The sequence below is a fragment of the Megascapheus bottae genome, chromosome X (genome assembly GCF_031878675.1).
Source record: "Megascapheus bottae isolate mThoBot1 chromosome X, mThoBot2.hap1, whole genome shotgun sequence".
Taxonomy (NCBI): Eukaryota; Metazoa; Chordata; class Mammalia; order Rodentia; family Geomyidae; genus Megascapheus; species Megascapheus bottae.
In genome coordinates, this window is record NC_143547.1 from 11012394 (window position 1) to 11083757 (window position 71364).

The 71364-nt window shown below is 43.1% G+C and overlaps 2 protein-coding genes across 4 annotated transcripts; one reads left to right on the plus strand and one right to left on the minus strand.

Annotated features, from left to right (window-relative positions):
- Window positions 1-31850: 31850 nt before the first annotated feature.
- LOC150040477 (transcription factor SPT20 homolog) lies at window positions 31851-37569 on the minus strand. 3 transcript variants are annotated; one of them, XM_090325894.1, is made up of 5 exons: window positions 37475-37569; window positions 35520-36813; window positions 35145-35439; window positions 33145-33184; window positions 31851-32251 (listed from the first exon to the last, which is right to left on the minus strand). In XM_090325894.1, exons 2-4 carry the CDS (start codon window positions 36791-36793, stop codon window positions 33179-33181), a joined length of 1575 nt encoding a protein of 524 aa, XP_090182020.1. In that variant the 5' UTR covers window positions 36794-36813; window positions 37475-37569; the 3' UTR covers window positions 31851-32251; window positions 33145-33178. The 3 variants fall into 3 exon arrangements, with proteins under 3 accessions (XP_090182020.1, XP_090182019.1, XP_090182018.1); XM_090325893.1 differs by lacking the exon at window positions 33145-33184; XM_090325892.1 differs by lacking the exon at window positions 33145-33184 and having other exon boundaries at window positions 31851-32254.
- A 13256-nt stretch (window positions 37570-50825) lies between these two features.
- Window positions 50826-54871, plus strand: LOC150040478 (uncharacterized). The gene is made up of 3 exons (XM_090326573.1): window positions 50826-50863; window positions 50959-52507; window positions 52598-54871. Exons 2-3 carry the CDS (start codon window positions 50979-50981, stop codon window positions 54114-54116), a joined length of 3048 nt encoding a protein of 1015 aa, XP_090182699.1. The 5' UTR covers window positions 50826-50863; window positions 50959-50978; the 3' UTR covers window positions 54117-54871.
- The last annotated feature ends 16493 nt before the right edge of the window (window positions 54872-71364 follow it).

Genomic DNA, 71364 nt, shown 5'->3' on the forward strand with positions numbered 1-71364 from the left:
GTGTCTCACGCCTGTAAACCCTAATTACTGAGGAGGCTGAGATATGACGATCATGGTTCAAAGCTATCCCGGGCACGCACGTCTGTGAGACTTTTTCACCAGAAAACTGAAAGTGGCACTGTGGCTCAAAGTGGGAGAGTACTAGCCTTGAGATGAAGAGCTCAGGGACAGTGCCCAGGCCCAGAGTTCAAGCTCCACGACTAAGAAAAAAAATCTAGTTGGCTTTCTGATCCTTTTTCTATCTAATGACTTGTGTTTCGGTTGGTTTTGGGAATTTCTGGACTAATACTATTTTATTTTTTAATATTGTTTCAATTATTTTCTCCTCTAAGAAACTTTTTCTTGCTAGTTCCAGGGCTTGAACTCAAGGCTGGGGCACTGTCCTGGGCTTTCTAAAGGCTAGCGCTCTACCCTTGAGCCACAGCACCACTTCTGGCTTTTTCTGTGTATGTGGTATCGGGGAATGGAATCCAGGGCATCGTGCATGCTCTGGGCCCTAGAAACTCTCTTAATAGACTTTTTTTAATGAATGAAGTTCCCCCCCCGTGTGTCTACAATTTCTTTCATTCTTCTCAGACCTTTGTCTCTTTGTGTTGTGTTCTGGAAAAAAAAAATCTCAAAGCAATGTTTTCATCTTGAGTCATCATTCACCTCTGTATAATCTGCTATTTGCTGATACTTTCTTGTTCCTAAATTAGAAAAATATTCTTGTGTTTGCCATGCCTGATTGCGTGTATCTCTCTCCTAAGGAAATTCTCAAAGGTTCATCCTAAATGGAGAAAATTATCCAGTGACTCTAATGGTCAGAGGAGTTGGCCATATACCATTGTGGCTGAAGCATGATCAGCTCTCTTTTTTAGGCTATGATCTTAATTGTAACTGACAGAATCTACAAGCTACTTTAAATAGAAAAGGAATTTTATTTCTACATCTTATTGAAGAATGGAATCAGGTACTTAAAGTATACTCCTACATTATGCACCTTGATTAACTTTTACATATGTATACACTTGTGCAATCACCTCCCCCATCAGATATAGATTATCCCAAGCTTTCTAGAAATTCTTTGTGCCTTTCACCTCAGTCACCTATTAAAATTATTTCCCTTGATTTCTATTACCACTGATTAGTTCTCCTGTTTTTGAACATCATATACAGGGAATTACACCATGAATATATACTTTTTTGTTGAGCATAATGGCTCAGAGATTCTTTCTCATGGTGTATAAGTGGTTCTTTGCAGTGCAACATTCTATTGGGTGAATGGATTAAAATTTACTCATCCAGCCAGGCGGGTGGCTCACGCCTGTAATCCTAGCTACTCAAGAGGCTGAGATCTAAGGATCATGGCTCAAAACCAGCACTAAAGTCTGTGTGATTCTTATATCCAATTAACCACTAGAAAACCAGAAGTGGCTCTATGGCTCAAGGGGTAAGGTGGTAGCCTTGAGCTGAAGAGCTCAGGGACAATGCCCAGGCCCAAAGTTCAAGCCCAACTGACAAAAAAGAAAAAAAAAAGAAGGTCAGATGGAGGAAAGTAGCTCATCTCATGGAAGCTAGAAAGCACAGAGATAGATGGAGAGAGAAAGGTGGTGTGGGAAAAGGTCCAGGAACAAGATATACCTTTCAAAGGCAATGCCCCCACCCAGGACCTACTTCCTCCAAGTAGGCTCTAATTCTGAACAATGCACTCAGCTACAGGAATGCACCAGTGGATTAACTCATGGATGAAGGTAGTGCACTCAAGGCTCTAGAATCTCTGAATGAGCGGATCTACCAGCTGGGGACCAAACCTTAAGCACTTGATGTCCAGACCATAACAGTAAATGAGAAAGCAAGTTTCTGTCTTCGATCAGGGTATATAAAATTGTGCCAAAGGAAGGGTGTTCCGAAGGATTTGGGTATTCAGGTACTCTGACAAAATTCCCTAGTAATACACTGTGATAAGCTTGCTATAAACATAATTTGTAATGGCCGCAGAATAACACCTGTGTGTGTTTTTTTTACCATGTATTTAGCCATTCTTTCAGCAATACATCTTTCAGCAATACACCTCTGGATACAGCTGTTGGGGCAGAAGAGACGGGACCAGTTGCTGGCCACATTTCCTGCTTTATTTTAAAAGGTAGTATAAGAAATGAGGAAAAAGAGGTAATATCAGGGTTTCTGCTGTTTTTTTATTTTTAAAATGTTCATAATTAATGGGCCGGGAGTTTGGCCTAGTGGTTAAAGTGCTTGCCTAGCATGCATGAAGACCCGGGTTCGATTCCTTGGTACCACATACGTAGAAAAAAGCCAGAAGTGGTGCTGAGGCTCAAGTGGTAGAGCTCTAGCCTTGAGAAAGTCCAAGGACATTGCTCAGGCCCTGAGCTCAAGCCCAGGACTGGCAAAAAATAAAATAAAATAAAATAAAAATAAAATGTTCATAATTAAGTATTTTCCAGCAGTCCAAAGATACCAGTTAAGATGTTTTATTTTGTTGTTTGGTTATGGAAATGAAATTCTTGTTCTTGAACAACTGTACATGTTTTTTTGCTAGATAGTATGATTTGAGACCTAAATTGGCCTCTGGTTTCCCGTGCATCACGGCATATTTTGTAAAATCATCTACTGCACTTGAGCATGAATGGGTAGTAGCCTAACTCAACCTGGATACTGTAAATGTTTGGGTTTCTGAATTTATAACATGTTTATTTCAATATGTAGTAAACAGTATCTTAAAGTGTCCTATTCACAACTGTTAATTTAAAAAGTTATGATTAATATAAAAATTATTATTATAAAGGTGATTACAGAGGGATTACAGTTAACTAAGTCAGGTAATGAGTATATTTGTTTTTGAACAGTGAGTGCTACCTCTTCCTTCCTTTTCTCCCACTTTTTCCCTCTTGACCCCTTCCCCCATATGTTTTGTTTTGTTTTGTTTTGCCAATCTTGGAGCTTGAACTCAGGGCCTGGGCACTGTCCCTGAGCCTCGGTGTGCTCAAGGCTAGCGCACTACCACTTGAGCCACAGTGCCACTTCTGGCTTTTACTGAGTATGGGTACCCAGGGCTTCGTGCATGCTCAGTAATCACTCTACCATTAGGCCACCCCTCCCCATAGTTTAAAAAAAATAAAAAGGTTTGTTAAAAGAATGCTGTGAGGGGCCAGGAGTTTGACCTAGTGGTAAAATGCTTGCCTAGCATGCACAAAGACCCAGGTTTGATTTCTTCGTACCACATACATAGAAAAGCCAGAAGTGGTGCTGTGGCTCAAGTGGTAGAGCTCTAGTCTTGAGAAAGCCCAAGAACAGTGCTCAGATCGAGTTCAAGCTCCTGTACTGGCAAAAACAAAAACAAAAACAAAAACAATGCTGTGATGTTGGTCTGAGGATGTAGCTTAGTAGTAGAATATTTTCCAAGCACATGAAAAGTCCTGAGCTTGATTCCCAGCACCTCAAAAATGATAACAAGACTATGGTGTTATTTTACATTTGGGGCTAGAAATATGAATCTAGAGATTATAATCTCAAAGAAATAACTTGCCAATTATACAAATACACTGATAGCTTCATTAATTATAATTACTGAAAGTTTGGAATGGTTCAAGCATATGAGAGAATGGAATGACTAGTTTTTTTGTTTGTTTGTTTGTTTTTGCCAGTCTTGGGGCTTGAACTTAGGGCCTAAGCACTGTCCTTGGGCTTTTGCAAGGCTAGAGCTCTACCTCTAGAGCTACAGCACCATTTCTGGCATTTTCTATATATGTGGTACCAAGGAATCAAACCCAGGCCTTAGTGCATGCTAGGCAAGCCCTCTTCTGCTAGACCAAACTCATGGCCCGTGGACTGACTAGGTTGTAATGGGACAAACTTCTAAGAGATTTTCAGAGATAGCATTAATTCAAAATATTAGGTCACACTGTCTTCTTCTGTTTATGCTTAGTATCCAATTCACCTTGAAAACTGGTTAGTGTGATTACATTATTGTATTATGATGGAATATTATCATGAAAACCAATAGGAACTATATGTTCTACTAAGCTCGTACTTGAAAAACAAGGTAAACATATTTTATGAGAGAAACCAAACATGAGTCTAAATATACCACTTAAAACTACAAAATTAATGTTTTCATAATAGAAAGGGTCATAAGAAGGTTTCTTTTTTGCTTTTGGTTTGTAAAGTTATTTAGGACAGAAAAATAAAAGGAAACTTCCTTTGAACCATGTTTAGCTTAACTTCACAGTATGTAACAAACTTGCCCAATAGGTGGCAGTACTGGATAAGAGCAGATGGAAACTTCGGTGTTTCTCAAACTTTAGTGGACATCTCAATGACTGTTAAAACATAGCTTGTTGGGCCCTACGCTGTGAGTTTCTGACTTGGTCAATGTCTTAGTCTGTTAGTGTTGCTGTAACAAAACACCTGACACTGGGTAATTTATAAATAAGGGAAATTTATTTCTTACCATTCTGGAAAGCTAGTCACCACAATGAGGATATGTTTCAATATGATTTTTTTTTTTAGATGGGGATCTTACTTCATAGTATGGGCTGTCCTCAGAGTTTTGATCTTCCTGTTAGCCTCTTGAGTGCTGGGATTACATGTGTGTAACAACATGAGTTTCAGAGGGGACACACTAAAATAACCATAGCTGTTTTTAGATAGGATTGAAGCAGGTTTTGAATCAGACTGAAGGGTTTGTATGTCTAGTCTGATACTGCTGCTGATGGCACCAGAATTCTCCCCAAAGAGCTCCTTGAGGTGCAGAAGATCATTCATTCTTTCTTCCTTGCATATCCCTGACCCAGCACACACCAAGTCCACCCCATGTTAACAGAAGAGCTAGATGGGGCTGGGAATGTGGCTCAGTGGTAGAGAGCTTGCCTAGCTTGCATGAAGCCATGGATTTGGTTCCTTAGTACAACATGCACAGAAAAGGCTGGAAGTGGTGCTGTGGTTCAAGAGAGTGCTAGCCTTGAGCAAAAGAAGCTCAGGGACAGTGCCCAGGCCATGAGTTCATGCCCCAGGACTGACAAAACAAAAACAAAAAAACAGAAAAGCTAGATGCCCTTAATGTTCTACATCCTATTTGAAGGGAACAATGAAGGATATGGTCCTCATTTACTGCTTCTTGGAGACATCAACAGAGCTCACACTGGTATCTCATTCTGGCTAATTACTGTTATCCCTAGACTCTACCGGGTGTGGCCTTGGTCGGCTTTGGGCTACTTTTTGTCTTTCTACTTCCTGTCTTGATGTTGGAATTGTTTCTGTGAACACTGACCAAATTCTGGAATTCTGGACTTAAATCTTCTTTTGGGTTAGCTCATGTTTTTTTTTTTCTTTTCTTTTGTCAGTTGTGAGGTTTCAACTCAGGGCCTGAGTGCTGCCCCTGAGCTTTCACACTCAAGGTTAGTGCTCTACCACTTTGAGCCACAGTTCTAGTTCTGGTTTTCTGGTAGTTAATTGGAGAAAAGAGTCTCAGGCTTTCCTGGCCAGGCTGGCTTTGAATTGTAATCCTCAGATCTCAGCTTCCTGAGGAGCTAGGATTACAGGTGTCATTCACCAAAGCTGGGCTAGCTCATTGGTTTTATTTGTTTGGCTTTGTGTGTCTTCTGTTGTAACTACTGAATGAATGTTTGTTCCCAACTTGCAGCAATGCAAACAATATTCCTCTCTGCAAGTTTCCAAGCTCCCTCACCTATCTGCACCCTCCACGCTGAGCCTGACCTTGCCTCTTACTTCACTAAATGAACGACTGTTTATGCCCCATCACTGCGTTCTTGTTTCCCTCCCTCACAAAGACAGAGCTATGGCCTTCCTCCACTCTCCACTATCTCACTGATTTCTTCCTTTTTCCTGGACCGTTCCCATATGTGTATACGTGCTGCGTTTCCTTCTGTATTAAATATATTGTCTCCCCTTTCTCTGTTTTTATTCTCCCATGAAGCCAACCACCATCTTCCTGTCCAAATTATCCTAAGCACAGAAGAAACCACACATTTCTCTTACCACCCATATCTACTCTGCCAGCAAATATTCTGGGTTCAATCTTCAAGCTATAAAGAAAATTCAGCCACTTTTGCCCAGCTGGGATTTCAGGCCAGCCTGCAATGTTTCTATGTTGGGAAATGAAGTGGGGCTGAGCTGTGGCTGGCAGAAAAGCCATCGGTCCCTCTCCTGGACTTGGAGGAGACGAGTGTCCTCTTCACCTTGGCAACTGGCACTGCTGTCCTCAATCCTGTTTGGACCTTTGATTTTCTATTCAGTGTAAAATCACTAAACAACTGAATTTGTTAAGAAAATAAAGTCTGAGCTGGCCACTTGTTAACTCACATCTGTAATCCTAGCTACTCAGGAGGCTGAGATTTGAGGATTGCAGTTTGAAGTCACCCAGGCCAGGAAAAGTCCTAAGGCTTGCTTCCCCAGTTTATCACTAAAAATCTAGAAGTAGAGGTACAGCTCAAGAGGTAGAGCACTAGCCTTGAGGGGGGGAAAACCCCTCTAGGATAGCACCCAGGTCTTGAGTTCAAGCACAAGGAACAACACAAACACACAAGCTAGCTTTCCTATTGCTTCTAAAAAATCACATGATTAACATTTTTTTTTCTTGTGCCAATTCTGAGGCTTGAACTTAGTGCCTAGAGGCTCTTGAGCTTTTTGGCTGACGGCTGGTGCTTTACCACTTGAATCACCCCTATACTTCCAGCTTTTTGATGAGAAGACTTTCTAAGACTTTCTTTCCTTGGCTGGCATTGAACTGTGATCCTCAGATCTCAGTCTCCTGAGTAGCTAGGATTACAGGTGTGAGTCACTGGTACCCATCTTCCTTTTAAGGTAAGTGTGTTTCAGAAGTAATTTCAAGACAAAGGAGTAAGGGACTTTGAGTATGATAGGATGAGCCCCTCTGACCCTTATCATCCCTCCCAACCTTGGCCACCAGCCCTCCAAGTGTCCCCAATGATCCAAACTCCATTTTGTCTGAAGTATGAGCTCCTTGCAGGACCACAGATTGAGTACTGTCAAAAGCTAGGTGGTGCTCCACTCACTTGTGCTAACCCTGTTACTGCCCTGTGGGGTTGGCAGACCAATGGTTGGGTTAACCAATCAGATCTGTCCAATGGCCCCTAAGCAGGATGCACTCTGTGTAGACCATACTCCTTGACAAAAAGCTACAGTCATTTGCAGGGGTGGCCAGGGGAATGCCATTGGGGAAAGAAGGAAGAAAGGCCCTGGATAGATCCAGCACTTGCACTTTAGGACTCAATCCAGCAAATGGAAGCCACAGCACCTGTCTTTGGACCCAGGGAGAGAAGACAAGAAAACAAAATAGCTGTAGAGAAATAAGTGCTTGTGACTGGAGCAATCCGTCAGTAATCGGCATTAATCAGGGCCGCGTTAGAATGGAATAACGTGGAATTCAATAGAAATGTACATCGCATCCATTGGGAAAGCCAGATGACTTCATCACAGCTAATGTTATTACAATGAATATAAAAGGAATTAATGATTCACCGTTTAGTTACTTTCCTCCCTTCCCCCCCCCCCAACACCTTTTCTTCAGCTTTAACAAACTGGTCTGAAGCCAACTGCGACATCAGTTTAGTAATGACTTTAAGCACCATTTACGCTGCTATCATGGCAATTTAAATTGTCACTTTCTATTAAAAGGTCTACCTCAGAATGGTTTTAAGTGAAAGCGTTCCACACTGACAGTGCAATTAAACAAGAAAAAAAAATCCTTTCTTGGGATGTCAGCGCAAACGCATTTTAAATAGTGGTTCAGCAGCGCCTTGCTAATTTAAACTACAGTATTGCTTTCTATTAAAGAATAGAAACTGATTTGGGCTTTTTTTCCTTCCTCATACTGTGTGACAGTTTGAATTGGCACTGTGTCCTAGTCAAAGCCCTGATGTGCCAATGGGGTCCCCGAACCTAAACGGTCCCCCTTCCAAGATGGGCATTAAACAGAAATAATTTCCCCCATGGGATATGGAAGCATCACCTTTCACAGAATTTGCTTTTAAAATTGCCCTTTGGGGACTCAGGGTGTCTTTTCTCAACTGGGGGCTTGCTTGCTCATCAAGAAGATTGTGAGCTGGGAGGGGGGTGGGGTGAGATGCTTTCTCCACATGACAACTTTCTGATTCAAAAATGGACAGTCAGCTGTAGGAAAACAGTGCAGAAAAGAATTCTCAGTACAGGTGTGCTTGCCCGAACTCTCCCTTTCACTTCTCTCCCTCTCCCCCCTGCCCCTGCCCTGTTCAGATCCCCAAGGCAGTTTCTACATTTCCCCAAACCTCTTCTTCAATTCAGCTGAGGAAGGACACTTCAGGCCCCCTTTTTCGTCTTTGAATGCATTTTAACACATAAATGGTAACCGATTGCAAATGTTGGACGTGCCAGCACAAAATAACACGTTTTATCCACCTCATTTGTCTTTTGGACTCCTGTAGCCCCAATAGTCCATAATTCCCAGGCATTTGGCTTAGATAGATTCCAGCTATCAGAGAGAATAACACAATTACATTCTTAGGTGTTGGTGCCTTAAATTAGAAGTTGAAGAATATTTGAACAGCAGGAATGGCTGGCATTTTATTTTAATGGTCTTGAAGTGTTTCCAGGATCTCTGACAGAACCTTATGTCACGAGCAATCGCGAGGCTCTGAAGCACATTAGGCTTGCCAGAAGTAAACGAGGCATAACATTTAAGTTGCTTCTGTTACATTCTCAATTGATACAGCTATTGCTCTGAAGGACACTGAGACAGCCAGCATCTTGAGAAAAGTGTCCCAATGATGGGTAAGGAGAGGCAATTTTTTTTATGTCTACACAATTACATTTCTAACTTCACCATATTCCGCACTTGACTGTTGGGGAGAAAAATCAATGGATACCCAGTGGTCACACAAGTCATACATAAGCTGCTGGGATCGAAACTCATTTTAGTTTACAAATGAGCCCAACTTTCTTTCAGTTGCATTCTCATGATCTTCTCTCTTTTTTTTTCTGTTAATATAACAGACATTTGTATTTAACCCCAGGGCAACTGGAAACAGGGAGAAAAAAAGTGCCAACCAATTGGCCTGCTGATCTGGAGACCAATGGAGGCCAGGTAAAGGTCTTATCTCAAGACAGACCCTGAGAAACTTTTCCTTTATGTCGGTCGTGGGGCTTGAACTCTGGGCCTGGGCACTGTCCCTGAGCTATTCACCTCAATGCTACTGCTCTACCACTTTGAGCCACAGCTCCACTTCTGGTTTTCTGGCAGTTAATAGGAGTCTTATGGACTTTTGTGCCCAGGCTGGCTTTGAACCAAGATCCTCAGATCTCAGCTTCCTGAGTAGCTAGGATTACAGGCATGAGCCACTGGTGCCTGGCCCTAAGAAACTTTTCATTGGAACAAAGCAAATAGCAATAATCTGAAATATATGGATATATGGAGTCATACACATGAGCAATACATGAGGACATGGTTTGGTTTTGCTTCTGTTGTTGAGGAGACATTTATTCTGTTGCTCTGTGAGTTACAAGACAAGGAGTCAGCATGGCTGATGAGATTCCTTGGCTTGCTTCTTCCTACAGTCTTAGACCTTCTTTGGCTTGTGCTCCAGGGGTAGCTTTTGTATACGGCCGTCCTCCACCTCTCTCTGTCTCTCTGTCTCTCTCTGCCTCTGTCTCTCTCCCCACACCATTAGTCTTCTTCCTAATTCTTTATGCTACTGGAGTGGAATCTAGGGCTTCATATATTCTAGGCAAGTGTGCTACCATTGAGCTACATCCCCAGCTCCAGGCTGTAGTCTTGTTTGGCTTCCTGCCTTCCTGTCTTCCCTTTTCCCTCCCTCCCTCCCTCCCTCCCTCCCTCCCTCCCTCCCTCCCTTCTTTCCTTTCTTCCTTCCTTTCTCCCTCATTTCCTTTTTTCCCTTCTTCCTTCCTCCATTCCTTTCTTCTTTTTTTTTTCCAGTCCTGGGCTTGAGCTCAGGGCCTGAGCACTGTCCTTGGACTTTCTCAAGGCTAGAGCTCAACCACTTGAGCCTCAGCACCACTTCCGGCTTTTTTCTACATGTGGTACCGAGGAATTGAACCCCGGTCTTCATGCATGCTAGGCAAGCACTTTAACCACTAGGCCAAACTCCCGGCCCCCCTTTCTTCTTTTTGACATAGGGTTTCATCTTACAGCCCAGGTTGGCCTGCCACAGGTAACTCTCCTGATTCTGCTCAAACAGAAGCATAGGTGTGACAGAACATAATCCCTAACTGATATACTGTATCATCTCAAGCAAATCTCAAGCAAACCTCATGCAATTCCTCCCTGGTATCTACCACTAGCATTTCTGGTTTCTGTACGAAATAAAATATTTTGTTGATGATCACTCAGCTATTTCAGAGGTAGAAACTAAAGCTGGTCACCAGGGGTTCACAACTGCAATTCTAGCTATTCAGGAGGCTGACATCTGAGGATCAAAGCCAGAGCAGGCAAAAAAGGGGATTCTTAGCTCCAATTAACTGACAAATAAGCCCAAAGTGGAACTGTGGCTCAAGTGGTAGAGTAACATTTTTGAGCCAAAAACAAACAAACAAACAAGAAAAGCTCAGGCCGGGAGTTTGGCCTTGTGTTTGAGTAGCATGCACAAAGAACTAGGTTCAATTCCTCAGTATCACATACATAGAAAAACTGGAAGTGGTGCTGTGGGTCAAGTGGTGGAGTGCTAACTTTGAGGAAAAAGCCCAAGAACAATGCTCAGGTACTGAGTTCAGCCCCAAGACTGGCAAAAAAAAAGCTCAGGGATAGTTCCCAGGTCCTAAATTCAAGCCCCAGGATAAGTACCAAACAACAATAACAAAAGAGGCAGAAAGCAGAGTTTGATTAATTAGGCCATGAAGTCAGAATACCAATCAATTTATGTGGGGATTTTTTGTTGTTGTTTGTTTTGGTTTTGTTTTTTTGCCAGTCCTGGGGCCTGGGCACTGTCCTTGGGCTTTCTCAAGGCTAGCACTCTACTACTTGAGCCACAGCTTTTTTTTTTGTATGTATGTGATACCAGAGAATTGAACCCAGGTCTTCGTGCATGCTAGGCAAACACTCTACCACTAGGCCAAATTCCTGGCCCTATTTGTTTTTTTTCTCCTGTTTTTCTATTCTCTTTTTGACACAGAGACTCCCTATGTATAGTACTCTATGGCCTCAAACTCATGCTCCTCCTGCCTCAGCCTCCTCAGTGCTGAGATTACAGGTGTGCACCATTGTGCTCAGCTGTTAAATTTGCCTAGCGTTTTCATAAAACCTTGCAAGCTTACATCCAAATTCAGCCGCTTGTTTTTTTTTTAATTCAGATATCTTAATGGATTGGTTTCTATAGATTCAAGCACCAATGTTGGAGGGGAATGTGTCATACAATTGAGCACAAGAGAAACAGACAGCTTCATCAACGCAACATTTAATCAGAAATACATCATCATTTGCATTTGCCCTAATAGCAATAAAGTAAGATTGATCATCGAACAAAAGAACCTAGTGGTGGTTGAGTCATTTGGTTTGAAAAGGCAACAGAACTTAAAACAATCCATCAAGCTTTCAGACTTAATATGTGTTCATTCTTTTCTTAATGCTATTCTCTCCTCAGAAAGAATGTATCATGCGTTGATGCTTAAAATATATGTATTGTTTCCTTGATCAAATTCTTTGTCTGCAATATAAAAGTATTTCTCTACGTGCCTTCTTTCTCTTCCATACAGTACACTGGCAGCTGAACATTTGGCATTCTCCTGGAATTCAAGAATCAACTCCAAGCCTGGCACCCTTTGGATGTAAAGTCATTGTGAGGGCCACACAGAAAAGGCAGCCAGGAGGATCTGGGAGAGAACAGACCATGATGGAGAAATTTGGCTTCTCAGAGATATATAACTGGGCTTCTTGGTGAGTGAGACAACTAGCAAGGACTTGTCCCTTGTTTCAGGGATGAGTTGTACATATATTCTCATATCATTGGCTCCAGAAGAGTTCCTGCAGTTGAGATTGTTTTCTGTTGTTGGTTACGGGGCTTGAATTCAGAGCCTGGCACTGTCTTGGAGCTCTTTAGCTCAAGGCTAGTGCTCTATCACTTGAGGCCACAGCATCACTATCAGTTTTCTGTTGGTTAATTGGAGATGAGTCTCAAGGTCTTTAGTGCCCAGGAAAGATTTGAACCGCGATCCTCAGATCTCAGCCTCCTGAGTAGCTAGGAGTACTGGCGTGAACCCTCAGCGCCTGGTTGGAGACTCTTTTTTTAAGAATCTTAGAGGTGCCAGGTGCTGGTGGCTCATACCTGTAATCCTAGCTACTCAAGGAGGTTGAGATCTGAGAATCACAGTGTGAAGCCAGCCTGGGCAGGAAAGTCCACACAATTTTTATCCCCAGTAAACTACTAAAGAAGCCAGAAGTGGAGCTATGGCTCAAGTAGAGCACTAGCCTTGAGCAAAGGTAATTTAGGCACAGCATCCAGGCCCTAAATTCAAGTCCTAGGACCAGCACACACACACACACACACACACACACACACACACACGCTGCAATCAACCCTCCTTGTTCAGACCAGGAGCTGCCACAAAAGTGAGTTATCCAGTTTCTTCCTTCCACTCCCATCCCAGTTCTCTCATTTATTGATTCCATAAATATTTGATGTGTCCCTACAATATACCACATTTGTTATTAGGGGATGGGGACACAGTGTGAAGAAATAGGCAATCTATCTCCCCAGTTTCTTTCCAGTAGGGGAAGTCAAACCAAATGAAGGAAACACTGAAAGGAAGTAAATAGAAAGCCAGAAAATAGGTAGGGAAAGCCTCTTTGTAAAGTGACCCTTACACTGTGACTGTGCAAAGTGTCAATAAAGGAGGTGCTAGGCCTGAGCAGCCCGAGGAAAAGCCCAGAGCAGGCCAGAACCTGAATTACTCCTGAAAGGGGCAGGTAGTCAGTAGGACTGGAACCTGCTGAGGGAGAGGAGAGGGAAGAATGGTGCTAACAGTGGCAGCCAGATCCTGGAGGCCCCTAGGAGGTCATGAGGAGACGCTTGTTTTATACTTCACTTGAAATGAAAAGCTATAAGGATTTCAGCAGGAAAACGGCAAATGATTCCTCTATGGGTCTGGAGCATGGCCTAGCAATCAAGTGCTTGCCTAGCATGCATGAATCCCTGGGTTCCATTCCTTGGTACCACGTACACAGAAAAGCCAGAAGTGGTGCTGTGGCTCAAGTGGTAGAGTGCTAGCCTTGCAAAAACTCAAGGACAGTGCTCAGGCCCTGGGTTTAAGCCCCAGGACTGGCAAAAAAAAAGATTCCTCTAGCTGGGAGTGGTAGTGCAGGCCTATTATCCCAGTGTTTAGGAAGTAGAGGCGGGAGGAGTGTGTGAGGCCAGCCTAGGCTACAGGGCAAGGCACTGTGGAGAACAAAGCAAAGCAATCCATTGATCCCATAATAAAGAGATTCTTGTGGCTGCTGCGTGGGACAAGAGCAGGAGAAGATTTATGCTGGTGGGAGTTAATGGAAGTAAGGAGGTCAGGGAACAGGGATGCTGAGGGGTGGTGATGGGTAGGTGGATATGAGTTATTTATGTACCAGAGATTGAGCTGATGAATGCAGGCATCAGGGGCCTAAGCAGAGGACGGATTTGCCTCTGGAACAAGGATAAGAGATAGGGAGAGATGGAGTACAAAGGCGAGAGTAGGAAGCTTGCCAAGGATTGTTTGCTGTAGACTAATTATCTATGAAAGAAGAACAAACTCTGCTTAAGAGGCAAGCAATTATAAAGGTTGCTGATTTACAGCCTTGGGTGAACACCACACATTACAGGCCTGTTTCAAAGGTTGCCTGTGGCTGTGATTTTTCATTAGGAAGTGACTTTAGCCAGGCCCAGGTGGCTTACACCTGTAATCCTAGCTAGTCAAAAGGCTGAGATTTGAGAATTGCAGTTCAAAGCCAGCCCAGGCAGGAAAGCCTGTGAGACTCTTATCTTCAACAAACTACTTGGAAAAAGCTAGAGGTAGTTCTGGGACTCAAATGGTAGAGTACTCACCTTGAGCAAAAGAGGCTCAGGGACAGTGACTAGGCTGAGAGTTCAAACCCCAGGACAAGCAAAAAAAAGTGACTCTAATCCTGGCTACATGCTACATTCTCTTGGGGAACAGTTTAAAAATATTCAGACTTGGTCTCAGACCACTGAACCCAAATCTCTGGGACTAAGTCACAGTCCAGTTACCAATAGGATTTTTCCCCTAAAACTCTAATCAGATTAGTTCCATGGAGATCTATGGCATTAAAAACTGTTGGTAAAAGGCAATTTAGAAGTCCTGATACTGGATGCTTATGCCTGTAAAATCTCAGGAGACTGAGATCTGAGAATCAAAGTTTGAAGCCAGCCCAGGCAGGAAAGTTCATGATGCTCTTATGTCTAGTCAACCAGCTAACAGCTAGAAGTGGCACTGTGGCTCAAGTGGTAGAGCATTAGCTTTGAGCAAAAAAGTTCCAGAACAATGCCCAGGTCCTGAGTTTAAGCCTCTAAACACACACACACACACACACACACACACGCACACACACACACACACACACACACACGCACGCACGCACGCACGCACGCACGCATGCACGCATGCATTTTAGAGCTAGGCATTGATAGCTCATGTCTGTAATCCTAGCTTCTAAGGAGGTTGAGATCTGAGGATTAAAGCCAGCTTGGGCAGGAAAGTATGTGAGACTTTTATCTCCAATTAAGCACCAAAAGGTTGGAAATACAGCAGTGGCTCAAATACTAGGACACTATCCTTGAGCACAGAAGTTTGGGGACAGCAATGAGACCCTGACTTTTCAAGTCCAAAGAATGGTACCATAAGGGGATACAAAAAAAAGCAATTTAGTTTATGACATTTAATAATGACCTTCAAGCAACAATTCTCAACTAAGCAATACCTTGAATCAAGAAAAAGCACACGTTGTCTTGTTTTTCTAAAGTGTGTTTTTTAATACCATAAGGTATTAAATGTATCCATTATTCAATGCTAGTTTTTCATAAGGAAATCTCCCTAAAGCCAAACTTGCCAACTAATTCACATCCAAAGTATTTGGTGGCTGATTTAATGACTGACTTTTCAGCAGACAGTGTGAAACTGAAGCCATCAGGGCATGAAAAATGCCCTTGCTTTCTTCATTGCTGTGTCAAATGGCAGCTCCTGATCTGGCTATGTGGAACCGGAAGTGGCTGCTGGAGGCCAGCTGTTTCATGGTGGTGAGTAATGGAAACCCTGCAGCTATTGAAGTATGACATTTTCTAATTAAGGAAATAAGAGGAATTACGTTATTAACTAGTACTTACACCCAGCACCTTAATGAAGGGAGTTCTCCTTTTTTGTTGTTGTTTTTTTCCCCCCTTCAGGAAAATGAAAAGCAGAAGAGCCAGCCGTTACAGTTTGCTGCAATAAAATGACAGATCCATGGCTGAACATTGCACAGCTGTTTTGGAACTGATTCTGGGAATAAACAAAAGGCTGTATAGGGTTTTGCCACACTTAAAAAGCACAGGCTCTCTGTGATTTGTACTCAGTCTATACATGCAAAGGGGAGCCAAAGAAATCAAGCCAAGAAAAGACAATGACAAAAGAAAGGATTTAATCATCATGAAGGTTGCAATTAGAATTAAATGTAAACTACAGAAGAGGATTGCTTCCCAATAGAAAAAATGGCCAAGAGAGTCGGAAGCAGACAGCCCAAAGGCTATGGCTCCTATTCACTCCCCACTCAAAAGAACTTAACCTTTTAAGCATATTTATAAAGTTCAGGAAAACAAAATAATATTTTATTATATTGGTATGAAAAACTCTCCTAGAAGGTCCTAATTATCTCTCTCTGCTTCCTCATCTCAATCTTCCCTGTCCTCTCTCATCCCCTTTCTCTTTCTTCTCTAACTCTCACACACTTTCCTGCCTTCAAATGTTCACAAACAAGTCTATCTGGAGTTGAAGCTAACATGGGCAGCGGGCCTAAGTATGAGCAGAACTACCTGGCAAGAAATAAGGAAAGGAATTCACATTTTTGACCCAGAGAGGAGAAAAAGAGCACAGCGGAAAGTGAAATGAGGAGAAAGTGGGGGTGAGCAAAATGGCTGAACAACACAGAGTAAACTCAAGTGAACTCCCAGAATGCTTGTGATGAGAAGAGGGCTGGGGATCTTGTGCAAGAACAGGGAAGGGGTTTGACCCTTGGCAAAGGACAAAATCAAGAACACATGGAGGACAGTATATGAGAACTGTGGAGCAGAGTTGGGAATTCACACAAATTGGAGGCAGGGCTGCACATCCTCATTGTCTGTGACACCTGAGGTTTCTGCCCAGTTTTCTTCAATCTCTGAAGGACAGAGAGGCTTCATCTGGGATATATTTGCAAGTATTTGTGAGAAGCTTTTCACTTAAGCTGAACAGCTGTGACACAAGCCATACTTCCCCTCCCTTATTAGGTTTTATAAGTGTGCGTGTGCATTTGCATGCCTGCGCATGTGCCTGTCCTGGGGTTTGAACTCAGGGCCTGAGCTCTGTCTCTGAGCTTTTTTGCTCTACCACTTGAGCCACAGTTCCATTTCCAACTTCTTGGTTATTAATTGGAGAGTCAAGCAGATTTCCTTGGATCCTTGCAGATGTAGTTAAGACTATAAGTGAGATCATTTCTGGATCAGGGGAGGAGAGGAGCTGCAAATTTGATGGATGTCCTTATAAAATAAAAAAAGAGGGGCCAGGAGTGAGGCCTAGTGCTCACCTAGCATGTACAAAGCCCTGGGTTCGATTCCTCGGTACCACATAAACAGAAAAAGCTGGAAGTGGTGCTGTGGCTCAAGTGGAAGAGCACTAGCCTTGAGAAAGCCCAGGCCCTGAGTTCAAGCCCCAGGACTGGCAGGAAAGAAAGAAAGCAAGCCCCAAATAAAAGATGGCCATCTACAGGAAGATGGAGGTAGGTAAAAAAAGAAATGGATTGCCAGGCACTGGTGGCACATGCCTGTAATCCTAGCCACTCAGGAGGCTGTGATCTGAGGACTGTAATTCCAAATCTGCCAGGGTTGTCTGTGGCACTTATTTCCAAGTAACCACCAGAGAAAAGGGAAGGGGCTCTGTGGCTCAAAGTGACAGAGGGCCAGCCTTGAGCTGATGAGCTCAAGACAGCACCCAAGCCCAGAGTTCAAGCCCCGTGTCAGACCAAAAAAAAAAAGGAATGGGCAAGCACTACCAGCTACACCAGGAGCTGGGATCGAGAGGCCTGTTGCTAATATCCTTCTGTGCCTTCAATGATTCACACTTCAGAACACAGAAGAGGAAGCAGTTCAGAGATTTTGTGGTGATGGCAACATTTGTAATGGTTCTTCAGGGAAAAAAAATACATGATTTTGACATCCAGAGACTAGTGACATAAATTGGTCACATGGTTCCAGTTATGTACCTCTTTGTGCTCTTGGGCTAGCATATTAGACTGCCAAGGAAGTAGACAGCGCCCTCTGGTGGAAATATGAAGACACTCTTGGGCTGTACCACCCACCATCACTAATTACATTTAATGTGTGCAAGCTGATGAGTCTGTAGGCATGTAAACATACCATCACCCCCCAAAAAGGTAATACTTATGTTGAAGACCTCCAACACTTCGTGTCCCTTTTCTCTTTTTTTGGTGGGGCGTTAAGAACTCTTGAGAGTTCTGAGAAATCTATCCTGAGATTTTGAGCAGGGCACAGTAGCTCATACTTGTAATCCTAGTTGTAGAAGAGGCTGAATTTGCAGGAGGAGAATTTGAAGCCAGCTTGGACAGAGAAGCCTGTGAGGCTCCATTTCCAAGCTAACCAGCAAAAACTCGGGCTGAAAGTCCTACTTGGTAGAGTGCCAAGTAAGTAAAGGTGAATAAGCAAGAGGCCCTTAGTTCAGACCCGAGAGAGAGAGAGAGAGAGAGAGAGAGAGAGAGAGAGAGAGAGAGAGAGAGAGAGAGAGAGAGAGAGAGAGAGAGAGAGAGAGATTTTGAAGTGTATGATGTTCCATTGTTAACTCTAGGCTCTATGTGCTACATCAGCTATCTAGAATATATCCACATCGCATAGCTGTATGGTTTTTTATTATTTTTTTATTGTAATTAGTAAAAGGGTTACATGATATTTGCCAGATAGAAGGTGCATTAATTCACATACATTGATACCCTTTCACATGTCTTGGTACCCATTTCCCTCTCCCCCCCACACCCCCCACCTGTCTTGGTTTTCCCCCCTTCCCTATCAGATTTCAAATATCCAAATACAAATAAATTCAATATATCAGATAACAAAGTGAGATACTATACCAATATGACATAACCAAGGGACAGCAAAGGAGATGAGAGACAACATAGTACATTAAGGACAACAATCATTCATTATATGGCTTTTGTTTCAATATCCTGGAGGTCCTTTCAATTAGCTTCACATTATATGGCCTTATGTATCAAGATTTTGCTCTATTGCAAATCTCTGCTAGGAGAGCCCAAGGTTTCTACTGATTATGACGAATGAGGGAAACCATTGAGCCTAAGATCCTTTGAGTCTGGCTTACTTCACTTAATATGATTTTTTCCAAGTCTTTCCATTTCCTAACAAATGGGGCGATATCATTCTTTCTGACAGCAGCATAGAATTCCATTGTGTAAAAATACTGCATCTTGTTGATCCGCTCATCAACTGAGGTTGGTTCCATATCTTTGCTATGGTGAATAGTGCTGCAATGAACATTGTTGTGCTAGTGGGTTTAGTATGTCCTTGTTTCTGGATGGTTGGGTAAATGCCAAGTAGTGGAATTGCTGGGTCATAGGGGAGTTCTATGTTTAGCCTTTTGAGGCACTGCCACACTGCTTTCCATAGTGATTGAATGAGTTTGCACTCCCACCAACAGTGTAGTAGTGATCCCTCCTGGCCACATCCCCTCCAGCATCTGTTGTTATTAGTTTTCCTGATCCTGGCCATTCTAACTGGAGTGAGGTGGAATCTTAGAGTTGTTTTGATTTGCATTTCTTTTATGACCAGAGATGTTGAGCATTTCTTCATGTGTCTATAGGCCATTCTTATTTCTTCTTCAGAGAAGACTCTCTTTAAGTCTTTGGCCCATCTTTTAATGGGATGGTTGTTACTTTGGAGATTAGTTTTGGAGTGATTCAATTTTTTGAGTTGTTGATATATTTTAGAGATGAGGCCTTTGTCCGTTGTTTGGTTGGTGAAGATCTTCTCCCACTCTGTAGGCTTCCTAGTTAATTTACTAGCTATATAGCTGTATGGTTTTACCATTGGACAGTCCCTTCCCAGTTCCCTCACCTTCATGTTTCTCTCCTTCATGCTCCTCCTCTCTACAGTTCTTTCTGCCTAGCACTTAGCTGTTTTCAAACAAGTTGGTGAGACAAGTAGGTCACACCTATAATCCTAGCTCTTCAGGAGGTTGAGCTCTAAGGATCACAGTGTGAAGCTAGCCTGAGCAGGAAAATTTGTGAGACCACTAAACTACCACAAAGCTGGAAGCAGAGCTGTGACTCAAGTGGTAGAGAACTAGCCTTGAGTGGGGGGAGGGAAATGGGGACCAAGACATGAGAAAGGGTATCAATGTATGTGAAGTAATGCACCTTCTATCTGGTGAATGTAATGTAACCCTTCTATTCATTACAATAAAAATATATGGAAAAAAGAAGCTAAGGAATAGCACCCAGGCCCTGTATCCAAAGTCCCAGGGCAGGCACCTAAACAAATAAATAAATACTCACTGTAAAAATTCATGCCAATATTCATACTGTTCTTTACATTGAATGACATGAAATAGGAAATGAAAAACATGCCTCCCCAAATCATGCAAATCACTTTTTCTTTCCCTCTTCTGTCTTCGTCTCTGTCTCTGTGTCTCTCATCCTAGTGCTGGGGGTTAAACTCAGAGCTTGGGCACTGTTCCTGAATTTCCTTTGCTCAAAGCTACTGATCCACTTGAGCCACAGTGCTTCCTCCGTCTTTTTCTGAGTAGCTTATTGGAGATAAAAGTCTCATCAATGGAGACAGAAGGGAGAAACTGGGCAAGAATGAGGGGAGGGAAGCATTATTTGAAAGGAAATGTACTCCCTACCTGACTCATATAATTGTAATCCCTCTGTATATCACCCACCGCCCCGTGCATCACTTTTATAATAATGTTAAAGTAAAAATGTAAAAGGTCTCACAGACGTTCCTACCCAGGCTGTCTTTGAACCATGATCCTCAGATCTCAGCCTCCCTTAAGATTACAGGTGTCAGCCACCAGCACTCAACTCCATGCTGGCTTGTGAAGGAAAAACTTGTGTTGTGCATCCCGTTCCACATAGTTAGAGCATGTTACATGGAGAAGAATTTGGATTTAGGGACGTAGAGAATTGTGCCTCCACTATTTCCCTCCTAATTCTCCAAGTGTACTGAGGAACAGGTGACATGCGTCACTCTAGTTTACATGTAGAAATGAGATCGAATTTAAAGGCAATTGCTGTTTTATCTCCTGACTTCAAAAGAGCTGGAACGTCTTAGCTGGCCTTGCGCATTGCTGACGTTAGTAAAAAGGTTGTTTTTTAAAAGGCATCCATAAATTACCCTCATTGGAAATCCTTTTGAGCTAGAGGGAAGAGATAACAGCAGTGAGAGAGAAAACTAGCTAGAGAAAGCAATCTGGCTCCATGTTGCATCATACAGATGTTCTGTTCATTAAATAAAACTTCTTTACTATTACCTTCTTTTAGTGTTTTTTTTTCTTTTGGCTACTAGGGTTTGAGCCCAGGTCCATTTGTCTGTTAGGCAAGCATTCCACCAATTGGGCCATAGCCATTTTTCTTCTTCTTCTTCTTCTTTTTTTTAAATCAGTGAGGTTTGAACTCTGGACCTGGGCACTGTCCTTGAGCTCTTCCACTACCACTAGTGGTAGACTAGTGCTCTACCACTTTGAGCCACAGCACCACTTCTGGCTTTCTGGTGGTTAACTGGAAATAAGAGTATCACGGTCTTTCATGCATGGGCTGGCTTTGAACTGTGATTCTCAGATCTTAGCCTCCTGAGTAGTTAGGATTACAGGCATGAGCCACCAGTACCCAGTGCCTGCCTTTCTTCCTCCTCCTCTTCTTCTTCTTCTTCCCCCTCTTCCTCCTCCTCTCCTCCTCCTCCTCCTCCTCCTCCTCCTCCTCCTCCTCCTCCTCCTCCTCCTCCTCCTCCTCCTCCTCCTTCTTCTTCTTCTTCTTCTTCTTCTTCTTCTTCTTCTTCTTCTTCTTCTTCTTCTTCTTCTTCTTCTTCTTCTTTGTCTTCCTCCTCCTCCTTCTTCTTCTTCTTTCTTCTCCTTCTCCTCCTCCTTCCCCTTCCCCTCCCCTCCCCCTCCCCTTCCCCCTTCCCCATTCCCCTTCCCCTTTCCCTTCTCTTCTCCTTCTTCTGCAAGCCTTGGAGCTGGAACTCTACTTGGGCTTTCCCAAGGCTAGAGCTTTACCACTTGAGCCACAGCACCACTTCTGGCTTTTTTCTATATATGTGGTGTTAAGTAATCGGACCCTGGTCTTCGTGCATGCTAGGCAAGCACTCTACCACTGGGCCAAACTCCCGGCCCCGTTTTCCTTTTGCTTGAGTTATTTTTCTGATTGAGTCTCAAGTATTTGCCCAGGGTACACTGCCACTTGAGTCACACCTTTTATCCCAGCTTTTTGCTACTTTTGGAGATGGAGTCTTAGAAATTTTTCAGGTTGGCCTTGACCCTCTATCTCCTGGATTTCAGCCTCCTGTGTAGCTAGAGTTATGGGTATGAACCACCAGTACTTAGTGAAGTCATTTTTTGCAATAGATTTATAATTTTTTTCTTTGTAGTTTTTCACTTTATTCAGACTTAAAGATCTGGCCAAGAAAAGAAAGTTTCATTTGCACAAAAACATTATCATGGATAGTTTTGAGAACTCTGAAAAAAGTTCTTTGTTGGCAATTCTATTAACTATTGGATGAGAAATTTGAGAAACATCTCCCCTCCTCCCTCCCCCCAACCCATCTTGCTTAATTCAGCTCTTCAAAAGAGGTTCACTTAAGAATATGTGTTTCCATCCCAGAAATGATTAGTGGATGGTTAAATTATAAGAAGAAGAAGAATTAACATTTTGAATGAAAGGGTATATAATGAGGGAGTTTGAAGTGGGAGAAAATTGCTCCCAAACAGAATAGAATTTTGAAGAAGAGAAAAGCGAGTCCAGCTATTTATGTACATTACCAGTTTCATTCATTGTTCTTCCAGGCTTCTTTGTCATTGTGACTGGTCTTTCTTCACCTGCTGAATCCTCTGGCTTCTCTCTATATAGAGTTTGGCCCAGGTTATACTGCTACAATGTAAGTACATTGTCCAGATAGACTGTCCAACAACATAGGAATGGAGAAAGCTGGCCTCTTTTCCTTTCCTTGTTCTCATTCTTGTTCTACTTTAGTCTAAAAATTATTTATTGTGGTCAAAACATAAAACTTCAAATTTACCATTTAACTATTTTTTCTTCACTTGCATTTTACTGTTTTTAAATGAATTTAAAGAATATTGTTATTATAAAGGTGATGTTCAGAGGATTTACAGTTATATAATTCAGGTAAATAGTACATTTTTTTGCCAGTCCTGGGGCTTGAACTGAGGGCCTGGGTGCTGTTCCTCAGCTTTTGTGTTCAAGCCTAGCACATTACCACTTGAGCCATAGCTTCCACATCTGACTTTCTGGTGTTTGGTTGGAGATGACAGTTTCATGGATTTTTCTGTCCAGACTGGCTTCAAACTGTGATCCTCAGATGTCAGCTTCTTAAGTAGCTAGGATTATAGGCATGAGCCATTGGTGTCCATCTCAAGGCAAACACCGTCATACTTTGTTACTTTGATTTTTTTTGGAGCTAAAACTGTGGCTTGAACTCATGGCCTAGCACTCTTGCTTGGCTTTTTTCTATTCATGGCTAGCATGCTACCACGTGTACTGCACTTCTACATGTGACTTTTGGCAGATTATTTGAAGAGTCTACTCCAGCCTCCTATGGGATGGGATTATAGGTATGTGCCACCTACCTGGCCCCATGACTTTCATCTTTTTCTTTTAGGTCCAAGAGCAGAACTCAAACTCATAGAAAGTGACACTTTGGCCTAGTGCTTTACCACAGAGTCATGCCTCAACCCCCGTGGCTCTCTGATTTTACTAAGTTTAGATGCTTCATCTGAGTGGAGTCATTCAGTGTTTGTTCTTTTGCTTAGCCTAGTGACCTCAGGTGACCATGGTGTAGCATGGGATAGGAGTTCTTGCTTTTCATTTCTCCCTCATCTCCTTCTCATCACAGGCGAGCGGCGGCGTTGGTGTGTAGGAGGTGTGTTTCCTGAGGGCCTGCCTGCCAGCAGAGAAGGACTTGCAAGTTCCACACCATGGGAGAGGTAGGCAAAACCTAGCTAATAGGTCATAGGATATCTATGATAGGAAAGGAGTCAGGTCAAGACGTAAGGGTTTTCACTCTCTCAATAAGAAAGCCTCTCTGGGGCTGGATCAGAGAAGTCATTGGAAACTCCCAAGGGCACAGTGTGCTGGCACATTTTCTCCCTTGCCTCATTCAATGTCAGGCACTGATGAAATTTGTCATACCTGTGAGGCAGGGGACAACTGAGAGCTGCTTAGCTATGGTGACAAATCCATACTCCTGGCACGATGAGGCAGTTAATCTCTGGGGAATAGAGGAGGGATGAGATCTTGGCAGTTGAAGTGGTCTGAAAAATAAGGACCCTTCCCCCTCTGTTGGATCTCAGGTAGGACTACCCAGAGGTGGACTTCTACAGACATTCAGGTGAGCCACGCTTGCTCAAAGGAAATCCATCCTCCAGTGAGCTGCCCTCTGTATTATCTCTGCTTTTGGAGAGAACAAAGCTACAATCCAGCATAATTGAAATCCAGGTGTTGTCAAGGACCTTGATAGATGCAAAGCAGTGACAGTAGGCTCCCCACACAAGGACAACATGTCTCCCTTTTTGCCTCCTACCCCCACATCAGCATCAGCTCTCAAGACCTTCCTGTGCGTTCAGCCATGAAAAGACCAAATCGTTCCCTTGGGGACGGATGAAGCTGTTCAAGGACACAATGCCCTGACTCACGTGGGCCTGGAGCCCTCAGATGAATGTCCCTCAGGCTAAGCTTCACTACTCTTGTCTATGGAAGTCAAAAGCAGTCCTGCCGGCAGCAAGGTTATATGTTTCCAGGAGAACGTAAATAACACTCATGGGAAATAATTGATGTTCAGACAAGGACACTAAAGACCATATTTGCAAGCAGACGGAGGAAAAGCCATTCATTCTTCAACCAAGTAAAAGATTAGCATTCCCCATCCCCTAGTAAGCACCCTACTGCTCTGTTACCAATGACAATTCGCGTTGCCTTTCTCTTCCCACCCCTCCAGCTAGGCACTGGTGGCTCATGCCTGTAATCCTAGGTACTCAGGCAGCTGAGATCTGAGGATAGGATAGCCGTTTGAAGCCAGTCGGGGCATAAAAGTCCTAGAGACTTCAGTCTCACGTTGAGGTTGGTCATGGGGTTGAACTCAACTCCTGGGCACTGTCTCTGAGTTTTTTTGCTCAAGACTAGCACTCCACCACTTTGACTCATAGTTCCACTTTGGGTTTCTGGTGGTTAATTGGTTTTGAGTTTTATGGAGTTTCTGGCCCAGGTTGGCTTTGAGATCTTCAGATCTCAGCCTCCTGAATAGCAAGGATTACAGATGTGAGCCACCAGTACCTAGCTAGTCCATGAGACTATCTCCAATAATCTACTCAGAAAAAGCTGGAAGTGGCGCTGTGGTTCAAGTGGTAGAGCGCTAGCTTTGAGCAAAAAATGGAAGGTCAGGGACAGAGCTTAGGCCCTGAGTTCAAGCCTAAGGACCAGCACACATATAAAAATGAAGAGTCCCATCACTCTGCCTTCTGACAATGCAGAATTCAGCCCATCTTGCTTCCTTAGAGTGCCCTTAGCCTCTCTCCTCACCTGTCCAACCCATAGCCATCCCTCTTATAGAAGTGCTTAAAAGGTCCCTGAAGAGATTTCTTTCAGGCTGCAATAAAGCTAAATGAACCTAACTTAGTGTGGACTTCAGGGGTATTCCTGGTGGTTTTTCTTTGGTTGGTATCAGTCCAGTCATCTGTTTAATACCTGATTACCATCAGAAGAAATGCTCAGGAAACAGAAAATAGGCCATCATCTCTCATCATTGGCTGTTTCTTCCTTCTACTCTCCTGCTACTAGCATGGTTAGAATGCTCCTCCAATGCCAGGCACTGGTGGCTCATGCCTGTAATCCTAGCTACTTAGGAGGCCAAGATTTGAGGATCCTAGTTCAAAACCAGCCCTGGAAGGAAAGTCCCATGCAACTCTAATCTCCAATTAGCCAGCAAAAAGCTGGAATTGGAGCTGTAGCTAAGGGGGTAAAGCTACAGCTTTGAGCAAAAATTCAGGGACAGTGCCCAGGCCTGGAGTTCAAGCCCCAGGACAGGCATACACACACACACACACACACACACACACACACACACACACACACACACATGAAAAAAACTACACTATGCATGTAACCTTGTCAGATAACTCTTAGAGATTTCTAGAGTCTGAAACAGAGGCATGTCTTTGCGTCAGAAGCTGCAGAGGACATCACTATAGCAACCTGGGCAACTAGGACATGGTACGCCTGTCATCATTGGAACCAAGGCCAGAGAAGGTACATTATGTATGCATAATAATATATGTGTACCAAAACAATCCCTCATCTCAGACAAGGAACCAGAAGGCAAGAATGTGCAAATCATATTTATGATCTAGGGGCACACATTGGTTGGACAGTTATAAAACTATGAAACTACCAGGCTGGGGAGTCTGGAAGAAAACCAGGTTCTAAGTACATGACATGTTTGTTTTTTGTCTGTTGTGGGACTTGAACTGTGGGCCTCGGTGCTGTCCCTGAGTTCTTCATCTCAAGGCTACTGCCCTAACCCTTGAGCCACAGCACCACTTCCGATTTTCTGGTGGTTAATTGCAGATAAGAGTCTCGTGAACTGCTGTGCCCCAGGCTGGTTTTGACCGGTGAGCCTCAGATCTCAGCCTCCTGAGTAGCTAGGATTACAGGCGTGAACCACCACACCTGGCTGAAGTACATTTTTATTTATGTTCCTGAACAGAAAGATTTGTGTTAAACAAATGTAGTATTATGGAAGTTCAGAATCTTTAAAAAAATATTTATTAGAGCTTAGGTACAGTGGGTCACATCTAGAATCTTAGCTAATCAGGAAATAGATTTGAGGATCACATTAGAAAGCCAGCTCCAGCAGGAAAGTCCATGGGATTCTTATCTCCAATTAATTACCAAAAAGCTGGAAATGGAGCTATAGTTTGAGTAGTAGAACACTAGCCTAGAATGAAAAAAAACTCATGACAGTGGTCAGGCTCTGATTTCAAGCCCCAGGACTGGCATACAGAATGTATTCATTAGTATTTCTATATAACATTATGTATTATATATTTGATGCTTGTGTATGTATGTATGTATGTATGTATGTATGTATGTATGTGTATTTATGACAATACTGGTGCTTCAGCTCAAGGTCTTACCTCTTTCACAGATGGCATTCTATCACTTGAGTGATATCTTCAAGGGAGAGTTGAGGCTTTAATTCCAAACCTCAGCACTGGTATAAAAAACAAACAAACAAAATAACAACAAAAATCCACAACCAGCTTGGTGCTAGTGGGTCAAGCCTGTAATCCTAGTCAATCAGGAGGCTGAAATCTGAGGATCATGGTTCAAAGCCAGTCCGGGCACTAAAGTTAATGAGACTCTTATCTCCAGTTAACCACCAGAAAACCAGAAGTAGCTCTGTGGCTCAAAGTGGTAGAGCAGTAGCCTTGAGCTGAAGAGCTCAGGGACAACGACCAGGCCCAGAGTTCAAGTCCCACAACTGCCCAAAAAAAGCTTGATTAAAAAAAAGGGGGGTTAGCAGTATGGTTCCACTGGCAGAGCACTAGCCAATGAGCAAAAGTAGCCGATACTGAGTTTGAATACCTGTCTTGGATCTAAAAAAAAAAAAAAAAGGAAAAGAAAAGAAAAAGAAAGAAGCTACAGATCAGTGTGAATAAGAAAATAAAAGTTTGCACAACATATAGCATAGAATATTACACAATAGTAGTTCCTACAGATACCAGAAAAAAATAATCCCTAAATTACCATTAAACCTTAATAAATATAGATTCTGGATTCGTCCATATAAGAGCAAAGGGATTTTTATTGAATAAGAAATGTTATGTTCGCCGGGAGTTTGGCCTAGTGGTTAAAGTGCTTGCCTAGCATGCATGAAGACCCAGGTTCGATTCCTCGGTACCACATACATAGAAAAAAGCCGGAAGTGGTGCTGAGGCTCAAGTGGTAGAGCTCTAGCCTTGAGAAAGTCCAAGGACAGTGCTCAGGCCCTGAGCTCAAGCCCAGGACTGGCAAAAAAAAGAAACATTATGTTGTTTGTGGGCTTGTGGGCTGAGTTTTTTAGGGGAGGTTACAGGTCCTCCAGCTTGAACTCAAGGCTTGGGCACTGTTTTGGAGTCTTTTTGCCCATGGCTAGAACATTACCACTTGCATTCCACTTCTGGCTTTTTACTGGTTAATTGGATATAAGAGTCTCACAGATTTTTCCTGACTGGGATGGCTTTGAACCACAATCCTCAGATCTCAGCCACCTGAATAGATAGGATGACAGATGTAAACTATACATGGGTTGACTTTTTAAGTTTGAGAAAGTAAAGTGGATCTTTTAATGGGAAGTAATGGGCACCTTCTTTTTATTTCTAGTCTACATAGTGACGTGTTCTACAATGTCACTCATACATTGGACAGCTGTTCCTTTCTTAACAACTCTCCAAGCCTCCAAATATCCCATTTAGACAAAAGAATTGAATGCTGCACTGTGCATCTCAATTACAATCTGTTACAAATTACAGATGCAGGAGAATGGAGGGCTGTGTGCAAGGCCTACATCTCAGCAGCCACATGTTTCATGTTTATTATCCCAGCTACACAGCAGACAGAAGCAGTAGGCAAGAGTGAGCTGCCACCATAGTCGTCTTCTGTGACCTGGAGCTGGCCTGTGGCGTATGGATCAGGGAGTCAGTCTAAGCACTGTTAGGTTCAGAGCACTTTGACCTGCAGATTGGAGGACTCTACAGTTTAAAACAAAGGAAATGGAGCAAAGCAGAAGCATATGCTGCCCATTATGCTATGAGAAATAAAGGCTTTTGTCTCTGATATGGTATTCTCCTATCTTCTGTCAGTACCCATAAAACTATGGCAGGCTAATTTATAAACTGATGTTAAATCTGAAACCCTTCACAATTCTCTCTCCTTTTTTTGCTTTCCCTCTCTTTTTTCTTTTCTTTCTTTTTTTATTTTTGCCAGTCCTAGGGTTTGAACTCAGGGCCTAGGCACTATCCCTGAGCTTGTTTTGCTCAAGACTTGAACTCTACCACTTGAGCCACCTTGCCACTTCTGGTCTTGAGCAAAGAAAGCGCAGGACTGCTGGGTGCAGTGGCTCAGACCTGTAATCCTAGCTACTCAGGATCTCGGTTCAAAGCCTGCCTGGACACTAAAGACCGGGAGACTTTCATCTCCAATTTACCACCATTATACAGGAAGTGGCGCTGTGGCTCCAGGGGTAGGGCTGAAGAACTCAGGGACAATGTCCAGGCGAAAGAAAGAAAGAAAGAAAGAAAGAAAGAAAGAAAGAAAGAAAGAAAGAAAGAAAGAAAGAAAGAAAGAAAGAAAGAAAGAAGGAAGGAAGGAAGGAAGGAAGGAAGGAAGGAAGGAAGGAAGGAAGGAAGGAAGGAAGGAAAGAAAGAAAGGGCTCAGGACAGAGCTCAGGCCCTGAGTTCAAGCTCTAGAATCAGCAGGTGCATGCATGCATGTGCGCACACACACACACACACACACACACACACACACGCATGGTTACTAGTGTGAACTCAAGGCCTCTCATTCTCCCTTGGTATTTTTGCTTACAATTTATACTTTATAACTTGAGGCATACCTTCACTTCTGACTTTTTCCTAGCTATTTGAGCATAGTGTCTGCTCAGGATGAGTTTGAACTGAGATCCTCAGATCTCAGCCTCTTGAGTAGCCAGAATTATACTTGTGAGCCATTGGCACCTGGCTATGCATTTTATGACCTAAAACCTTATTTTGGCTTTGTAAAACTACTTAAAAATAAGAAAATAAAATTAATAGCTGAGCTCCAGTGGCTCATACATGTAATTCCAGCTATTCAGGAGGCTGAGATCTAAAGATCATAGCTTAAAGCCAGACTGGGCAGGAAAGTTTGTGAGATTATTTAAAAACCAATCAACCATTAAAAAGCCAGAAGTGGAGTTGTGGCTCAAGCAGCACTGGTAGTAGTAGTTGTAGCCTCAAGCACAAATTCTCAGGGACAGGACATGCCCAAGCCCTGAGGTCCAAGCCTCAAGATTGGCACATATACATATATATTACACACACACACACACACACACACACACACACACACACACACACACACACACTCTGAGAAAGGCTCTATAGGCTTCACAAAATTCCAATGAAGCCTGTTTCCCAGAGGTTAAGAAACTGTTGATGAGGATAAAAATGTGAGTTTGCTTGACCCAATCTATTCTCGCTAGTGAGAAGAGCTAGACCTTTTGGAGACATCCATAGTTCTTTAGTCCTGCTTGGGGCAGATTGGAAATGTCTCTCTAACTTCAGGATGCAGTATTAGGAAACCAGATTCACACCATATCTTTGAATATATAGGCACTGCTTTAAAGGAGAATCAATGTATGTCCAGCTGGCTGATTTCTGAATCTCACAGCTGGTTTCAAACTATGACAGAGATGTCACTTATTAGCTCCCCTTAAACACAAACATATAACTAAGTGACAAAATGCTCTCTCATACCTCCTTGTACACTGGGGTCTCTGCAACCATATGATGAGCTAATGGGACAGGCCTACATCTTGTTCTCAGGAAGGCAATGGAGATGGTCATGTGGGAAAGAATCCTGTATCTGGCCCTAAGAGGCTTGGATCCATAAATCTGGGCTCTGACACTTTACAGCTGGGTGACCTTGAGAAGATGACTTAGGCCCCCCATTGCCTTGTTTCCCCTTCTCTAAATGTATAGTAGTTCTGGAAAAACTAAGTCAAAATGTGTCAAGGGTTAGAGTAATATCTAGCATGTCAAGAGAACAGAGGGGGAAAATCCCCTGTATTTAACAGGCCAGGTAATTCTCAAATACAGTTAAAGAAGCTCAGTATACTTTCCCTGTAGACAAATCTTGAAACCATGAAGGGTTATTTGGCTGAAAAGGATAAAGTCAGCTTTCTGCAATCAACAGGCAGACTAGATATCATTTAAGAAAGGCCACATGCAATAAAAAGTGAAATGACTCCATTGTTTTTCATTAGGAAAGGGGAGGCATATGAAAACCGTAGGGCTCTAGAGATAGTGTGTCTCCCAAGAAAACAAAGATCTTTCTGTTACTTTGATAAAACAAGAGCTTCTTTTCTAAGACTAGGTGTTGTTTTGTTTTCTTTTGGTGGGTCATCGGGCTTGAAATCTGGGCCTGGGTACTGTCTCTGAGCTATTCTGCTCAAGGCTACTGCCCTACCCCTTCAGCCACAGCCCCACTTCCCATTTTCTAGTGGTTAATTGGAGGTAGGAGTCTCAGGTTCTTTTTTTTTTTTTGCCAGTCCTGGGCTTGAACTCAGGGCCTGAGCACTGTCCTTGGACTTTCTCAAGGCTAGCGCTCTACCACTTGAGCCTCAGCACCACTTCCAGCTTTTTTCTATGTATGTGGTACCAAGGAATCGAACCCGGGTCTTCATGCATGCTAGGCAAGCACTTTAACCACTAAGCCAAACTCCCAGCCAGAGTCTCAGGTCCTTTATTGACCAGACTGGCTTTGAATCGAAATCCTCAGATCTCAGCCTCCTGAGTAGCTAGGATTACAGGCATGAGCCACCGTGCTCAGCAGACTGGATGTCTTTAAAAAGAAGTAAAATATAAAATAACTTCTTAAACTTTATGAATAAGCATAGAGGCTATAGGCAGATCCACCTAGGTAAACTTCGTGGGTTAAAGAATACATTTTTTCTTGGAATTTTATTTCCATCATCATCTTGGCCAATGTTCTGAAATGTTCTCACTCGGTAGAATAAGCCACTAAATTTGGGAGCCTTCCATTTCCCCCCATGATTCCTACTGAGTTCCCATTTTATTTTATTTATTTGCCAGTCATGGAGATTGAAATCAGGACATGGGAACTGTCCCTGAGTTTTCTCAAGGTTAACATTCTACCAGTTGATCCACAGAGCCACTTCAGGCTTTTTCTGTATATGCGGTACCAAGGCATCAAACCCAGGGTTTCATGCATGCTAGGCAAGCATTCTACCAGAAGGCCACAATTCCAGGCATGAGTGCCCATTTTAATACACATAACATTCACTTTCTACTGGCAGTCGATCATACTGTGACTCTAGTTTAAATTGCTGACAGATAAAATCAGATGAAGTCTGAATAAGATCTAGATTCTCAAGTGACATGCTTCCTTCTCTATTCTTTTTCTCCCATGTTACCTAAGCCTAAACCAAGCTGAGCTGTGTAGGGAATCCTCCTCACATAGGTTTGAAAATAAATACACATTGTGGGAATTTAATCAGGACACTTGTGGCAATTACTTCAAATGATCAATCCAGATGGGAACCCTTGGAAGAGAAGGAACAAAGGCCAGCTGATGAGAAACAAACAGAACAGAATTTATTTCCCTCCCCAGCAAGGGAGGGCACCAGCACTCAAGCACAGCTTCTGCTGTAGCTCCCAGCAGTACTTGAAAAGACCAGATGGAAAGGGAGGAAGAACACCAAAGCTGGTGACCCTGTGAGGGCAGCAGGTGTCTTCTTGGCTCCCAAGGTCGAGCATCAATTCTTCCTCGTAGTTGTTCTCTGCTCTGGCTGGAAGCACCATTGGCAATGATGTACAGGATGCTGGGATGGGCTCAGTTTCTCTCCCAAGGAAATATGGACTAGCTGGTTTGAAGTTGGTCCGGTCTTTCTTGAACAGTATCCTTACGACAGTAGAACAATACAATACAACAACAGTCCATAGTACTGGTTCTTTACTAATTGTTTTGAGAACTGATGATGACATTTCCATTTTTCTGCTTTTAGGAGGTGAGAGAAAAGGGAAGATAAACATATATGTATAGGCCAGGAGTTTGGCCTAGTGGTTAAAGTGCTTGCCTAGCATGCATGAAGACCCAGGTTCGATTCCTCGGTACCACATACATAGAAAAAAGCCAGAAGTGGTGCTGAGGCTCAAGTGGTAGAGCTCTAGCCTTGAGGAAAGTCCAAGGACAGTGCTCAGGCCCTGAGCTCAAGCCCAGGACTGGCAAAAAAAAAACATACATGTATACTTATAAAAATGAATTCATGCAGGCAGACTATGCTTCAAATTTGCAATGGAAAAGATACAAAAGGCAGTAAATGAACAGATAAGCAGAATGGTCTACACACCAATGACCAACTATTATTCAGGCCAAAATTAATCAAGTACATATGACAACATAAGAAAATAAATCTTATCCTGATACGTATTACTACATGTATACATCTTTTTACTGATTTTATATTACCAGACAAGTAACACATTTTTGTACAATTTCATTACAGGACACATTGAACACCATTCAGGAGGTTGAGATCTGAGGATCATGCTTTAAGAGCATCAGGGTAGGAAAATCCCCGAGATTCTTATCTCCAATTAATAATCAAATGAGCTGGAGGTGGAACTGGAGCTCAGTCAAGTAGTGGAGCCCTAGGCTTGAGTAGAAAGGCTTAGAGACAGAGTTCAAGTCCCATGCCCAGCACCAAAAAAAAAAAAAGATTAAAAAAAAGAAAGAAAACTAATGGAGAGGCAAAAGCCTTGGTGAGTGAAGACTAAGTGCTTGATGGGTACAGGAAAGGAATAAGAGAAACAAATGATTTAGAAATCTAAGAACAGTATGGAAATAAAAAAGGTGAACCATGAAATAGATTTCAAGTGTTCACTTACCTTTTGCAAGGAATGTACTTTTCTAAAAATGGAACTATAACTGTAAATGTAAATATAAAATGGAAATTAAATACAGACAGTGAGAGACAACAAGCCACCCCAGCTAGGCTGGGGTGTCTATACCTATAATCCCTAACTCCCTGGGAGGCTGAGATCTGGAGACTGAATTTCCTCATAGGCAGGAAAGCCTATGAGAGTCTTATCTCCAATTAAACACCTAAAAGTAAAAAGTTGAGCAGTAACTCAAGTGGTAAAGTGTTAGCCTCAAGCATATAAACCCAACGACAGTACCCAGGGCTTGAGTTCAAACAATAGGGCATCACACACACACACACACACACACACACACACACACACACACACACACACACGCCACCCCAGTAGTGCCATTTTTAGACCAGTGACTAGTCTGGAAGAGGGGAGCTGGGTTGAGAGGGAGCACAGTGTTCAAGGGGACCTTTGAGGGGCAGGAGACAGTCAAAGGAATCAAATTGCTCCTGACCCATGGATTCAATGCCTGTGTGATACCTTATTTATTGTATTTTCTGTTGCTTTGCTTTTCAAAACCATTTTCAGTCATGACATTTCATACTTTGTAAACAAACCTTTGAAACAAAATAAACACATTCACCTAGAAGTTTTTTCTTTCACTTCAAATATATAAATATATAATAACATATATTCTATATGTCCCTACTTCCTTATTCATCACATACTAGGAAATCATTTTTTACAGTGACCAGCCTGAGACACAGGAAAACTGGTGAACCTTGAGGACATCATGGCGAGTGAAATGGCCCGTCTCCAAAGGATACACACAGAACAGGGCACTTGCATTAGGGTCACAGAGTCTCCACTTCATAGAGACAGAAAATGGGAGAGGGCAGCCAGGGGCTAAAAATTATAAATTGAGGAATTGGATTTCCATTCTAAGAGGTAGAAAAGTCCTAGAACTTTATTTCTCAACTGTGTGAGTCAACTGTCTTCTTTAAAACTTTTATATTTTTATTTTAATTGAAACTCCTAAAAACAGCTCATCTTGCTTAAATATTAAAATGACATGTACCCTTGTAATTTCATTGTTTAGAGCAACTCTAATTTGGAAGACTTTAAAGTGAACCTAGTTTCAATGTGGAATCATATTAGGACACAATAATAAAAATAACCATGTCCAGAATCAAGAGACAAATAAGTAAAGCAATGCCAATGTGTAAATGCCCTTCCCTGATTCTCCATAAAAATTCATAGGCCTGGGCTACTATGCAAACTTTGAACTTTCAAATATAAACTATATAGCTAGTAAAAGTACCAAAAATTAAGTAAAGGGTTGAAATTTATTTGAGTTCAAGCTGGTGTGCTTTGTGAGATGCCAAGTGAGGCAAGACTCAGGGTTTTGGAACAGTTGGGGTGGCTTTCTTTGCTTTCCCTTTCCTCTGGTTTGTGTGCCTGGAGTGAGGAGGCTGAGCATTCTGCATGGTCAATGTGGCCTCAGGGAATGGACCCTGCCTGACCCCTGGCTGTGCACTCTGGGCCTGTCCCTGCCCCTGCTGTAGCTGGGCAGGAGGAGGGGGCTGGAAATTCTGCAGAAAAATGTTTTGCCCAGGTGTTGACTGCTCCAGGAGAGTTGCTTGGGGCAGTAGAAAACTCCCCAATCTATCAACTGTAATGACCACAGCTGGCTGAGACATTGGGGCCTGCTGCCTGTTAGATCCCTCAACAGAAGCTTGGGGCACTGGATGTTGTAGAGACTGTTGCTGTGGGAGTAACTGATAAAGCGTGGGCTGGGAGTTCACGATGACAGAACTAGATGGAATCTGTACAGTTATGGGATGGGAACTACGATTCACAATAAACTGCAGCTTCAATTGAGTAGTGGGTTTCACAATGTCAATTTGGTCAGGCAGCTGGACTCCTGGAACCATGCAGCCACTGGGATGAGGAACCTGTCCCGGAATGAGGGCACCAGAGGGACAGACCAGGCCATTGACCGAGTCACTTACCAGAACTGAAGCCTTTTGTTCTGTGTCTTCAACCTTGCTGACTTTCAGGCTACTTGAATTGAAGCTTCTGGTGGTCTGGACGCCTTTTGAGAAGCTAGCAGGGAGCTTGGCAGGTGGAAGCAGTTGGCTCCCTTGGCCTACCCCTGTACTGAACTCCTGAGCCAGGCTGGCTGGCTTGGGAGCAGGAGGAGGAGGAAGGGGCAGGAAAGCAGGAGCAGGGACTTCATGCTCGAATTTCATCTCATTACTGACTTGCAGTGCCAACTGAGTGGGTCTTGGGCACCTCTGTACAGATCTGCAAAATAAAAAAGTGACACATGAATCTGGAGCTGTGACTCCCACCTTTCTTAATGCTGAGGAAGAAAATGAACCCACCTGGTGGTAAGCAAATCAGACTCCTTCCGAGAGCAGTCTTTGACAGCTGAGTCACTGGACTTAGGTGATGTCTTGAGGGACCCTGGGAATACAGAGTTGGTCTGGACAGATTTCTGGCATATAGTAACAGTGTCTGAATTGGCCATAAAGACATTGGAAGAGTTACCTGAGATGATGTTAGAGGCACTCATCGAATGCTCATGTTTAGATTTTTTAGGTGCCCATATATTCTCTGGGACAAATGGTTTATTAAATGACTGCATCTTCAACTCACAGCCGGGTTTCCATGTAAGCATTTCTCTTATTTCAGGAGCAAGACAGGCTAATTTCTGTGAGTCACCCGATGGGGCAGACGGCTTTCCTTTTGCATATTTTTGCACATCTACATGAGAAGGCACATCCAATTCACAGGGTTTCTGCTTCCATGTATCCACATACTTCACTGTTGTTAAAATTGTTGCATTATGGGGGTATCCCCTTCTTTTTTCTGCTCGTTTTCGGCAAGAAATCTTTGCCTCGAGCTCAGGAGGAGCTGTGAATTTAGGCAGCTCTTGTTGCCAATTCACAGAAGGCCACGGAGACCCTAAAAAGCTCCATTTTCCTGATTTTTTCTTCATATTCTGCTTATTGCCCAGCTTGTTCTTGTTGCCCAAGAAAGAAGCACCAAGGCAGAGTGGATCTGCTGGTGCTAAGAGCATCTGGTTCTCAACCTCAAATTTCTCTTCCGGAGTCCAACGATGGCTACCAATTCTCATGGACTCCATTAAATTCTGCACTGTTGGTTTCAAGAGAACATGCCGGCTTTGGTAATGAGCTAGTTTACTGTACTGCCTATAGTCACGGATCTCTGCTATGACACAGCCATGGTGGGAAAGATTCACCTCAGAGTTTTCCAGAATATTGAGTACAAAAGGAGGTAATTCTTCTGCGGCTAAATACTCAAGCAATGTCTCTTCTGAATAAGGCAGTGTAGTACAGTCTGAAATGGAGCCATCTTTATCTTTGATCATAACAGTAAAGTCCCAATTCCCTTGGCTGAGGTTGATTACAAGACATGGAAAGTCCTCTCTCTTCATTAGCTTGTCTAGCAAGGTCTCCTTGCTTCTGAACTTCCTTATCTCAGGTTCTTTTTCACATTCTTCAATATAAAGGTCATAAAGTTTTTCCTGTAGAGATTTTTCCTCACGAATTAAAGGCTTTTTAAAGAGGTTCTTTTTGCAGTATGCCTTGGCATCATCTGTATCTTCCATTTCGTTTTCTAAATATTCTTGCATGGTCACACAAGACAGGAGTGCTAAAAGAGAAGAACAAATGGCCTTTACTGTGTGTGGGGGCGGGAAAGGGAGAAGAAATTAATCTGGTAAGGCTACTTACATATATATTTTTTATGTTATTTTTTGCCAGTCCTGGGCCTTGAACTCAGGGCCTGAGCACTGTCCTAGGGCTTTTTCAAGGCTAGCGCTCTACCTCCTGAGCCACAGTACCATTTGTGGCTTTTTCTATGCATGTGGTACAGAGGAATTGAACCCGAGTCTTTGTGCATACTAGTCAAGCACTCTACCGCTAGGACAAACTCCCAACCCTGCTACTTATATTTCTTTGAAATTTCACAACTCGGCTGAAGTTGAGCAGCTGTGGCGCTCAAAGGGCACAGTGGCAGCCATGAGAGAAAAATGGCTCCGGAACACCGGCCCGACCCTGAGTTCAAGTCCTAGTACCGCCGGCATTTACGAACACATCCCCAAATGAATAATTCGATGAATAAAGGGCACAAGGCCCTGAGTTCCTGTCACAGTATTGACGAAGGAGGAGATAACGAAGAAAAAACACGAACAGAAAACAACAAAAAAAACACCTACTTTCAAATGCTGTATAGAAACAACGGCCCACCAAAGAAACGAAGCCTCTAGCCACAGCTACATGGAGTTTTCGAGAATTTATAACAAAAACTGTACCAATTGAGCACAATTCCTACGATTTTTCTTGGGTTTCAAGCTCGTTCACCGACTCTGTCTTCACCTCAGAGTCTTCTGAACAGATGCGAACTACCTCAGACAATAACGCCAAGTGGGTGGCATTCTACGCATGCGCATTCGGAACCGCGCCTAAATCCCAGAATTCCTAGCTGAAATCCCAGAAACCCTAGCGGTTTCTAGGGATGGTGGTCATGATGGGTCAGTCTAGACTGACTTAAAAAAAAAAAAAGTATAGAACATGCGCACATGATCAAGCAGCAGCAATATAGCACTTTACATTTTATTTCTTTTTGTCAGTCATGAGGCTTGATCTCAGGGCCTGGGCACAGTCACTGAGCTTTTCTGCTCAAAGCTAGCCTTTGAGGCGCAATGCTGCATTCAATTTTTGGTGGTTAATTGGAGATGAGCCTCACAGGGACTTTCGTGCCCCGGCTGGATTTAAATCACAATCCTTACATCTCAGCCTCCTGAGTAGCTCGGATTACAAGCATGAGCCACTGTCGCCTATCTGTAACAACTTTTTTGTTTTGTAGTAGTGTCCTCATACAGCATTTCTCACAGGACAACAATTTCCATGAGAATCTTGGAAGTTGTCAAGTTGTCACTTGTCTTGGCTGGATCTTTAAGAACTCTCCTGGACTGTCCTGTTTGCCCTGGGACAACAGAAGCAAACTACCTCAGGCAAGTGCATGAAGCATGTGGCAGAACCACACATGCCTTAGCAGGCTTTACCAATTCAGGATCCTGAAGCAAGTCAGAGGTAGAAGCTTGTACATTCATACAGAACCCTAGTGGATTTGGTACACACATCAGAACTCCTCATTGGATTTCCTAGTTACTTCCTGCTTAACCATTTTCTTTTCTTTTTTTTCTATGTCTTGTTTTATTTTGTTTTCGTTTTTGGTTGGTCATAGGGCTTGAACTCTGGGCCTGGGCACTGTCCCTGAGCTCTTCAGCTCCAGGCTTCCCCCCTACCCCTGGAGCCACAGCGCCACTTCCCTTAACCGTTTTCACATACTTGTGCACATGGCTTGTCATGCCATAACCATTTACCTTTTATTTCTCAGTACATTAGAGTTAGGGCATTTTTGAGGTTTTAGAAAACTACACTGTCTCTTTTGACTATGCTTTGATTACAATTTAGGGTCTTAGATACAGTGTACTGTTCACAAAAAGTTAGTTTGTAGGCCTGGTGCTGGTAGCTCATGCCTGTAATGCTACCTACTTTGGAGGCTGACATCTGAGGAACATGGATCATGTGCTCGAAAATCTGTGAGACTCTATCTCCAATTAATCACCAAAAAAGCTGGAAGTAGACCTGTAGCTTAAGTGGTAGAACAATAGCATTGAGTAAATGCCCAGGCTCAGGGACAGTGCCTAGGGCCACAGTTCAAGTCCCAGCACACACACACACACACACACACACACACACACACACACACATACACGTGCCAGTCCTGGGGTTTGAACTCAGGGCCTAAGCACTGTTTTTTGGGCTTTCTAGAGGTCTTGAGCCACAGCACCATTTCTGGCTTTTTCTGTGTACGTGGCACTGAGGAATTGAACCAGGGTCTCTGTGCATGCTAGGCAAGTACTCTTACCATTAGGCCACACTCCTGGCCCCTATGTCCCTAGTTTTTATCCTTATCTACCAGAGAGTTCACCTTCCTCTCCTTCACACTTTCTCAGATGGAAACTAGTTGCCATGAGAAAACAGGGGTGATGACTGCTTTAGACTACTTCCTGCTGAATGAGGACAGACTAGAATAGGGCAATGTGGGATCATTCAGAAAGAGCATTTTAGGCAGACAGGACAAGTTCTGCATGCTGTTCCAATAGACCATAGTAAAACTCCAGAAGGCAGTTTATATGAGGCTCCTTTTATTTTGGTACTGGGGATGGAGCCCAGGACATCACTTTGCCACTGAACTGCATCCTAGCCTAGGCTCCTTTTTTTATTAGCTTGATGGATTTCAATTCAGAAGAAACAATCTGAACAAGCAGGTTGAAAATTCCGGGGCTAAATATTAGCAGAATTAGGGATCACAGGAAAGGTAGCAGCTAAGACAACCAAGATCAGTTGTTTCCTCATGTGAACTATCCTTGGATAGCTTGCTCCCAGAGGTTGCAGTTATATGTCAGGTAATTCGTACATTTCTTTTTGGACAATGTCATCCTTTCCCTTGCTGACTTCCAGTTTTTCCCCTCTTTTCCATTATTATTGGCATCTATTTGTTATAGAAGGAGGTTTCATTGCAATATTTTCTTGTAGGCATATAATGTTCCTAATCAAATTCACCCCCTCTATCAGTGTTCTCTCTCTCTCTCTCTCTCTCTCTCTCTCTCTCTCTCTCTCTCTCTCTCTCTCTCTCTCTCTCTCTCTCTCTCTCTCTCTCTCTCTCTCTCTCCCTCTCTCCAGTCCTGGAGCTTGAATACATGGTCTGGGTGCGGTCCTTCAACACTTTTGCACAAGGCTAGTGCTGTGCCACTTGAGCCACAGCACCACAGCCTTTTCTATGGATGTGGTATGGAGGACTCAAACCCAGAGCTTCGAGTACACTAGACAAGCAATCTACCACTAGGTCACAGTCCTGGCTGTTGTTCTATTTTCATACACTTGTATGAAGTATTTCAAGCATATTCAGCTCCCTACATAATCTCTCTCTCCTTTCAGTACCTGTTTCTGAAAACTGAACCTGTTTGACATTCTTATAATCCATGTCTAAGACCTAGTCCACATGAGAGAGCACACACCATTTTTGTCTTTCACTTTGGCTTAGATCAAATCCCATGGCAACTTTCTGAATTCCACTTGCACAGAGGAATGAAACTGCTTGGCTTTGCTCAGACAGCTCACCCCTGAGAAAATGAAGGGAAATGGAGTATGGAGTAGAAATGATGCTAGCAGTACAGGCCCACAAGGTAGTCCCCTAAAGCTAAATGTAGCTATAGTTCTCTCGTAAAAGTATAGTGAATCTTATTTCCTCGCCCTCAACCATAATGTATGTTACTTTTATAACAATGTTCTCAACTTTGGCACTACTTGTGTTTGGCCAGATTTTGTTATTGTTACCAGAGGTTGGGGGGGGGGCACTTGTTCTCTGGGAGGAAAAATTACTTTTTAAAATTTATTTATTTATTTATTTATTTATTTATTGCCAGTTCTGGGGTTTGAACTCAGGGCCTGAGCACTGTCCTTGGGCTTTCTCAAGGCTAGTGGTCTGCCACTTAAGCCACAGTACCACTTGTGGCTTTTTCTATGTATGTGGTACCAAGGAATAGAACTCGTGCATATTAGGCAAGCCAAACTCCTAGCCAAAATTGCTTTTCTTTTGTTTCTTTCTTTCTCTCTCTCTCTCTCTCTCTCTCTCTCTCTCTCTCTCTCTCTCTCTCTCTCTCTCTCTCTCTCTCTCTCTCTTTCCTTCCTTCCTTCTTTCTTTCATTCTTTCTTCCTTTCTTTCTTTCTTTTTTGTGGGTCATGGGCCTTGAATTTGGTCTGGGCGCTGTCCCTGAGCTCTTCAGCTCAAGGCTACCGCCATATCCTTGAGCCAAGCCCTACTTCCCCTTTTCTAGAGATTAATTGGACATAAGTGTCTCAGGTCCTTTTGTGCCCGGGCTGGCTTTGAAACTTGATCCTTAGATCTCAGCCTCCTGAGTAGTAGGATTAGACACTTGAGCCACTGCGCCCAGCTAACATTGCTTTTCTTAAACCATCATTTTATGCTTGAACCTCTTAGATAAGGAAAAAAACATATCCATCACCGATATCTAGAAATATTTTTCCATTGCCACAATTTAAGGGTCTAGATGGCGCTACTGATACCTAGTGGGTACAGGCCAGGGGTGTTACTCAATATCCTGCCATACACAGGATGGCCCCCTCCCCTTGCCAAGATTTATTTCAACCAAAATCTTTATAGTGCCCAAGCTGGGAAAGCTTATGCTAGCCAAAGTCACAAGACAGTATCTTATCAGTATGCTTTAAAAACAGCCTGTTCCATAGGCCCAATAGTCTCCCTCATTTGTCCTAATCAGTAGAAACCTTAGGCTCTCCTAGCAGAGATTTACAATAGAACAAAATCTAGAGACATTAGGCCAAATCGTACGACACTAAATGTAAGGACCTCCAAGAGAAGGAAACAAGAGCCATATAATGAGTGACTGTTGTCCTTAATGTACTATGTTATTGCTCATCTCTTTTGCCATCCCTTGGTTATCTCATATTGTTACAATTTTTCACCTTGTTATCTGATATATTTTATATGTGCTTAATTGGTTATTTGAAATTGGTTAGGGAAGGGGGGAAATCAAGATAAGCGGGGGGGGGGGGGGGGGGGAGGGGGGAGGGAAATGGGGACCATGCCATGAGAAAGGGTATCAATGTTTGTGAAGTAATGCACCTTCTATCTGGTGAATATAATGTAACCCTTCTATTAATCACAGTAAAAAATTATTTTTAAAAAAACGGCCTGTTCCTTATTTTTTTGCCAGTCCTGGGCTTGAGCTCAGGGCCTGAGCACTGTCCTTGGAATTTTCTCAAGGCTAGAGCTCTATCACATGAGTCTCAGCATCACTTCTGGCTTTTTTTTCTATGTATGTGGTAACGAGGAATTGAACCCGGGTCTTCATGCATGCGAGGCAAGCACTCTACCACTAGGCCAAACTCCTGGCTCCTCCTTTTTTTTTTTTTTAATAAATGAGTTCTTACAACTTTGTAGCAAAAGATAATGCTTCCAATAGAAGAGCTAATTAAAACAGGATAGGGCTATGCTTATATTTCCAAAGCAAGAAGAAAAATATTTCATGGTACTAAACAAAAATAGACAGAGAAAAAAGAATATTTTTTAATCAGAGAGTCAAGTTTCAACGTATTTGATATTTTACTTTCTAAATTATGTCTTTAGGCTCTAGCTAGATTTTCACCAAATCACAGCAAGGCTTTAAGTATAAAATTTGACACTAAAAGTCATCATTGTTCAGGTATAGAGGACTATCTTACTGTATGCAAGACACTATATTTTAACTCCAGCCCTTCAAAAAATAATCATAAATACTATTTCACAATATGCTGATTTAATATAAATTTTCAATTTTACTGGTATGAACACTGTCCCAGTGATTTATGACTAATGCTAAATATTGCTTAGTTCATTTTTATAATTTGAGAGGAAATTTTCTTATTTATTGAAAATTTGGAATTCTTAATTCATAGTATAAGAAATTTTGTATGCAGGTGTTGGTAGTAGTGGTGATATTGGAGTTTGAACTCAGAACCATACTTGCTAGGCAGGTGTTTTACGACTGAGCCATGTCTTAGTCTTTCCTTTCCAATGGTAATCTTTGATCTAAGGCCTTGCCTTCTGCTGGAGTACATATTTGAATTGTGATCTATCTTCTTGTTGCAGCTGAGATGACCGATGTGTACCATCACATCCAGATTCTTTCCATTAAAATTGAGTCTTATAGGGCCGGGAGTTTGGCCTAGTGGTTAAAGTGCTTGCCTAGCATGCATGAAGACCCGGGTTCGATTCCTCGGTACCACATACATAGAAAAAAAAGCTGGAAGTGGTGCTGAGGCTCAAGTGGTAGAGCTCTAGCCTTGAGAAAGTCCAAGGACAGTGCTCAAGCCCTGAGCTCAAGCCCAGGACTGGCAAAAAAAAATTGAGTCTTATAACCATTTTTTGCTGGCACTGATCTAGAACTATGACCACTTTAATGTCAGCCTTCCACACAGCTAAAATGACAGGCACCTGCCACCACACTCAACTATTGAGCAGGCAGTCTCCCAAATTTCTCTTCCTGGCAAGCTTGAATTACGATTCTCCTGATCTCAGCTTTCCAAGTACTTACAATTACAGATGTTAGTCACCAGCACCTAGCTACCAGGTTAAGTAGTGAGGGAATTAATTGCCAAGCTCTAGCTCTGAAGAGAAGGGGAGAAACCTTTTCATTTACTTACTTGGGGCTAGGCACTCTCTGAGCTTTTTTGTTCAAGGCTACTGCTCTACCACTTGAGTCACAGCTCCACTTTGGGCTCTCTTGTGATGCTTAATTTTTCCTTCCCAGGTTTCAGACCATGATCCTCAGATCAGTCTCCTGAGTAACTAAGATTACAGGTATGAGCCACGGTGCTCAGCTAGACATTTTCTTAAAGTGGAACAAAAATATGTACTGAGAAAGTTAGAAAAAAATATTCTTTCTCTGGAAGGGAGAGGGGACAGTGAGCCTGGAGATGGTTGGGGAGGGAAAGTGAGACTGAATGCTGACATTTGCTGTCTAAGGGATCCTATCCACCTTCTCTCTCCAGTGAAGTTTCATATTCTTAGTTCCCTCCCCCTTGGAAAGAGTCATAATTTGCATCCAGGTACCTGATAATGCCATTAAATTCTTTCCATGGCCGTAAGCCCATTATCACCTGTAGTTGTAAGGGTATTAAGGGCAGGAAATTTCACCTACCCTGTATCACCCTTCTCAATGCTCCATGCCAAAATCTGAGCCACAGATGGTAGCACAGAGTAACACTCACAGAGCAACAAGTGCTCACTGAAAGATGCAGGAACAGACAAATGACATGTCCCATTAGAAAAATGACACACCCCCTTTGAAAAATGACACACTTCCTTTCTTCCACATACACTAGGGAAGAAGTTACCTTTGAAGAGAGACAGGGGAAGGTGACACTTGGGTTATATTTAAATTTAAATGTCACACCGGAAGTGATTTGTTCTTACAAGAGATGACATCTCCTTACCTTGGCCTTGTAAAGACCAGATTGTTATTATAATGGTGATGGCTCAGAGCCAGAAAAATGGATAATGAACAATCTTTCCAGAAAAATGTAGGCTAGGAGTCATATCCATATCTGACTAAACTAAAATTATAGTTGGGGTTCTCATCTTAGCAATTTATTTTAATGATAATTTGGTATTAGACAGTGTTATATACTTAGTAACGTTAGTCAGCCTTATTAAAATGGATCTCATGACACTTTTTTTCTTTTAAAAATATTTTCAGTTTTTATTCTTTTTAAGATGTAGAATGACTAAATAAGACACTTTATGGGGAATTCTTTGAGTAAGGTAAAATAGTGAGATTTAGTATAGGTATGATTTTAATAAATAAAGAAATGTTGGGGCCTGGAGTTTGGCCTAGTAGTAGAGTGCTCGCCTAGCATGCATGAAGACCTGGGTTTGATTCCTCAGTACCACATACGCAGAAGAAGAAAAATGAAAAAAAGAAATGTTAAAGTTGTATTATAATAAAGCCTAGTTTTCCCTTTTTTTGTGGGTCATGGGGCTTGAACTCGGCCTGGGCACTGTCCCTGAGCTCTTCAGCTCAGGGCTACCGCTCTACCCTTGAGCCAAGCCCCACTTTCCATTTTTCTAGAGATTAATTGGAGATAAGAATCTCAGGTCTTTCCTGCCTTCCCCGGCTGGCTTTGAACCTTGATCTTCAGATCTCAGCCTCCTGAGTATCTAGGATTACAGGCGTGAGCCACCATACTCAGCTAAGCTTAGTTTTCTTTATGTGTTTACATTCGTATCTATATTAAGCTTATAAATTTATATTTACCATTTAAATACTTATACACAAAGCATGTATATAAAAAGTAGGAGAAAATCCATGGGAAGGGGTACCAATGTTCAAGAAGTAATATACCCACTACCTGATGAATGTAACTGTAACCCCTCTATATATCACGACAACAAAATACAATTAAAACAAAACAAAACAAAAAAGTTACAATATATAGACACACAAGTACATGCAAATACAACTTTATTTTTTCTGAGTGCCAAGTATAATTTCAAATTTCAAAACTACATGTGGTATTTGTTGTGAAACCATGCAATACATTGACTAGTTTAGGCATTAGACATGTTAAATAATGAAAAAAAGTTTTTTTGGTTCCAGTCTTTGCTCTTTGGGAGCCTTTCAAACTGTTGGCTTGAGTCCATTTTCCCATCCCACCAGTTATAATATAGTGAACATGATTGAGTATTTATTTATTTATTGTTATTGCAAAGGTGATTTACAGAGGGGTTACAGTTATATAAGTTAGGTAATGAGTACTATAGGGAACTCTGAAGCTGAGCTGTGAAGCCTGGAAAAGTTTTGAGAGGTTGGAACTCTATCTTGACAGCACTTGGAATGCAGAGAGTTAGCCACCCAAGGGTTAAAACAAACAGCTCTGGAGAGGATGAAGGGACTGGATTGTGATCCCCTTCCTTCCTTGGGCTGGCAGCTGTGCTGGGGACCTTGACAACTTAACCTTGGGCTAAATATATGGACACCATGTCTAGACTTTCTCTGGGCTGCAGTCTCCTGTCTCAAAAGAATAAGGGAACCAGTGTGTCTCACAAACTCTGTTTTAGCTCTGATTGTAATAATACAGATGTTTTACTTTTTGTGTGTACTCATGGAATTTCTTTTTTTCTTTTATTTTTATTGTAATTAATAGAAGGGTTACATTATATTCGCCAGACAGAAGGTGCATTACTTAACCATTTCTACCACTTCTCATGTTTTTGTCCCCATTTCCCTCCCCCAACCCCTACTCAAAGGATTTCTACATGAATGATGGGAGGACACATACATTGAGGCCATAATAATGCTGATCTTGTTTTGCTTCTGGGATCCAATTCTGAATATTATTTTTATTATGTTTTATATATATGAATACATTTGGGATCTGCTCATTTGTTAATGATTCTCCTCTTTCAAAGGTTTTAAAGTTTTTATCAAATGAGTTTCTAATAAACTGGAAGCCTCACCTGAATCACTTTGGAAAAAAATAGGAAATAGAGAGGCTGTGATTTCTGCAGTCCTCACATTTACAATTTACAATTCCTCACATAAATGTTAATAAGACCCCAAACTTTTATGCAGTTTTTTTGCCACTGTGAGATTCTTTTTTTTATTTAAAGAATTTATTAATATTGATTTTTACATCATATTTTAAATGACAAGTTTAACACACAAGTGTTCAAGGATGGAATCTCTATTTACAATCACTGGGACTTAGTATTTAGAACTTAATCAAAATTAGGCTAAGGGTTTGTATGTCATAGAAACATATCAATTTATGAAATAAAACATTGTCTATAGAGTCATAGGTTTTTATGTCTATATAGTTATGTTTGTATTTCCATTACCATGTCCATAGCTTTGGTATGCAGTTATTGAGTCCTCGCTCTTGTACTCTTTGGATTTAATAGCCGCATATTAAGGATACCATGCGCCTTTTGTTCCTTATGTCTTGACTTGTCTCACTCAACATGATTCGCTCTAGATTCATCCACTTCCCTGCGAATGCCATTATTTTATCTTGTCTGTTGACTATGTAGAATTCCATTGTGTGTATATACCACATTTTCTGTATCCATTCATCTTCTATGCAGTTTTTTTTAGGGCAGTACTAGGCTTGAACTCAGGGCCTAGACACTGTCCTGTCATTTTTTTTCTTAAGGTTAGTCTATGCAGCATTTTGATTTAAGGAGAAAGGTAAACCTTGTCTTGTGGGAAATATGCCCCCACCAAAATGCCTCTCTTGCTTTATGTGGCCTGTGGCTGAAAGCTCCCCACCTCTGCTAAAAGTACTTGCAATCTCTTCCTAACTTGTTTTCTTCCTTCCCTTATTCCAGTTCATGCCTTGTGTACATTTATTAAGCTAAACGCCTGAGTTCAAGCCCCACAACTGAGAAAAAATAAAAAGCTAAACAAAATGTTAGCTATATCTCCTAATACTGTACATTAGTTCCCTACTATTCCAAGGAAATAAAAGTTTACTGAAGCAATCTAATTTTCAAAAGAACAAAATAGGTATACTGGGCAGGTGGTACATACTTGTAATGCCAGCACTTGGAAGATCAGTAAGCAGATCTTCCTGAAGCAGGCAGATTATGAGTTTGAGGCCAGCCTGGACTACAAAGCTGGATACTGTCTCCCCCCACCCCCCACCAAAAAATAAAGCTGGGTGCAGTGGCTAACGCCTGTAGTCCTAGCTACTCAGGAGGCTGAGATCTGAGGATCACAATTCCAAGCCGGCCTGGGCACTAAAGAACTTGAGACTCTTATCTCCAATTAATCACTAGAAAAATGGGAAGGGTGTTAGTTTTGAGCTGAAGAACTCAGGGACAGCACCCAGGCCCAGAATTCAAGCCCCATGACCCCCACAAAAAAAAAGAATAAAGAAAAAGAAAAGAAGAATCTGCGAGTGTTAGCTAGCTCATACCTATAATCCTCATAGCTCAGGAGGCTGAGAGGAAAGGAATCACAGTTCCAGGCTTGTTTATGAGAAAAGTTTGTGAGGACCACCCCACTCTTATCTCAACCAATAAAAAGCTGGGCATGGTGTTGTGTAAACCAGTCATCCCAACTGCAGAAATGTATCAATTGGAGGCTCAGAGGCTAGAGTGTCCCAGACCCTCATTTGAAAAACAATGAAAAGCTAAGAAAAGGACTAAGAATGTGGTTTAAGTGTGACAGTGCATACTTAGCAAGTTCAAAGCCCTGGATTCAAACTCTAGTATCCTGAAAAAAAGAACTACATGATTTCAAACTTAACAAAAATGAACTCAAGATAAACCACAAATGTAATGGTAAAAGCTTAACATTATAAAACTACAAGAAGGAAACATAGAGAAATATTTTCATGACCTTAGAGCAGAAAATATTTTAGATTTCTTTCCATAAACACAATCTGGAAAAAAATTTAAAACCCTGAAAAATTGGACTTTATCAAAATTAAGAAATTTCTGCTCTTCAAAGGGCACTTAAGAAAGTACAGAGGGACGGGAATTTTGGCCTAGTGGCAGAGTGCTTGCCTTGCGTGCACCAAGACCCGGGTTCCATTCCTCAGTACCACATACACAGAAAAAGCCAGAAGTGGTGCTGTGGCTCAGGTAGCAGAACTCTAGCCTTGAGAAAGCCCAAGGACAGTGTTCAGGCCCTGAGTTCAAGTCCCAGGACTGACAAAAAAGTACAGAAATAGGGTTAGGAGAGCAGCTAGCTAGCAAGTACAAGGTCCTAAATTCAATCCTCAGTACCACTAAAATAAATGCAAAAGTAAAGTATATAGCTGGGCGGGGTGGCTCATGCCTGTAATCCTAGCTACTCAGGAGGCTGAGATCTGAGGATCAAGGTTCAAAGCCAGCCCCGGCACAAAAGAATGTGAGACTCCAATTAACCTCTATAAAACAGGAAGTGGGGCTTGGCTTAAGGGTGGGGTGGTAGCCTTAGGCTAAAGAGCTCAGGGACAAAGCCCAGGCTGAGATTGAGCCCCATGATCCACAAAAAAATAAAATAAAATAAATATACAGACTTAGAGAAAAGATTTGCAAAACACAGATTCCTAATGTATTTAAAGCAGACTATTTCAGAATTCTTAAACTTCAATGGTAAGAAAATAACCCAATTAAAAATAGTTTTTAAAGAAGTTTTTGAGGGGTCAGGGGTTTGGCCTAGTAGTAGAGTGCTTGCCTAGCATGCATGAAAACCCAGGTTCGATTCCTTGGTACCACATACATACAAATAAAGCAGGAAGTGCTGCTGTGGCTCAAGTGGTAGAACAGTAGCCTTGAGAAAGCACAAGGACAGTGCTCAGGCAATGAGTTCAAGTTCCAGGACTGGCAAAAAAAAAGTTTTTGCAGTAGTTACCAGTGTCTCACTCAGAAGACTGAGATGTGAGAATCCAGGTTTGAAGCATGCCAAGGAAGGAAAGTCCATGACACTCTTATGAGAACTGAAAGTGGAGCAGGAAAAAAAAAACGGGGACAGAGTCAGAGAAACAACTAAAGATCACTTCAAATCAGAATTGACTGGGTGGATATACCTTACAGCTCAGGGAGATGCATCCCAGTATGTCAGTAGGTGCACTTGAACCATGCTCAAAGACTGCAAATCAGGGTGGAAAATGGTCCCATAGTGCTTTATTATTATTAGCCACTCCAGGGGCTTGAACTGAGGGCCTAGGCACTGTCCTTGGGCTTTCTCAAGGCTACTGCTCTACCAGGTGAGCCACAGCACCACTTCCCCCTTTTTCTGTGTATGTGGTACTGAAGAATCTAACCCAGGGCTTTGCACATGCTAGGCAAAGCAGTTTACCAATAGGCCACACTCCCAGCCCTGCTTTATTATTTTTAACTTACATTTTATTTTTAAAAATTTTCTTGCCAGTCCTGGGCTTGAGCTCAGGGTCTGAGCACTGTCCTCGGGCTTTCTCAAGGCTAGAGCTCTACCACTTGAGCCTCAGCACCACTTCCAGCTTTTTTCTATGTATGTGGCACTGAGGAATCGAACCCAGGGCTTCCTGCATGCTAGGCGAGCAGTCTACCACTAGGCCAAACTCCCGGCCCCAACTTACATTTTATTGTGATTGCAAGTCCTAGAGTTTGAACTCAGGTCTTGGTTGCTGTCTCTGAGGTCTTTTACTCAAGGTTGGGGCTTCGCTTCTGGCTTTCTGGTGGTTAACTGGAGAAATGATTCTCAGAGACTTTCCTTCCTGGGTTGGCTTTGAGCAACGATCCTCAGATCTCAGTCTCCTGAGTAGTGCGAGTATAGGCCTGAGCCACTGATGTTGGACGGAATTGGGGAAGGACGGGGAACAGCGTGAACAAAACATCAGAGGCAGGACATTACAGAAGCAACAGTTCTTTAAGATTCCACCAACGTGAATGACAACTTTGACAACAACAGAAGTCTGAAAATTGATGGATGGGGAAACAGTCGAGGGCAAAAAGTGTCTTAGATTTTTATTGGCTGATCGGACCTTGTCTGTATAGCTGTAAAGTCAAACAGAAAACTTTGAACTGAACCCCCACGCCCACCGTGGAGGGTTACAAGGTTACGCTAAGGCCAAAAGGTCTTGGCGCATGCCTACAAAGTGCGCATGTGTAGTAACGGTAATTGGTAGACCGGAGCCACTTTCATTGCCCATCGGCACCACGGAGGGTACCGGGACCAGTTTAGCGCGACCGGGTTACTGGGATTATAGCAAGAGAGAACGCGACTGAAGCCGCCAAAGGTACAGGTACTTTTCAGAACTTCTCAACTTTTCTGTGATGGCTGGGGGTTGGGTTGCTTTGGTGCACGTGTTGAGTTAAGGCTATTGGCTTCTGTATAGAGTTGGAAAGTTTCTCATTTCTCATTTTCTTCTTTCTCTTACCAGTACTGGGGCAGGAAATCAAGGTCTTGCACCTTTTTGCGTGTGTGCACGTGCGCGATGGCGCATTTGCCGCTCTGCGTCGGTCCCGGGGCTTGAACTTAGGGCCTGGGCGCATCCTGTAGCATTTTCTGCGCATGGCTGGTGCTTTACTACGTGAGTCACAGCTCCAGTTCCACTGCGTGTAAAGTTTTACAGGAGCATAAGTAAGTAGCTTTACGGGCATAAGTCCTTCCCGTCTCACCCCGTCTGCCTCCTCCTCCATCCCCACCGCTGAAGAGCATCTGTTCTTTTCTTTTAGCGGCCCAGTTTTGTGCGATCATGCAGAAATCTCTAGAACAAGCATTGGAAGATACAGACAATGCCAATGGCAATGGCCAACAGAGGGCTCCTAGAACGAGATCCTCACCTAGTGAGGAAAAATCTCTACAGGAAAAACTTTATGACATTTATGTGGAAGAATGTGAAAAGGAGACTGAGGTGGGGGAGTTCAGAAGCCATGAGAGTTTGCTAGACCAGCTTGTCAGGAAAGAGGACTTCCCTTGTCTGGTGATTGACCTCAACCCAGGAGATCAGGGCTGTTTTGCAATGATCTTGGACAAAGATGGCTCCCTTTCAGAGAGCATTGCATTGCCTTATTCAGGAGAGAAATTGCTTGAGTTTTTAGATGCCGAAGAATTGCCTCCCTATCTGCTCAATATCTTGGAAAACTCTGAGGTGAACCTTTTCCATCATGGCTGTGTCTTAGCAGAAATCCGTGACTATCGGCAGTGCAGTAATAGGGAACTTTCTGGTTACCAAAGTCAGCATATTCTCTTGAAACCAAAGATGCAGGCGCTAATGAGTGATATGGAGTGCATGATAAGTGGCGGCCATCATTGGACTCAGGAAGAGAAACATGAGTTTGAGAATCAGATGATCTTAGCAACAGCAGATCCATTGTGCCTTGATCCTTCTGTCTCTGGCACCTGCACTCCCAACAGACTGTTGTGCAAGAGGCAGAACGTGAGGGATGAGTCAGTGAGACCTAGCTTCATGCGGTCTCCATGGCACAGTGTAGATTGGCAATGGGAACTGCCTAAATACACAGCAAGTCCTGGGTTCGAGGCAAAGACAGCTTGCAAAAAGCAAGCGGAAAGAAGGAGCAACCCTTATGACCTGATGATTTCAGCAGCAGCAGTAGAGTCTGGGGATATAGAACAGCCTAGACTATGTGATCTGGATGTGCCTTCTGAAATAGATATGCAAAGATATGCTAAAGGAAGTCAGTTGGTTCCTTTGGGAGACTCACAGGCAGCAGCCTGGACTGTGCCTGAGGCGAGAGATGAGTTTTCATTTGCATATGAACCTGGGGGTCCGCCTAGAGACATGAACTTGATTATCATGCAGTCCCTTAATGATCCACTTCTTTCTGACAGTCCCTGGGCACCTAAAGAAGTTACAACTGAAAACCAGATGAGTCCCCCCTACATCTTCTCAAGTTATTCTTTAGATGCTTTGATGGTTGGGTCAAAGCCTAATTCAGGGACCCGGGCTACTGGTGCAAGCCCGGAGTCTGTTCCCGGCAACACTGCAAGTTCACTGTCCAGTAAAACGGAAAGCAGGTCCAGTGGTTCAGCTGCTCCCAGCAAAGCCTCTTCAGGGAAGAAGCCCAAACTGCCTTCCTCCTGGTGGGAGCCATCTGTCTCCTCAGAATTACCTGTGGAGATAGGAGCTAGTCTCCCCAGTATCTCAGAACCAAAAAGTCTGGGCCACGAGGCCAGGAGCTCCAGGAAGCTCAGGCGTCTGGCTCCTGGTCCAGCTCCTCCTCCCAAACCTGCTCCCAAGCCTCCTCCCAAACCTCCTCCCAGGTTCCCTCCCAGGATTGCCCCCAAACCTCTTCCCCCGCCCCCTCCTCCACCCCCTCCCCCTCCTCCACCCCCTCCCCCACGCCCTCCCAGGCTTGCTCCCAAGCCTACTCCCTCTCCCCCTGCTGTCCCCGTCCCTCTTCCCACCCCCACTCAGGCTCCCACTCCCAGTGCAGCTACTGCTCCCCCTTCCAGTCTTGCTCCCCCACCTACTCCCTCGCCTCCTTCCACATCTGTTCCCTCTCCCACCCTTGCTCCCCCTCCTGCTCCCAGTCCTGCCCCCATTCCTATTCCCAGTTCTGCCCCCTCTCCTAATCCCAGTCCTACCCCTCCTCCCGCTCCTAGTCCTGCCTCCACTCCCACTCCCACTCCTGCTTCCCCTCTTGATCCCACTCCTCCTCCTGCTCCTGCTCCCAAGCCAGCCAGCCTGGCTGGGGAGTCCAGAGCCGGGGTTGGCAACAGAAGTCAACTACCTCCCAGTGCCAATGCCCCTGCTAGCACCGAGACCACCAAGGGCCCCACCAATTCAAGTAACCCCAAATCCCCCCAGGAGACACAAAAATCTTCAGTTTTGGTAAGTGGCTCGGTCTTGGGGCTGGTCTGTCCCCCTGGTGCCCCTATTCCTGGGCAGGTTCCTCCATCTGGTGGCCTTGTGTCCCTGGGAGTTCAGCTGCCCAATGACTCTATTGGGTTAATGCAACCCCCTTCTCCGATGGCGATGCAGTTTCTTGTGAATAATACTTCAAATCCCATAACAGTGCAGATCCCTCCAGGTTCTGTTGTCTTGAACCCCCAGCCTCAGTTTTATCAGTTGCTTCCACAGCAACAACTTCTGCAATCCAGGGCACCTCCTTCTCAACAATTAGTACCCCCGGCTTCAGTGCAGGGATCTAGCAGTCAACAATGGGCCATCCCTCTTCAGGGGTCTAGCAGTCAACAGTGGGTCACTCCTCTTCAGGGGTCTAGTAGTCAACAGTGGGTCACCCCTCTTCAGGGGTCTAGCAATCAACAGTGGCTAACTCCTGCTCAGGGGGCTAGCAGTCAACAGTGGGTCACCCCTCTTCAGGGGTCCAGCAGTCAACAGTGGGTCACCCCTCTTCAGGGGTCCAACAGTCAACAGTGGGTCACTCCCATTCAGGTATCTAACAATCAACAGTGGCTCACTCCTCTTCAGGTGTCTAGCAGTCAACAGTGGTCCACCCCTGTTCAGGGGTCTAATGGTCAACAGTGGGCTGTGCCTGTTCAGGGGTCTAATGGTCAACAGTGGGCTGTGCCTGTTCAGGGGTCTAGTGGTCAACAGTGGGCCCAGTCATCTCCTCAAGCTGTACTTGTTACCCTTGCTGGAGTGGGGAGTTTTCTGCTCCCCCAGGCAACTCTGTTGGGCCAGCCAACATCTGGGCCCAACATTGTTCTGCAGAATTTCCAGTCCTCTCCTTCTGCCCAGCCACAGCAGGTGCAGGGACAGGCCCAGAGTGCACAGCCAGGGGTCAGGCAGGGTCCATTCCCCGAAGCCACATTGCCGGTGCAGAATGTTCAGCCTCATCATTCCAGGCACACAAACCGGAAGAAAAGTAAAGCAAAGAAAGCCACCCCAACTGTTCCAAAACCCTGAGTCTTGCCTCACTTGGCATCTCACAAAGCACACCAGCTTGAACTCAAATAAATTCCAACCTTTTACTTGATTTTTTGAGTTTTTTTTAACTAACTGTAATTTACATTTGAAAGTTCAAATTTTGCCCAGTAGCCCAGGCTACTTGTCTTGTTTTCAGGCTTCATTCATGTTGCAATATGCATCAGTAAAAGGTGTACTCATGGCACAGTGTATATCCGGACAAGATATATTTCCTTATGTTGTCATATGTATCCATGCTTGATTGTTTTTGTCTGTATACAGTTTGATTGTTGGTACACACATAATTTTATCTGTTCATTTAGTGCCTCTTATAGCTTTTCTGTTGCAACTTTGAAGAACAGTCTGCATACAAAAAACCTTTTATATGTACACATGTACGTTCACCTGCCTTTTGTCCTATCCTCCTCCCCTAAAAACAGGAAAAAGGAAATGTCATCATCAGTTCTCAAAACAATTAGTAAAGGACCAGTAACTGTTGTATTGTATTGTTCTACTGTCCTATGGATACTATTCAAGAAAGACCGGACCAACTTCAAACCAGCTAGTCCAAATTTCCTTGGGAGAGAAACTGAGCCCATCGCAGCCAGTGATACTCATGCCTCAAGCCAGAGCAGAGAACAACTACGAGGAAGAATTGCTGCTCGACCTTGGGAGCCAAGTAGACACCTGCTGCCCTCACAGGGTCACCAGCTTTGGTGTTCTTCCTCCCTTTCCATCTGCTCTTTTCAAGTACTGCTGGGAGCTACAGCAGAAGCTGTGCTTGAGTGCTGGTGCCCTCCCTTGCTGGGGAGGGAAATAAATTCTGTTCTGTTTGTTTCTCATCAGCTGGCCTTTGTTCCTTCTCTTCCAGGGGTTCCCATCTGGATTGATCATTTGAAGTAATTGCCACAAGTGTCCTGATTAAATTCCCACAATGTGTATTTATTTTCAAACCTATGTGAGGAGGATTCCCTACACAGCTCAGCTTGGATTAGGCCTAGGTAGCATGAGGAGGAAAGCTGGAAGGCTGGTCTTTGCTTATTAGCTTATAATGGTTCCCATTTGTTACTAGTTTGAAGCACAGATCCTTAGACTTCAGTTAGGAAACTGCTCCTTTATTGTAGTATCACGAGAATAGAGCTGCTCTTTGCTAACGCAAAACAAATCTGTATTCGTTTGGCCAACTAAATTTGCTAGGCCATGTGTTCAGGACTTTACCAGAAAACAATAATTATTAGTTGTTTAGGTGAAAGCTGGTGGCTTCTAGGTTACAGAGAAAATGTTCCCGCAGGCGAGCATACAGGAGAATCTAGGTTGGTTGGGCCTTTAGCACACAGTGGGAGTTTGAGAAGAAGATAATGCTGTTCATTAAAGACATTTGTAAGTACCATGAATACCCTTATGCCAGGGCAGAAATCCATTTGGAATGCAGGCATTGTGGTGCTGACCTGAAATTCACTTTTGGGGCTGAGGAAGGAGCATCATGAGTTCAGGACTATCTGTGCTACACAGGGAAGCCTCCTCTCAAAAACACAACCACGCCCCTCCCCACACACAATAGAGATGAGCACTGGTGGCTCACTCCTGTAGCCGTAGCTACTGAGGAGGTTGAACTCTGGGGGTTGTGGTTCAAAGCCAGCTTGAGCAGAAAAGTCTATGAGACCTTTATCACCAGAAAACCAGAAGTGGCGCTGTGGCTAAAAGTGGTAAAGTGCCAGCCTTGGGCAAAAAGAGCCCCTGGTGGTCATGCACTTTGAATCTGCAGGTAGATATCTAGGGGCGCCTGTCAGGGAACAAAGAGCATGAAAGAAAAGGGTACATGTGTCTTCAAAATGCCCATGAAGAGGATCTGACCATCCTGGTAGGTAAGTCATCTCAAACTCACCTATGTCAACTTGAGTGCTTGAACTCCAATGGGAATGGGAGAGGGGAGGGTCACATCAACCTCTTCTTTCCTGTCCATCTGATCACTCCAGTTCCATGCACTAGTTCTGACACAAATGAAACCAGATTGGCCAAGGGTTGATAATGGTGGGAGCTAGGGAATGGCTATACAGAAGTTTATTACATTAGTTTCCATACCTTTTTAATGTGTGTGGGGGGGGGTCATGGGGCTTGAACTTGGCCTGGGTGCTGTTACTGAGCTCTTCAGCACAAGACTGCCACTCTACCCTTGAGCTAAGCTCCATTTCCCATTTTCTAGAGTTTAGTTGGAGATTAGAGTCTCAGGTCTTTTTGTGCCCTGACTGGTTTTAACCTTGATCCTCAGATTTCAGCCTCCTGAGTAGCTAGGATTACAGGCATGAGCCACCGTGTCTGGCTTAATCTCCGTACTTTTGCAGATGATTGAAAGTGGCAGTATTCTACATACATACATCTTACCTCTGTTCCTGATGTTCTTAGGTGCCGTGACCATGCCTTTTCCTAGCCTAGCTTGTATCTTGTACTGGAAGCCCTGCCAAATCACAGCCTTTGACTTGCCCTTCCTTCCGGCATCTCTCAGCTTCCCTGCTGTAGCCGCAGGCAGCAAAGGGTGTGCGAGTTAATTGTTAAATTCAGTTCAACAAGTTCCTCATTAGGGACAAATTACCTGAGTTTGAAATCTGCTAATTTTCCAATCAGAGTGAGTGTTTGCACTTGTGATTTGGAAATAATTACCATATGGTAAAAGCAAAACCTATGTGGGGATTAAAGTAAAGGTGAGGGAGGACAGGAGCTTATTTTGGCATCTTCCCTGGAACCCACTTTAGCATATGCAGATTAGATGAGCTGCCTGGGCTGCTGGGATGAGAGAATTCCACTGTAGCAGCTTTACAAAGGCCATTAACCTCATGTGCTAAAGCCCGTGACCTTTGAAGAAACAGCAGTGTAACCTACATCAGTCTTGAATTTAGCCCTTTCATACAAAACGCCCCTATGTTTTCACTTACATCCTCAGTATAAAGTCCCTGCGTGGGTGATTACACTATTCTCTTAAGCCTGGGCATCGTAACTCATGTCTGTAATCCCAACTACTCAGGGGGATTTCAGCCTGGGGGATGAAAAACAAAAAAAAAACCTGTCTCAAAAAACAAGCCAGGTGTGGTGATTCACTCTGTAATCCCAGCTATGCAAGAGGTATAGGTAGAGGGATTGAGACCAAGGCTGACCTAGACAGAGACACAAAACCTTATCTGAAAAACAACTAAGTAAAAAAGGGTAGAAGTGTGGTGCAAATGGCTGCCTGGCAAGCACAAGGCCTTATGTTCAAACCCTCCAGTGCTAGTACCAAAAATAAAAATCATTGATATTGGAAATGTTGCGTTTATACAGTCTTTTGGGTGGCTCGCCATAAATATACCAGAGAAAGTCACCTCAAAGAATATGAAGTAACTGCTGTAGAAGTCCCTGCCCCAATTAATATATCACTAGTGCTAAAACTGTTGGAAACCCACTGCTGAAAATCAAAGTAATTTAGTAATTCCAGTAATTTAGAAATCAGTGCAAAAGCTGGACAATGATGGCTCATGCCTGTAATCCTAGCTATTCAGGAGGATGAGATCTGAGGATCTAACAGAAAAGTCACTGGAGACTCTTCTCTCCAATTAACCATTCTCAGCCCTAAGTGGAGCTGTGGCTCAAAGTGGTAGAGCCCTAACTAGTCCCTTGAGCTAAAGAGCTCAGGGACAGCACTCAGGTCCCGAGTTCAAGCCCCATGACTGACAAAAAAAGGAAAGAAACAAGTGCTGTAAATATTCTAAAACATTACTCTTGAAACTTGAAGCAAGGAAAAAAAAGGAGAAGCTGTATGTCCTCTGAGGAGGTGGTATATCTTCCTATTTCTGATAAATACCAGTTCTACGCTACAAGAAAGTTCAGAACCAGATTTGAAGGGGAAATCATTGAGATTTAGATTCATGGGCATTCATCATCCTTTCCTTTCCCTTTCCCCTTCTCTCCCTCCCTACCTTCCTTCTTTCCTTCCTTCCTGCAGATTCCTAGGCTTGAACTCAAGGCCTTGTGCTCTGTCTCTTGGCCTTTTCTATTCATAGCTGGCATTCCACTACTTGAGTCACACCTCCAGTTCTGGCTTTTTTTTTGCTGGCTAGCTGGAAAAAGAGAATTGTGGATTTGTTTGCACGGGCTGGATGTGAACCATGATCTTCACATCTCAGCTTCTTGAGTATCTAGGATTAGATGTGTGAATCAGTGGCTCCAGAACCTTATTCTTGATTCTTAATTTCAATTTTACTCGTTCTTTTTGTCATTCATCATAGACTAATTCAGATTTTTTGTCAAAGGAAACTGAGAACAAATATCTCCCTCCCTCTCCCAAGTATCAATGTACACAAAAATAAATAGCAGCTCCTGTTCATTTCTGTTTGCTTCTAGGTGCGGCCTGTAACTGGGCTTGTGTAAGTTATATATTGATGGGTTTCACCTTAATGATGGATGGACACAGTGAACCCATATATATGGTCATGGCGCTTGATCTCTGAGCCTGGGGACTCTCCCTGAGCTCTTCAGCTCAAGGCAACCGCCCTATCCGTGGAGCCACAGCCCTACTTCCCATTTTCTAGTGGTTAATTGGAGATAAGGGTCTCTTGTCCTTCAGTGCTGGGCTGGCTTTGAACCTCAATCCTCAGATCTCAGCCTCCTGAGTAGCTAGAATTACAGGTGTGAGCCACCACGCCCAGCTCAGTGAACCTATTTTTATTTTTATTTTCCAATCAGTACTTTGGAAGATGGACATCAAGGCCTCCCCTCCCCCATTTCATGATGCCTTAGGTAGATCTTTTGATTGTTTGATCAGACATGTTATTCATTGCATCATTGACCTACATCGGGTAGATCTTTTGGTGGGCCAAAATCCTGATTACAACTTCAATATCGTGTCCTCGAGTCTAGGGGTGGAAAGAAGGCATAAAAAGGCAAAAGGAAGCAGAACTTGCTATGAAAGTGGTCCTTTCCCAGATCTGTTGATGGGGTCTTCTAAGTGGAGGTGTCTCCAGGCAGGGTTGAGGTAAGGGACTACTCTGGTTTTCTGCTTGTACTCTTAGATTCCACTGTAGCTGTGCTTTTCCTTTTTTGGGTCCTCCCTGAAGCAGCTCTGCTCTCCTTCATAAAGAGCTTTGGTGATCTGCAGCTGAGGTCCCTTTAGGCATTCTAAAGGCTGCAGGGTTTGCGGTGGGAAAGGTGGTTAGCTTTCCTTCCCAACCCCTCAGCCAAACTAGGTCTGTTTCAAATCCTTCCTGTTCTGAGATCTCCAGCCCACAAGGGGGCACCAGACTCCAGCTTCACACACAACACGACCTCAGCCATTTCTCCAGCTGGGCCTGAGAATGCTCTGAAATCAGGAGGAAAGGGAGAGATCATGGGGGCATTGTCCTCTACTTTTCAGGGAATGTTTCTGTAAATTAAAAAAGTAGAACCTCAAACTTCACCGCAACACTTTCCCATCCAGGGTGGACTTGGGGCTCTCTGCACCTTGTCTTCATCCCCCCTCCTGGAGCTTCTTCCTTCAGGAATGAGGGGGAATAGAAGATTCCCCCAAACTCCAACTGCCCCCTTGCCACTCACCGCAGGAGGAAGCAGCCTGTGAAGCCCACTCCTCTCCCAGACAGTAGTTCCATTCTCAGTAGAGCCGCCTTTCATTAGAGTACAGGAGCCAGGAAGCTCGGTGGTCGCTTTAGCAACCCAGCAAAAGGACAATCACAGTTGTTTCACATCCTTGCTGAGGTCAACCCCAAATTTCCTAGCAGGAAAGGACAGACTTCCAAGGCCTCAGGCAAGAGAGCCAGTTTTTCTTTTCTTTCTCTTTTTGCCAGTTCTAGGGCTTGAACTCAGGGCCTGAGCACTATGATTGGGTCTCCCTTAAGGCTAGAGCTCTACCCCTTGAGCCACAGCACCACTTCCAGCTCTTTTCCATGCATGTGGTACTAGGGAAATGAACCTGTATCTTCATGCATGCCAGGCAAGCACTTTACCACTAGGCTAAACTCCCAGCCTGAGGGCCAACTTTTCTGGGAATGTCTTGGGTGAGCTTGGTGAACACTTGAGATTTTGTTGTAAGACCAGAGTCTGCTCATGTGAAGGGTGGGAGGCAATTAGAGAAGCTGTAGCCTTCCCCCACCACCTCCACCACACCTCCTGCCCCATCGCTTTCACTGATAGGCAAGGGTTAAGTTCTCCTAGTTGTGAAGAGTGTATAGAGCCTTGCCCAGAGGATGGTGCTTTATGCCTGTAATCCTAGCAACTCAGGAGGATGAGACCTGAGGTTTGAAGCTAGCCGGGGGAAGAACGTCTGTGAGACTCTTACTTTTAATTAACCACCAAAATACCAGAAGTGGGAAGTTGGAGGCATAGCTCAGTTGGCAGAATGCCAGCCAAAAGCCATCAAGTGCCAAATTCAAGTCCTGACTTCAGACGTTAAAAAAAAAAGACAGAAAAAAACCTGGAGTAGTGGCTCACGCCTGTAATCCTAGCTACTCAGGAGGCTGAGATCTAAAAAGAAAAGAAAAGAAAAAAAAAGATTTATTTTGTCGTGCCTACATTTTGAACTCGAGGCCTTAAACTTGCATAGATACCAGTAGAGCCTCATCCCATGTCCTTTTTTTTTTTGCCAGTCCTGGGGCTTGAACTCAGTGCCTGGGCACTGTCTCTGAGCTTCCTTTTGCTCAATGCTAGCACTCTACCACTTGAGACAGTATCACTTCTGGCTTTTTTCTGTTTATGTGGTAATGAGGAATCAAACCCAGGGATTCATGCATGCTAGGCAAGCAATCTACCACTAAACCACATTCCCAGTCCCTGGATCTTCTTGGCCATTTAAGCAAGATTTTACTGATTGAATATAGAATCCAGTTCTACAGGATTATAACACCTTAGTGCCTAAAAGAAACCCAAAAGTTCCCTTTCCACTTAAGAAGGACAGAAACTAGAACCAACAATTTAAATATTATTAATTTTTATTTTTAATTTTTTTATGCACTCTACCACTAGGCTATGCTTCCAGCCCCAATTTAAATATTATTACCAGAGCTACCCATTATTGAATAACATGACCAATCAGAGTTGTAGACCTTTGGATGCTACAGTTTCCATTTCACAAAGCATAGCAACAAACTCAATATGCAAGTATCCTAAGAGATACATTGCTTTACAAGTAACATGGCCAAGGACAGTTTGAAGCCAACAGCAAACAGAATAGAATCATGGTCTTTCATTTAAGCCTTCACACTGACTGAGAGAATAGGACAGATACTTATGTGTGTCTAATTCTAATTTTATGACCAGATATTGGCTGTCTACAACACATTGGTGTCTGCTTCTCTGTAACTGTCTTTCTCAGATTTTTTCCCCCAGGAGTAAAGACTGGTGGCTTCTAGATTAAGCATTAAAATTTCAGGCAAGGTAATATATACCTGTCATCCCAGCTACCCTGTCTCTCACAATTCGGGGAATTGCAGTCCAGGGTGGCCTGGGAAAACCTCAGGACCCTATTTGAAAAATAATGAAAGCCAGAGAGAGGGAGAAAGACAGACAGACAGACACAGACAGACAGGGGTGTGTGAGAGAGGTATTGCTCCAGTGATGGAGTACCTATCTAGCCACCACAAAGCCTTGAGTTCAAAACCCCAGTAACAGCAAAAGGAAAAAAAAAAGTTTGTAAAGTACTAATAGGAATTTCAAAATGGGCTTTGGTAGCTAGCTGTTTGGTATTTCAGAACAAATCCAAGTCACAGAACAAGTACAAAAGCAAAGCATGGATGGGTGGTGGCTCACGCCTGTAATCTTAGCTACTCAGAAGTTTGAGACCTGAGGATGGTGGTTTGAAGCCAGCCAATGAAGGAAAGTCTGTGAGACTAATATCTTCAAATAACAAACAGAAAACTGGAAGTGGAGCTGTGTCTCAAAGTGGTAGAGTACTAATCTTGAGCACAAAAGTTTAGGGATAGCTCCCAGGCCCTGAGTTCAAGCCCTACAATTGACCCCCCCCAAAAAAAATATAGCAGAAAATGATTGAATCTCACTGATTCTCCCAAATGGCTGAGCCCCACTATCTGAGTTTCTGATATAATAGGTCAAGGATGAGGCCTGAGAATGTGCGTTTTTACCAAGTTCCAACATGGCAGTGATGTTTCTGATCTGGAGAGACCCCAGAGTGCTACAACGCCAACCTCAGGTGAAAAGTTTTATACCAGTGAGAAGGGCACTCTGCTTCTTTTTTTATATACCAGTCCTGGGGCTTGAACTCAGGGCCCAAGCACTGTCCCTGAGCTCCTTTTGCTCAAGGCTAGCACTCTACCACTTGAACCACAGCATCACATCTGGCTTTTTCTGTGTATGTGGTGCTGAGGAATGGAATTCTGGGCTTTGTTCATGCTAGGCAAGCACTACTACTAAGCCACATTCCCAGCCTGGCACTCTGGTGCTGAAGAGAAGAAGCAACACACAAAAGCTGAAAACACAGGCCAGAATACCCAGGTAACTACAGTTAGCCAGGTAAGAGTGAAATTGAGCATCTCTAATAGGTTCCCAGATGTTGATATTCAGCTGCTGCTGCTGTTGCTGCTGGGTCAAGGACCACCCACACGCAGAGCCAAGGCTGTGTGCCAATCACAGGGCAGCTTTCCAGGCTGAGTGTTATATTTTCCAAATTTAAACCTGAGTTATTCTTAGAGGAGCCTGTTCAAAGTCTCAGTTTCTTGGGGGCAAAATGCTGGTTGTCTCTCGAATTCAAATGCCTCTCCTTAGTAAAATGGTAGAAAAGACATGCAAGGATTGGGTGAGGGGGGAGGGAAGAAAGGAGTTAATAATCTCTTGCTGGAGATCCATTGCTTCCTAAGTCATCAGATCTCCAAAGCTAAATATATCTGTGTATTTTAGGCAATAAAGAAAACAGAAAAATACCAAAGGTGATGGTCTAGACACAATGCTATTAAGATTTGTTTTAAAACTTGCTAGTACTACTAGCAAGTTATACTGAAACCTTTTTTGCCTATCTTGGTACTTGAACTTAGGCTCTTCTTGGTCACTGTTGATGAGTTTTTCTGCTCAAGGCTAGTACTCTACCATTTGAGCCATAGTTACATTTCAAACTTTTTTTTGCCAGTCCTGGGCTTGAGCTCAGGGCCTGAGCACTGTCCTTGGGCTTTCTCAAGGCTAGAGCTCTTCCACTTGAGCCTCAGAACCATTTCTGGCTTTTTTCTATATGTGGTACCGAGGAATCGAACCCGGGTCTTCATGCATGCTAGGCAAGCACTTTAACCACTAGGCCAAACTCCTGGCCTGCATTTCAAAACTTTTTATGCTTCATTGGACATCAGAGTCTCACCTACTTTCCTGCCCAGTCCAGCTTTGAACCACTATCCTCAAATCTCAGCAGCCTTAGTAGCTAGGCTTACAGGTGTCAGTCACTGGTGCCCAGTTAACACCTTCTTTAAAGAGAAGAAAAACATTAGCTATAGCTCTGTGATATCTTGAAAACAAGAGAGTTTGGGTGTTAGAGAGCCAGTCTGTTTCCTGGAAAATTTACTTTATGCAATACCGGGTTTGTTGGCTGGGTGTAGTGGCTCATGTCTATAATCTCATCTACATAGGAGGCAGAGAAGGATGAGTGAAGTTCAAGGACAGTTCAAGAGAAACCCATCTATGAGTGAAAAAGCTCGTCAAGGGTGGGGGCCCCTGAATTCAAGCCTCAGATCGGCAGAAAAAAAGAAAAGAACTGTTCTCTTGTGGAAATCAAAAGAATAGATAGTTGCAGCAAGGAAGAAATGGAGGGATTGAGGGAGTCCTTTGTGATCACATCTTGAAAGTATAGGGTTGTCGAAAACTATGATTAAGTTTTCTAGAGAACTAGGAATATTATTCTAGTTGTCGTACTAGTTTGTTTCTGAAGCAAAGTGGAAATGGAAATATAGTCCTAAGAAAAGAATCTAGGGTTTAAAAGATTCTCATGATGACTGTAATATGGTAACCAGCCATTGAGGTGATTAGGGAATTAGCAGTTAAGGGGGGCATGGTCTGTTTTTCAATCCATAGCATGATCTGTAGATCGTATTCCTTCTGACTGCCCTAGGACCATGCTCCATGTCCAGAATCATTTTTGACTATATGCAATGAGCCCCTCTGAATTGCCTCCTACTTCTCCTCATGACCTGTTTTTGAGCATGATTCAGTTGCAGAAAAAGTAGATAAGAATGGCAGAGCAAGCAGTACTGGGACTTGAACTCAGGCTCTCATGCTGATCTTGCATATGCTAGGCTGGTGCTATACCACTGAGCCATGCCTCTAGCCCTGTTTTCAGCTGGTTATTTTTACACTGTAATCTCCATTCCTGCCTGAGCTGGAACTCATCTACTCTAGGCTTCTTGTCATTGCCAGGACCACAGATGTGCACCACCATGTCAGCTTTCCTTCATGTACATGGAGTCTCATGAATTTTCTACCCAGGCTGGCCTTGAACCATGACCCTCCTATTCTAAACCAGAAAGGTGTTCCTGGAGCCAGGGCCCCTGGTAGACAGTCAAAACTAGCAGGTCTTCCCATTCCATCTTTTCCACCTTCACATAAAAGTACATGTGATCCCCAAAGACCACAGGCATTCCTGCTTAGCCATTGCCTTTGGGGCCACTCGAGTCCTGTACCTGTTACCAGGGATTGTTGATTAGTATTATGGAGAATGATAAATTCACTAACATTTTCTCTGTCCCTCCCTCCTTCCTTCCTTCTTCTTCCTTCCTTTCTTTCATTCTTTTTCACTTCCATTCACTTTTCTTCTTTCTTTTCTTTATCTTGGTACTGAATTCAGGGCTAGCACTCTCTCTTGGCATTTTTTTTTGTGCTCAACACTAGCACATGAGCCACAGCTCTACGCTCTACTTCTGTTTTTTTTTGTGATTAATTGGAGATAAGTATCTGTTGGGCTTTCCTGCCCAGTAAGTCATGTTCACAGAGATAAATACCATATATTTTTTCTCATATATGGAAGTTAGATCTAAAATACATACATAAAATACATACATAAAGACATATACAGGATTATATGCAAATAAACACAAATACATTGACTAAAGGACACTATTCTAAGGGGATGAGTCCAATGGTATACCTTAACTACTTTGAACAACTGTTTAACAAAATGAATACCAGGACACAGAAACATGTTCATAGGGGAGGATGAGTGAGCAAATGCAGTCATTAGATTCAATGTGTATTGTATAAAAATTGAACCACATAGTTTGAGGATAGGGATGGGATGGGAAGGATAGGGGAAAATGATGTCAGGGTGACATTGTTCAAAATGCATTATACTCATTATGCTCATAACCTGACGTTTGAAACTGAAACCCTTTTGTACAACCACTTTTTTTGCCAGTCCTGGGTTTACTCAGGGCCTGAGGACTGCCCCTGGATTTTTCTCAAGGCTAGAACTCTACCACTTGAGCCTCAGCACCACTTCTGGCTTTTTCTAAGTATGAAGTACCAAGGAATCGAACCCGGGTCTTCATGCACGCTAGGCAAGCACTCTACCATTAGGCCAAACTCCTGGCCCCATGTACAACTACTTTTTAAAAAGTAAATATTAAAAAAACAAACAAACAAAAGCAGCTGGGTACTAGTGGGTCTCAGAAGGTTGATAGTTGAGGATTGCAGTTCAAAGCCAGCCTGGACAGAAAAGTCCATGAAGCCATTATCTCCAGTTAATCACCAGAAATCCAGAGGTGGCGCTGGGGCTCAAAGTAGTGGAGTACTACCTTGAGCAAAAAGGTCAGGGACATCACACAGGCCCTGAGTTCAAACCCCATAGTTAACAATAACCAAGTAGTGGAATGTGTTTTCATTCCAACTGTAAAAACCTTCCAGGTGTGGATGTGGTGTTTGGGACAGTTCTCAGGAGTGGATTCATACCAAGCCTTCTGTAGAAATTTGCTTGGTGGGGCCGGGAGTTTGGCCTAGTGGTTGAATGCTTGCCTAGTGTGCACAAAGACCTGGCTTGATTCCTTAGTACCACATACAAAGAAAAAGCTGGAAGTGATGCTGTGGCTCAAGTGGTAGAGCTCTAGCCGTGAGAAAGCCCAAGGGCAGTGCCCAGGCCCTGAGTTCAAGGCCCAGGACAGGCAAGAAAAAAAAAGAAATTTGGTTGGTATCTCACTTGGCTGTTTCCCCTGCTTTGGTGTAATTGACCATTTTACAGGCCATCAGTTATTTTATTCAGTTGTCTAGCTTGTCCTCAGATAGATTACTGAGTAAAGAGAGAGGACATCAGTAATACTGATTCAAAAACAAAATGAGCTACTGAATCCTTAAAATGATTTCAAAGGTTAAAAAAAAGATAGAATAAGCCAATGAGGGACACAAAAAGGATAATTCTGAATTTTGACCTCAGGCCTATGAGGTACATTCATAGGGTCATTCTTAGCACATTAAGATGACTCTGGTTCTTCAAAACAAATGTTAAAAGGAGCAATTTTTATCTGATTTGGCTTTTCCTTTATTGGAAATGAAAAGATCCAACCCCTCAGTGGGTTATTTCTGGAGAGTACTTTGCAAATACCAGCAGGAAAGTCCTCGTGTCTCCTCTTTTAGAAACAAAACATGAAAATTATAATAATAAAGTAATTGATTTTTTTTAAGTACAAAATTCAAGAATTCCAAAATATCAGGTCATGAAAGCAGTTTGGAGGGCTTCAACACATAGTTAAATTTCAATCTACATATTAATACACATTTGGACCCCAAACACAATATTAAAATGTCATTTTGAATTTGTAGATAAACCATGCTCTTTCATGCATACTTAATTTGAAATAAATTAAGCAGCATGCATCACTTGTTAAATGGGGGAAAGTCAAACGTTATCCTTATATATTATGAATAGTATTAAGGAATATATTAAAATGAAAATTAGAATACAGTTTTTAATAATATACTGACCTAAATTCAATTTCTTTAATGTTAAAGAAGAAGTAAGGCTGCTAGGTCTCACAAATCATACCAAAATAACAGGACAATTTAGCAATTCCAGATTTTCATGAATATCATTTGTAAGGGCAGTAGTAGAAGAGAGTTGGGGTGATTCCAGGGGTAAGTTAGGGGATGCTGTTGTGTCTGTGGGTTTCCCATTAGTCAATGCTTTTGTACTATGCTATTTCTAGTGCCAGTAATAGAAATCCAATACCAGGCAGGTTAAGAAAAAGAGGATTTATTGGCCCAGGAAACTGGTGAGTCTAGAGAGAGAACTTCCTTCAGGGACTTTAAGATATCAAATGACATTATAAGAGCTTTCTGCTACTTCCTTTCTTCTCTTAGAATGACTTATCTCTTGAGTGTCATACTGTGTAGTGGAAATACAAGATTCTCTCTCTCTCTCTCTCTCTCTCTCTCTCTCTCTCTCTCTCTCTCTCTCTCTCTCTCTCTCTCTCTCTCTCTCTCTCTCTCATTTGTTGTTGGTCATGGGGCTTGAATTCTGGGCCTGGGCACTGTCCCTGGACTCTTTAGCTCAAGGCTAGTGTTCTACACCTTAAGCCACAGGGCCACTTTCCTTTTTTTTTGCCAGTCCTGGGGCTTGAACTCAGGGCCTGGACACTGTCCTTGGGCTTTTTCAAGGATAGCACTCTACCACTTGAGCCACAGAACCATTTCTGGCTTTTTCTATATATGTGGTACCGAGGAATCAAACCTGGGTCTTCATGCACGCTAGGCAAGCACTCTACCACTAGGCCAGATTCCCAGCAAAAGCTTTTCTCATATCCACAGATGGGTGTATGGATGGTTAATGGGAAGGAAATAAGCAAGGACCAAAGACAGAAAAGTCCCAAAGACAAATCCCATTTGTCTCTACTTGGGATCATACATCCAGTGAAGGAGGAGATGGAGTGTTATGATTGGCCAAACACTAGTGGCATGAAATCTCTGCCATTCAGAGCCTAGAGAACCACCTCAGTGGGAGAAAGCTCCACTGAAGTCCTGCACAGAGAAAGACACAAGCAGCAGCTCTGGTGGGCATGTGTTTGTGTTGTCCGACGTCTTAACATCTTCAGAAGCCTCCAATACTCAGTGGGAAATAACTTAAGCCCCCAAGCTGGATATTTCCCAATTTTTTTATTGTTAAGGTGTCATATTTTTTTCTAATGTGAAATATGAACATGGAGAGGGAAAAGTAGATTCAGTTTTGTGTTAAAGCCTTTCACATTCCCATGTGAAAAAGGGAGGGATGGTGCCCAGGAGAGCTGAGTACTGGCAAGCAAGGGGGAATATCCTTGATGGTTCCAGAAGGTTCCTCTAAATAAAGAAGCAGTGCTGGAGGAAGCAGAACGTCTAGTGCCTCCAACATTCCCTGGAACTCATGGTGGAGGGGGACGGGAATCACTTCAGATCACAACCTACAACTCATATCCGAGACTCACAGTATGGAAGACTCAATGTGATTTTACCAATGATGTGTAGGAATCTACAGAAGCTGGCAAGAAATGAGTTATAACCGAGCTGAGAATGTAGCTCAGGGGTAGAGTTCCTGCCTAGCATACACAGGCCCTGGGTTTGATCCCCAGTACTACATACATACATATTTACTCAAGGGAAAAAAAAACAGTGCTGTTACCTTCTGAAGTAGCACTATGTAAGAGTACATTAAGTGTTGGTAAAAATGTTTTGTATCTATTCGTTTTCTATTGAGCTCTTGAAATGTGGCCAGTGGGACTGAAGAACTGAGTTTTTAATTAAACTGAGTTTTAATGAATTTAAAGTTATGTTGCTAGTGGCTTATGAACTGAATAGTATGTTAAAGTATACAAAAAAAAGATTTTGATTTGGGGCAGAACACAAGGAGACTTATATAGGCTTAAACCATATTGCTATTAATGAATTTTATTACCAATATACAATCAATATACAAGTACATAGATGACATGTTTTATCATAGTGAGAAGCCACAGTGCTACGGAGAGATAGTCCACCTTACTGATTTGGGGATGAGATAAAAATTAACATTTAAGTCCAGCACTGGTGGCTTATGCTTATAATCCCAGTCACTCTGGAGACTGAGATCCAGAGGATCAAGGTACTAAGCCAGCCAGGGCAGAAACAAATCTGCTAGACTCCACCTCCAAAATAACTAGTAAAAGCAGGGCTGAGGGGCCGGGAGTTTGGCCTAGTGGTTAAAGTGCTTGCCTAGCATGCATGAAGACCCGGGTTCAATTCCTCGGTACCACATACATAGAAAAAAGCTGGAAGTGGTGCTGAGGCTCAAGTGGTAGAGCTCTAGCCTTGAGAAGAGCCAAGGACAGTGCTCAGTCTCTGAGCTCAAGCCCAGGACTGGCAAAAAAAAAAAAAAGCAGGGCTGAGCTGCGCAGTGGTAGCTCAAGCCTTAATTCTAGCTGCTCAGGAGGCTTGAGATATGAGGATCTAGACTTGAAGCCAAACCAGGCTTGTTTTGTTTTGTTTTTTTATTTTTTGGTTAGTCATTGGGCTTGAACTCAGTGCCTAGGCGTGCCCCTGAGCTTTTTTTGCTCTACCACTTTGAGTCACAATGCCACTTCTGGTTTTCTTGTGATTAATTGGAGGTAAGAGACTCCCAGACTTTCCTGCCTGGGCTGGCAATGAACTGTAATCCTCATATCTAGCCCTCTGAATAGCTAGGATTACAGGCATGAGCCACTGGTACCAGGCCCTGATACTCTTATCTCCAATTAACAAGCGAAATATTAGAAGTGGAGGTGTGGTTTGAGTGGTAGAATATTAACTGAGCCAAGCAAGCTGAACAAAACAAGCAGCAAGTCCTGGGTTCAAATGTTAGTGCCACCAAAAAAGAAAGAACCAACAAAACCATTGAAAGCACATGGTAAGCAAGACAGGCCACAACGTCAGTTCTGTCAAATAGGTTCAGCATGGCTCCAAAAAGGGAGCTCTAGTTATCAAATCGCCTGGATTCATTGCTAGTGCTGCTGTTTACTGCTTGTATGACCTTGGCTCAGCCTCTTATATCTGTGTGCTCAGTTTCCTCATTGTTTAAGAGTGCCTAGAATTGAACATGAGAAGGGCTATCAATGTATGAGAAGTAATGCCCCTACTATCTGATGAATATAACTGTAACCCCTCTATACACTACAATAAAAAGAGTATCTAGAATGGAGTGTCAACTAAACACTAGCTGGTACTGAAAGGGAGGGGTAAAATGATAGAATAGGATAAGGAACACTAGCTTTCCTGACCTGCATCTTTCCAGGCACTTTCTTTAAATAGAACTCAAATTTGTGGGCCTGGAGTTTGGCCTAGTGGTACAGTGCTTACCTAGCATTCACGAGGACCCGGATTCAATTCCTTGGTACCACATACTTAGAAAAAAGCCAGAAGTGGTGCTGAGGCTCAAGTGGTAGAGCGCTAGCCTTGAGAAAGTCGAAGGACAGTGCTCAGGCCCTGAGTTCAAGCCCAGGACTGGCAAAAAAAAAAAACCAAGAACTCAAATTTGTTTTTTACAGCATTAGGGATCAAACCATCCTTGGGGATGGTAGGAAAGGACTGTACCTTTAAGCTACATCCCCAGCCCTGGATCCTTGTGAACAATTTGATACTGAACAGAATTGTTATTTTCAGTATGTTTTTCTTTTTTTGGTGTTTGACCTGGGGCTTGCAATCGGGATCTGAGTGCTGTTCATCCATGAGCTTGGTTGCTCGAGGCTAGTACTCTACTACTGAGTCACAGCTCCACTTCTGGCTTTTTGGTGGTTAACCAGAGATAACAGTCTCATGAATTTTCTTGCCCAAGCTAGTTTTAAACTGTGATTCTCCGATCTCAGCCTCCTGAGTTGTGAGGATTATAGGTATAAGCCACTGATACCTGGCTTAATTAGCTCTGTTGAATTAGCCAGCCTGGGTAAGTTGGTGCTGATGGGCTGTGTAAGGTCCCCTGAGGAGTTATTTGAAATCTACCTTCTTCTTGCCTAATATATTCTAAGGCCTAGGTTTGATTGCCAGCACTGACAAGACAAAACAAAACCAAGAAATACCTACAAGCCAGGTGCCTGATGGCTCATGCCTGTAATTCTTAGCTACTCAGGAGGCTGAGATCTGAATGTTGTGGTTCAGAGCCAGCCAGAGCACGGGAGATTCTTATCTCCAATGAATCACCAGAAAACAGCAACAAAAAAATGGCTCTGTGGCTCAAGTCGTAGAGCACTTGCCTTGTGCTGAAGAGCTCAGGGATATTGCCCAGGTCCAAAGTTCAAGCCCCATGACCCACCAAAAGGAAGAAAGAAGGAAAGAAAGA

Coding starts and splice junctions, on each gene's coding strand:
- LOC150040478 (XM_090326573.1), top strand. CDS start 50,979: ATGCAGAAATCTCTAGAACAAGCATTGGAAGATACAGACAATGCCAAT. Junction 52,508..52,597: donor CCTCCCAAACCTCCTCCCAG/GTTCCCTCCCAG, acceptor ACGCCCTCCCAG/GCTTGCTCCCAAGCCTACTC.
- LOC150040477 (XM_090325892.1), bottom strand. CDS start 36,793: ATGCAAGAATATTTAGAAAACGAAATGGAAGATACAGATGATGCCAAG. Junction 35,440..35,519: donor TCTGATTTGCTTACCACCAG/GTGGGTTCATTT, acceptor TTTATTTTGCAG/ATCTGTACAGAGGTGCCCAA. Junction 32,255..35,144: donor AACAAAAGGCTTCAGTTCTG/GTAAGTGACTCG, acceptor ACCTCCTAAAAG/CAGAAAAATGGAAATGTCAT.